Raw genomic sequence first — 72,089 nt, forward strand, 5'->3', positions numbered from 1 at the left:
TCTGCCATCAAAAAGTGCTCTCAGCGGAAGCCTTTGGGTACACCTGAACTCCCTGGGGGAGCCTTTACGCAACCCCACACTCAACAGGACTCTGCGTCTTCACTCTTTCCTAACAACCCTAAGCATAACCCTAACCGCAACAAGAAGCTGAACCCGAGTTAGACCCGAAAAAACACGTACGGTGCCACTTTCTGCCATCAAAAAGTGCTCTCAGCGGAAGCCTTTGGGTACACCTGAACTCCCTGGGGGAGCCTTTACGCAACCCCACACTCAACAGGACTCTGCGTCTTCACTCTTTCCTAACAACCCTAAACATAACCCTAACCGCAACAAGAAGCTCAACCCGAGTTAGACCCGAAAAATCACGCACGGTGCCACTTTCTGCCATCAAAAAGTGCTCTCAGCGGAAGCCTTTGGGTACACCTGAACTCCCTGGGGGAGCCTTTACGCAACCCCACACTCAACAGGACTCTGCGTCTTCACTCTTTCCTAACAACCCTAAACATAACCCTAACCGCAACAAGAAGCTGAACCCGAGTTAGACCCGAAAAAACACGTACGGTGCCACTTTCTGCCATCAAAAAGTGCTCTCAGCGGAAGCCTTTGGGTACACCTGAACTCCCTGGGGGAGCCTTTACGCAACCCCACACTCAACAGGACTCTGCGTCTTCACTCTTTCCTAACAACCCTAAACATAACCCTAACCGCAACAAGAAGCTCAACCCGAGTTAGACCCGAAAAAACACGTACGGTGCCACTTTCTGCCATCAAAAAGTGCTCTCAGCGGAAGCCTTTGGGTACACCTGAACTCCCTGGGGGAGCCTTTACGCAACCCCACACTCAACAGGACTCTGCGTCTTCACTCTTTCCTAACAACCCTAAACATAACCCTAACCGGAACAAGAAGCTGAACCCAAGTTAGACCCGAAAAAACACGTACGGTGCCACTTTCTGCCATTAAAAAGTGCTCTCAGCGGAAGCCTTTGGGTACACCTGAACTCCCTGGGGGAGCCTTTACGCAACCCCACACTCAACAGGACTCTGCGTCTTCACTCTTTCCTAACAACCCTAAACAGAACCCTAACCGCAACAAGAAGCTGAACCCGAGTTAGACCCGAAAAAACACGTACGGTGCCACTTTATGCCATCAAAAAGTGCTCTCAGCGGAAGCCTTTGGGTACACCTGAACTCCCTGGGGGAGCCTTTACGCAACCCCACACTCAACAGGACTCTGCGTCTTCACTCTTTCCTAACAACCCTAAACAGAACCCTAACCGCAACAAGAAGCTCAACCCGAGTTAGACCCGAAAAAACACGTACGGTGCCACTTTCTGCCATCAAAAAGTGCTCTCAGCGGAAGCCTTTGGGTACACGTGAACTCCCTGGGGGAGCCTTTACGCAACCCCACACTCAACAGGACTCTGCGTCTTCACTCTTTCCTAACAACCCTAAACATAACCCTAACCGCAACAAGAAGCTGAACCCGAGTTAGACCCGAAAAAACACGTACGGTGCCACTTTCTGCCATCAAAAAGTGCTCTCAGCGGAAGCCTTTGGGTACACCTGAACTCCCTGGGGGAGCCTTTACGCAACCCCACACTCAACAGGACTCTGCGTCTTCACTCTTTCCTAACAACCCTAAACAGAACCCTAACCGCAACAAGAAGCTGAACCCGAGTTAGACCCGAAAAATCACGCACGGTGCCACTTTCTGCCATCAAAAAGTGCTCTCAGCGGAAGCCTTTGGGTACACCTGAACTCCCTGGGGGAGCCTTTACGCAACCCCACACTCAACAGGACTCTGCGTCTTCACTCTTTCCTAACAACCCTAAACATAACCCTAACCGCAACAAGAAGCTCAACCCGAGTTAGACCCGAAAAAACACGTACGGTGCCACTTTCTGCCATCAAAAAGTGCTCTCAGCGGAAGCCTTTGGGTACACCTGAACTCCCTGGGGGAGCCTTTACGCAACCCCACACTCAACAGGACTCTGCGTCTTCACTCTTTCCTAACAACCCTAAACAGAACCCTAACCGCAACAAGAAGCTGAACCCGAGTTAGACCCGAAAAAACACATACGGTGCCACTTTCTGCCATCAAAAAGTGCTCTCAGCGGAAGCTTTTGGGTACACCTGAACTCCCTGGGGGAGCCTTTACGCAACCCCACACTCAACAGGACTCTGCGTCTTCACTCTTTCCTAACAACCCTAAACATAACCCTAACCGCAACAAGAAGCTCAACCCGAGTTAGACCCGAAAAAACACGTACGGTGCCACTTTCTGCCATCAAAAAGTGCTCTCAGCGGAAGCCTTTGGGTACACCTGAACTCCCTGGGGGAGCCTTTACGCAACCCCACACTCAACAGGACTCTGCGTCTTCACTCTTTCCTAACAACCCTAAACATAACCCTAACCGCAACAAGAAGCTCAACCCGAGTTAGACCCGAAAAATCACGCACGGTGCCACTTTCTGCCATCAAAAAGTGCTCTCAGCGGAAGCCTTTGGGTACACCTGAACTCCCTGGGGGAGCCTTTACGCAACCCCACACTCAACAGGACTCTGCGTCTTCACTCTTTCCTAACAACCCTAAACAGAACCCTAACCGCAACAAGAAGCTGAACCCGAGTTAGACCCGAAAAAACACGTACGGTGCCACTTTCTGCCATCAAAAAGTGCTCTCAGCGGAAGCCTTTGGGTACACCTGAACTCCCTGGGGGAGCCTTTACGCAACCCCACACTCAACAGGACTCTGCGTCTTCACTCTTTCCTAACAACCCTAAGCATAACCCTAACCGCAACAAGAAGCTGAACCCGAGTTAGACCCGAAAAAACGCGTACGGTGCCACTTTCTGCCATCAAAAAGTGCTCTCAGCGGAAGCCTTTGGGTACACCTGAACTCCCTGGGGGAGCCTTTACGCAACCCCACACTCAACAGGACTCTGCGTCTTCACTCTTTCCTAACAACCCTAAACAGAACCCTAACCGCAACAAGAAGCTGAACCCGAGTTAGACCCGAAAAATCACGCACGGTGCCACTTTCTGCCATCAAAAAGTGCTCTCAGCGGAAGCCTTTGGGTACACCTGAACTCCCTGGGGGAGCCTTTACGCAACCCCACACTCAACAGGACTCTGCGTCTTCACTCTTTCCTAACAACCCTAAACATAACCCTAACCGCAACAAGAAGCTGAACCCGAGTTAGACCCGAAAAAACACGTACGGTGCCACTTTCTGCCATCAAAAAGTGCTCTCAGCGGAAGCCTTTGGGTACACCTGAACTCCCTGGGGGAGCCTTTACGCAACCCCACACTCAACAGGACTCTGCGTCTTCACTCTTTCCTAACAACCCTAAACATAACCCTAACCGCAACAAGAAGCTGAACCCGAGTTAGACCCGAAAAAACACGTACGGTGCCACTTTCTGCCATCAAAAAGTGCTCTCAGCGGAAGCCTTTGGGTACACCTGAACTCCCTGGGGGAGCCTTTACGCAACCCCACACTCAACAGGACTCTGCGTCTTCACTCTTTCCTAACAACCCTAAACATAACCCTAACCGCAACAAGAAGCTGAACCCGAGTTAGACCCGAAAAAACACGTACGGTGCCACTTTATGCCATCAAAAAGTGCTCTGAGCGGAAGCCTTTGGGTACACCTGAACTCCCTGGGGGAGCCTTTACGCAACCCCACACTCAACAGGACTCTGCGTCTTCACTCTTTCCTAACAACCCTAAACATAACCCTACCCGCAACAAGAAGCTGAACCCGAGTTAGACCCGAAAAAACACGTACGGTGCCACTTTCTGCCATCAAAAAGTGCTCTCAGCGGAAGCCTTTGGGTACACGTGAACTCCCTGGGGGAGCCTTTACGCAACCCCACACTCAATAGGACTCTGCGTCTTCACTCTTTCCTAACAACCCTAAACAGAACCCTAACCGCAACAATAAGCTGAACCCGAGTTAGACCCGAAAAAACACGTACGGTGCCACTTTCTGCCATCAAAAAGTGCTCTCAGCGGAAGCCTTTGGGTACACCTGAACTCCCTGGGGGAGCCTTTACGCAACCCCACACTCAACAGGACTCTGCGTCTTCACTCTTTCCTAACAACCCTAAACATAACCCTAACCGCAACAAGAAGCTGAACCCAAGTTAGACCCGAAAAAACACGGACGGTGCCACTTTATGCCATTAAAAAGTGCTCTCAGCGGAAGCCTTTGGGTACACCTGAACTCCCTGGGGGAGCCTTTACGCAACCCCACACTCAACAGGACTCTGCGTCTTCACTCTTTCCTAACAACCCTAAACATAACCCTAACCAGAACAAGAAGCTGAACCCGAGTTAGACCCGAAAAAACACGTACGGTGCCTCTTTCTGCAATCAAAAAGTGCTCTCAGCGGAAGCCTTTGGGTACACCTGAACTCCCTGGGGGAGCCTTTACGCAACCCCACACTCAACAGGACTCTGCGTCTTCACTCTTTCCTAACAACCCTAAACAGAACCCTAACCGCAACAAGAAGCTCAACCCGAGTTAGACCCGAAAAAACACGTACGGTGCCACTTTCTGCCATCAAAAAGTGCTCTCAGCGGAAGCCTTTGGGTACACCTGAACTCCCTGGGGGAGCCTTTACGCAACCCCACACTCAACAGGACTCTGCGTCTTCACTCTTTCCTAACAACCCTAAACAGAACCCTAACCGCAACAAGAAGCTGAACCCGAGTTAGACCCGAAAAAACACGTACGGTGCCACTTTCTGCCATCAAAAAGTGCTCTCAGCGGAAGCCTTTGGGTACACCTGAACTCCCTGGGGGAGCCTTTACGCAACCCCACACTCAACAGGACTCTGCGTCTTCACTCTTTCCTAACAACCCTAAACAGAACCCTAACCGCAACAAGAAGCTGAACCCGAGTTAGACCCGAAAAATCACGCACGGTGCCACTTTCTGCCATCAAAAAGTGCTCTCAGCGGAAGCCTTTGGGTACACCTGAACTCCCTGGGGGAGCCTTTACGCAACCCCACACTCAACAGGACTCTGCGTCTTCACTCTTTCCTAACAACCCTAAACATAACCCTAACCGCAACAAGAAGCTGAACCCGAGTTAGACCCGAAAAAACACGTACGGTGCCACTTTCTGCCATCCAAAAGTGCTCTCAGCAGAAGCCTTTGGGTACACCTGAACTCCCTGGGGGAGCCTTTATGCAACCCCACACTCAACAGGACTCTGCGTCTTCACTCTTTCCTAACAACCCTAAACATAACCCTAACCGCAACAAGAAGCTGAACCCGAGTTAGACCCGAAAAAACACGTACGGTGCCACTTTCTGCCATCAAAAAGTGCTCTCAGCGGAAGCTTTTGGGTACACCTGAACTCCCTGGGGGAGCCTTTACGCAACCCCACACTCAACAGGACTCTGCGTCTTCACTCTTTCCTAACAACCCTAAACATAACCCTAACCGCAACAAGAAGCTGAACCCGAGTTAGACCCGAAAAAACACGTACGGTGCCACTTTCTGCCATCAAAAAGTGCTCTCAGCGGAAGCCTTTGGGTACACCTGAACTCCCTGGGGGAGCCTTTACGCAACCCCACACTCAACAGGACTCTGCGTCTTCACTCTTTCCTAACAACCCTAAACATAACCCTAACCGCAACAAGAAGCTGAACCCGAGTTAGACCCGAAAAATCACGCACGGTGCCACTTTCTGCCATCAAAAAGTGCTCTCAGCGGAAGCCTTTGGGTACACCTGAACTCCCTGGGGGAGCCTTTACGCAACCCCACACTCAACAGGACTCTGCGTCTTCACTCTTTCCTAACAACCCTAAACAGAACCCTAACCGCAACAAGAAGCTGAACCCGAGTTAGACCCGAAAAAACACGTACGGTGCCACTTTCTGCCATCAAAAAGTGCTCTCAGCGGAAGCCTTTGGGGACACCTGAACTCCCTGGGGGAGCCTTTACACAACCCCACACTCAACAGGACACTGCGTCTTCACTCTTTCCTAACAACCCTAAGCATAACCCTAACCGCAACAAGAAGCTGAACCCGAGTTAGACCCGAAAAAACGCGTACGGTGCCACTTTCTGCCATTAAAAAGTGCTCTCAGCGGAAGCCTTTGGGTACACCTGAACTCCCTGGGGGAGCCTTTACGCAACCCCACACTCAACAGGACTCTGCGTCTTCACTCTTTCCTAACAACCCTAAACATAACCCTAACCGCAACAAGAAGCTGAACCCGAGTTAGACCCGAAAAAACACATACGGTGCCTCTTTCTGCCACCAAAAAGTGCTCTCAGCGGAAGCCTTTGGGTACACCTGAACTCCCTGGGGGAGCCTTTACGCAACCCCACACTCAACAGGACTCTGCGTCTTCACTCTTTCCTAACAACCCTAAACATAACCCTAACCGCAACAAGAAGCTGAACCCGAGTTAGACCCGAAAAAACACGTACGGTGCCACTTTCTGCCATCAAAAAGTGCTCTCAGCGGAAGCCTTTGGGTACACCTGAACTCCCTGGGGGAGCCTTTACGCAACCCCACACTCAACAGGACTCTGCGTCTTCACTCTTTCCTAACAACCCTAAACATAACCCTAACCGCAACAAGAAGCTGAACCCGAGTTAGACCCGAAAAAACACGTACGGTGCCACTTTCTGCCATCAAAAAGTGCTCTCAGCGGAAGCCTTTGGGGACACCTGAACTCCCTGGGGGAGCCTTTACGCAACCCCACACTCAACAGGACTCTGCGTCTTCACTCTTTCCTAACAACCCTAAGCATAACCCTAACCGCAACAAGAAGCTGAACCCGAGTTAGACCCGAAAAAACGCGTACGGTGCCACTTTCTGCCATTAAAAAGTGCTCTCAGCGGAAGCCTTTGGGTACACCTGAACTCCCTGGGGGAGCCTTTACGCAACCCCACACTCAACAGGACTCTGCGTCTTCACTCTTTCCTAACAACCCTAAACATAACCCTAACCGCAACAAGAAGCTGAACCCGAGTTAGACCCGAAAAAACACATACGGTGCCTCTTTCTGCCACCAAAAAGTGCTCTCAGCGGAAGCCTTTGGGTACACCTGAACTCCCTGGGGGAGCCTTTACGCAACCCCACACTCAACAGGACTCTGCGTCTTCACTCTTTCCTAACAACCCTAAACAGAACCCTAACCGCAACAAGAAGCTGAACCCGAGTTAGACCCGAAAAAACACGTACGGTGCCACTTTCTGCCATCAAAAAGTGCTCTCAGCGGAAGCCTTTGGGTACACCTGAACTCCCTGGGGGAGCCTTTATGCAACCCCACACTCAACAGGACTCTGCGTCTTCACTCTTTCCTAACAACCCTAAACAGAACCCTAACCGCAACAAGAAGCTGAACCCGAGTTAGACCCGAAAAAACGCGTACGGTGCCACTTTCTGCCATTAAAAAGTGCTCTCAGCGGAAGCCTTTGGGTACACCTGAACTCCCTGGGGGAGCCTTTACGCAACCCCACACTCAACAGGACTCTGCGTCTTCACTCTTTCCTAACAACCCTAAACATAACCCTAACCGCAACAAGAAGCTGAACCCGAGTTAGACCCGAAAAAACACATACGGTGCCTCTTTCTGCCACCAAAAAGTGCTCTCAGCGGAAGCCTTTGGGTACACCTGAACTCCCTGGGGGAGCCTTTACGCAACCCCACACTCAACAGGACTCTGCGTCTTCACTCTTTCCTAACAACCCTAAACAGAACCCTAACCGCAACAAGAAGCTGAACCCGAGTTAGACCCGAAAAAACACGTACGGTGCCACTTTCTGCCATCAAAAAGTGCTCTCAGCGGAAGCCTTTGGGTACACCTGAACTCCCTGGGGGAGCCTTTATGCAACCCCACACTCAACAGGACTCTGCGTCTTCACTCTTTCCTAACAACCCTAAACAGAACCCTAACCGCAACAAGAAGCTCAACCCGAGTTAGACCCGAAAAAACACGTACGGTGCCACTTTCTGCCATCAAAAAGTGCTCTCAGCGGAAGCTTTTGGGTACACCTGAACTCCCTGGGGGAGCCTTTACGCAACCCCACACTCAACAGGACTCTGCGTCTTCACTCTTTCCTAACAACCCTAAGCATAACCCTAACCGCAACAAGAAGCTGAACCCGAGTTAGACCCGAAAAAACGCGTACGGTGCCACTTTCTGCCATTAAAAAGTGCTCTCAGCGGAAGCCTTTGGGTACACCTGAACTCCCTGGGGGAGCCTTTACGCAACCCCACACTCAACAGGACTCTGCGTCTTCACTCTTTCCTAACAACCCTAAACATAACCCTAACCGCAACAAGAAGCTGAACCCGAGTTAGACCCGAAAAAACACATACGGTGCCTCTTTCTGCCACCAAAAAGTGCTCTCAGCGGAAGCCTTTGGGTACACCTGAACTCCCTGGGGGAGCCTTTACGCAACCCCACACTCAACAGGACTCTGCGTCTTCACTCTTTCCTAACAACCCTAAACAGAACCCTAACCGCAACAAGAAGCTCAACCCGAGTTAGACCCGAAAAAACACGTACGGTGCCACTTTCTGCCATCAAAAAGTGCTCTCAGCGGAAGCCTTTGGGTACACCTGAACTCCCTGGGGGAGCCTTTATGCAACCCCACACTCAACAGGACTCTGCGTCTTCACTCTTTCCTAACAACCCTAAACATAACCCTAACCGCAACAAGAAGCTCAACCCGAGTTAGACCCGAAAAAACACGTACGGTGCCACTTTCTGCCATCAAAAAGTGCTCTCAGCGGAAGCTTTTGGGTACACCTGAACTCCCTGGGGGAGCCTTTACGCAACCCCACACTCAACAGGACTCTGCGTCTTCACTCTTTCCTAACAACCCTAAACAGAACCCTAACCGCAACAAGAAGCTGAACCCGAGTTAGACCCGAAAAAACACGTACGGTGCCACTTTCTGCCATCAAAAAGTGCTCTCAGCGGAAGCCTTTGGGTACACCTGAACTCCCTGGGGGAGCCTTTACGCAACCCCACACTCAACAGGACTCTGCGTCTTCACTCTTTCCTAACAACCCTAAACATAACCCTAACCAGAACAAGAAGCTGAACCCGAGTTAGACCCGAAAAAACACGTACGGTGCCTCTTTCTGCAATCAAAAAGTGCTCTCAGCGGAAGCCTTTGGGTACACCTGAACTCCCTGGGGGAGCCTTTACGCAACCCCACACTCAACAGGACTCTGCGTCTTCACTCTTTCCTAACAACCCTAAACAGAACCCTAACCGCAACAAGAAGCTCAACCCGAGTTAGACCCGAAAAAACACGTACGGTGCCACTTTCTGCCATCAAAAAGTGCTCTCAGCGGAAGCCTTTGGGTACACCTGAACTCCCTGGGGGAGCCTTTACGCAACCCCACACTCAACAGGACTCTGCGTCTTCACTCTTTCCTAACAACCCTAAACAGAACCCTAACCGCAACAAGAAGCTGAACCCGAGTTAGACCCGAAAAAACACGTACGGTGCCACTTTCTGCCATCAAAAAGTGCTCTCAGCGGAAGCCTTTGGGTACACCTGAACTCCCTGGGGGAGCCTTTACGCAACCCCACACTCAACAGGACTCTGCGTCTTCACTCTTTCCTAACAACCCTAAACAGAACCCTAACCGCAACAAGAAGCTGAACCCGAGTTAGACCCGAAAAATCACGCACGGTGCCACTTTCTGCCATCAAAAAGTGCTCTCAGCGGAAGCCTTTGGGTACACCTGAACTCCCTGGGGGAGCCTTTACGCAACCCCACACTCAACAGGACTCTGCGTCTTCACTCTTTCCTAACAACCCTAAACATAACCCTAACCGCAACAAGAAGCTGAACCCGAGTTAGACCCGAAAAAACACGTACGGTGCCACTTTCTGCCATCCAAAAGTGCTCTCAGCAGAAGCCTTTGGGTACACCTGAACTCCCTGGGGGAGCCTTTATGCAACCCCACACTCAACAGGACTCTGCGTCTTCACTCTTTCCTAACAACCCTAAACATAACCCTAACCGCAACAAGAAGCTGAACCCGAGTTAGACCCGAAAAAACACGTACGGTGCCACTTTCTGCCATCAAAAAGTGCTCTCAGCGGAAGCTTTTGGGTACACCTGAACTCCCTGGGGGAGCCTTTACGCAACCCCACACTCAACAGGACTCTGCGTCTTCACTCTTTCCTAACAACCCTAAACATAACCCTAACCGCAACAAGAAGCTGAACCCGAGTTAGACCCGAAAAAACACGTACGGTGCCACTTTCTGCCATCAAAAAGTGCTCTCAGCGGAAGCCTTTGGGTACACCTGAACTCCCTGGGGGAGCCTTTACGCAACCCCACACTCAACAGGACTCTGCGTCTTCACTCTTTCCTAACAACCCTAAACATAACCCTAACCGCAACAAGAAGCTGAACCCGAGTTAGACCCGAAAAATCACGCACGGTGCCACTTTCTGCCATCAAAAAGTGCTCTCAGCGGAAGCCTTTGGGTACACCTGAACTCCCTGGGGGAGCCTTTACGCAACCCCACACTCAACAGGACTCTGCGTCTTCACTCTTTCCTAACAACCCTAAACAGAACCCTAACCGCAACAAGAAGCTGAACCCGAGTTAGACCCGAAAAAACACGTACGGTGCCACTTTCTGCCATCAAAAAGTGCTCTCAGCGGAAGCCTTTGGGGACACCTGAACTCCCTGGGGGAGCCTTTACACAACCCCACACTCAACAGGACACTGCGTCTTCACTCTTTCCTAACAACCCTAAGCATAACCCTAACCGCAACAAGAAGCTGAACCCGAGTTAGACCCGAAAAAACGCGTACGGTGCCACTTTCTGCCATTAAAAAGTGCTCTCAGCGGAAGCCTTTGGGTACACCTGAACTCCCTGGGGGAGCCTTTACGCAACCCCACACTCAACAGGACTCTGCGTCTTCACTCTTTCCTAACAACCCTAAACATAACCCTAACCGCAACAAGAAGCTGAACCCGAGTTAGACCCGAAAAAACACATACGGTGCCTCTTTCTGCCACCAAAAAGTGCTCTCAGCGGAAGCCTTTGGGTACACCTGAACTCCCTGGGGGAGCCTTTACGCAACCCCACACTCAACAGGACTCTGCGTCTTCACTCTTTCCTAACAACCCTAAACATAACCCTAACCGCAACAAGAAGCTGAACCCGAGTTAGACCCGAAAAAACACGTACGGTGCCACTTTCTGCCATCAAAAAGTGCTCTCAGCGGAAGCCTTTGGGTACACCTGAACTCCCTGGGGGAGCCTTTACGCAACCCCACACTCAACAGGACTCTGCGTCTTCACTCTTTCCTAACAACCCTAAACATAACCCTAACCGCAACAAGAAGCTGAACCCGAGTTAGACCCGAAAAAACACGTACGGTGCCACTTTCTGCCATCAAAAAGTGCTCTCAGCGGAAGCCTTTGGGGACACCTGAACTCCCTGGGGGAGCCTTTACGCAACCCCACACTCAACAGGACTCTGCGTCTTCACTCTTTCCTAACAACCCTAAGCATAACCCTAACCGCAACAAGAAGCTGAACCCGAGTTAGACCCGAAAAAACGCGTACGGTGCCACTTTCTGCCATTAAAAAGTGCTCTCAGCGGAAGCCTTTGGGTACACCTGAACTCCCTGGGGGAGCCTTTACGCAACCCCACACTCAACAGGACTCTGCGTCTTCACTCTTTCCTAACAACCCTAAACATAACCCTAACCGCAACAAGAAGCTGAACCCGAGTTAGACCCGAAAAAACACATACGGTGCCTCTTTCTGCCACCAAAAAGTGCTCTCAGCGGAAGCCTTTGGGTACACCTGAACTCCCTGGGGGAGCCTTTACGCAACCCCACACTCAACAGGACTCTGCGTCTTCACTCTTTCCTAACAACCCTAAACAGAACCCTAACCGCAACAAGAAGCTGAACCCGAGTTAGACCCGAAAAAACACGTACGGTGCCACTTTCTGCCATCAAAAAGTGCTCTCAGCGGAAGCCTTTGGGTACACCTGAACTCCCTGGGGGAGCCTTTATGCAACCCCACACTCAACAGGACTCTGCGTCTTCACTCTTTCCTAACAACCCTAAACAGAACCCTAACCGCAACAAGAAGCTGAACCCGAGTTAGACCCGAAAAAACGCGTACGGTGCCACTTTCTGCCATTAAAAAGTGCTCTCAGCGGAAGCCTTTGGGTACACCTGAACTCCCTGGGGGAGCCTTTACGCAACCCCACACTCAACAGGACTCTGCGTCTTCACTCTTTCCTAACAACCCTAAACATAACCCTAACCGCAACAAGAAGCTGAACCCGAGTTAGACCCGAAAAAACACATACGGTGCCTCTTTCTGCCACCAAAAAGTGCTCTCAGCGGAAGCCTTTGGGTACACCTGAACTCCCTGGGGGAGCCTTTACGCAACCCCACACTCAACAGGACTCTGCGTCTTCACTCTTTCCTAACAACCCTAAACAGAACCCTAACCGCAACAAGAAGCTGAACCCGAGTTAGACCCGAAAAAACACGTACGGTGCCACTTTCTGCCATCAAAAAGTGCTCTCAGCGGAAGCCTTTGGGTACACCTGAACTCCCTGGGGGAGCCTTTATGCAACCCCACACTCAACAGGACTCTGCGTCTTCACTCTTTCCTAACAACCCTAAACAGAACCCTAACCGCAACAAGAAGCTCAACCCGAGTTAGACCCGAAAAAACACGTACGGTGCCACTTTCTGCCATCAAAAAGTGCTCTCAGCGGAAGCTTTTGGGTACACCTGAACTCCCTGGGGGAGCCTTTACGCAACCCCACACTCAACAGGACTCTGCGTCTTCACTCTTTCCTAACAACCCTAAGCATAACCCTAACCGCAACAAGAAGCTGAACCCGAGTTAGACCCGAAAAAACGCGTACGGTGCCACTTTCTGCCATTAAAAAGTGCTCTCAGCGGAAGCCTTTGGGTACACCTGAACTCCCTGGGGGAGCCTTTACGCAACCCCACACTCAACAGGACTCTGCGTCTTCACTCTTTCCTAACAACCCTAAACATAACCCTAACCGCAACAAGAAGCTGAACCCGAGTTAGACCCGAAAAAACACATACGGTGCCTCTTTCTGCCACCAAAAAGTGCTCTCAGCGGAAGCCTTTGGGTACACCTGAACTCCCTGGGGGAGCCTTTACGCAACCCCACACTCAACAGGACTCTGCGTCTTCACTCTTTCCTAACAACCCTAAACAGAACCCTAACCGCAACAAGAAGCTCAACCCGAGTTAGACCCGAAAAAACACGTACGGTGCCACTTTCTGCCATCAAAAAGTGCTCTCAGCGGAAGCCTTTGGGTACACCTGAACTCCCTGGGGGAGCCTTTATGCAACCCCACACTCAACAGGACTCTGCGTCTTCACTCTTTCCTAACAACCCTAAACATAACCCTAACCGCAACAAGAAGCTCAACCCGAGTTAGACCCGAAAAAACACGTACGGTGCCACTTTCTGCCATCAAAAAGTGCTCTCAGCGGAAGCTTTTGGGTACACCTGAACTCCCTGGGGGAGCCTTTACGCAACCCCACACTCAACAGGACTCTGCGTCTTCACTCTTTCCTAACAACCCTAAACAGAACCCTAACCGCAACAAGAAGCTGAACCCGAGTTAGACCCGAAAAAACACGTACGGTGCCACTTTCTGCCATCAAAAAGTGCTCTCAGCGGAAGCCTTTGGGTACACCTGAACTCCCTGGGGGAGCCTTTACGCAACCCCACACTCAACAGGACTCTGCGTCTTCACTCTTTCCTAACAACCCTAAACATAACCCTAACCGCAACAAGAAGCTCAACCCGAGTTAGACCCGAAAAAACACGTACGGTGCCACTTTCTGCCATCAAAAAGTGCTCTCAGCGGAAGCCTTTGGGGACACCTGAACTCCCTGGGGGAGCCTTTACGCAACCCCACACTCAACAGGACTCTGCGTCTTCACTCTTTCCTAACAACCCTAAGCATAACCCTAACCGCAACAAGAAGCTGAACCCGAGTTAGACCCGAAAAAACGCGTACGGTGCCACTTTCTGCCATTAAAAAGTGCTCTCAGCGGAAGCCTTTGGGTACACCTGAACTCCCTGGGGGAGCCTTTATGCAACCCCACACTCAACAGGACTCTGCGTCTTCACTCTTTCCTAACAACCCTAAACAGAACCCTAACCGCAACAAGAAGCTCAACCCGAGTTAGACCCGAAAAAACACGTACGGTGCCACTTTCTGCCATCAAAAAGTGCTCTCAGCGGAAGCTTTTGGGTACACCTGAACTCCCTGGGGGAGCCTTTACGCAACCCCACACTCAACAGGACTCTGCGTCTTCACTCTTTCCTAACAACCCTAAACATAACCCTAACCGCAACAAGAAGCTGAACCCGAGTTAGACCCGAAAAAACACGTACGGTGCCACTTTCTGCCATCAAAAAGTGCTCTCAGCGGAAGCCTTTGGGTACACCTGAACTCCCTGGGGGAGCCTTTACGCAACCCCACACTCAACAGGACTCTGCGTCTTCACTCTTTCCTAACAACCCTAAACATAACCCTCACCGCAACAAGAAGCTCAACCCGAGTTAGACCCGAAAAATCACGCACGGTGCCACTTTCTGCCATCAAAAAGTGCTCTCAGCGGAAGCCTTTGGGTACACCTGAACTCCCTGTGGGAGCCTTTACGCAACCCCACACTCAACAGGACTCTGCGTCTTCACTCTTTCCTAACAACCCTAAACATAACCCTAACCGCAACAAGAAGCTGAACCCGAGTTAGACCCGAAAAAACACGTACGGTGCCACTTTCTGCCATCAAAAAGTGCTCTCAGCGGAAGCCTTTGGGTACACCTGAACTCCCTGGGGGAGCCTTTATGCAACCCCACACTCAACAGGACTCTGCGTCTTCACTCTTTCCTAACAACCCTAAGCATAACCCTAACCGCAACAAGAAGCTGAACCCGAGTTAGACCCGAAAAAACGCGTACGGTGCCACTTTCTGCCATTAAAAAGTGCTCTCAGCGGAAGCCTTTGGGTACACCTGAACTCCCTGGGGGAGCCTTTACGCAACCCCACACTCAACAGGACTCTGCGTCTTCACTCTTTCCTAACAACCCTAAACATAACCCTAACCGCAACAAGAAGCTGAACCCGAGTTAGACCCGAAAAAACACATACGGTGCCTCTTTCTGCCACCAAAAAGTGCTCTCAGCGGAAGCCTTTGGGTACACCTGAACTCCCTGGGGGAGCCTTTACGCAACCCCACACTCAACAGGACTCTGCGTCTTCACTCTTTCCTAACAACCCTAAACAGAACCCTAACCGCAACAAGAAGCTGAACCCGAGTTAGACCCGAAAAAACACGTACGGTGCCACTTTCTGCCATCAAAAAGTGCTCTCAGCGGAAGCCTTTGGGTACACCTGAACTCCCTGGGGGAGCCTTTATGCAACCCCACACTCAACAGGACTCTGCGTCTTCACTCTTTCCTAACAACCCTAAACATAACCCTAACCGCAACAAGAAGCTCAACCCGAGTTAGACCCGAAAAAACACGTACGGTGCCACTTTCTGCCATCAAAAAGTGCTCTCAGCGGAAGCTTTTGGGTACACCTGAACTCCCTGGGGGAGCCTTTACGCAACCCCACACTCAACAGGACTCTGCGTCTTCACTCTTTCCTAACAACCCTAAACAGAACCCTAACCGCAACAAGAAGCTGAACCCGAGTTAGACCCGAAAAAACACGTACGGTGCCACTTTCTGCCATCAAAAAGTGCTCTCAGCGGAAGCCTTTGGGTACACCTGAACTCCCTGGGGGAGCCTTTACGCAACCCCACACTCAACAGGACTCTGCGTCTTCACTCTTTCCTAACAACCCTAAACATAACCCTAACCGCAACAAGAAGCTCAACCCGAGTTAGACCCGAAAAAACACGTACGGTGCCACTTTCTGCCATCAAAAAGTGCTCTCAGCGGAAGCCTTTGGGGACACCTGAACTCCCTGGGGGAGCCTTTACGCAACCCCACACTCAACAGGACTCTGCGTCTTCACTCTTTCCTAACAACCCTAAGCATAACCCTAACCGCAACAAGAAGCTGAACCCGAGTTAGACCCGAAAAAACGCGTACGGTGCCACTTTCTGCCATTAAAAAGTGCTCTCAGCGGAAGCCTTTGGGTACACCTGAACTCCCTGGGGGAGCCTTTACGCAACCCCACACTCAACAGGACTCTGCGTCTTCACTCTTTCCTAACAACCCTAAACATAACCCTAACCGCAACAAGAAGCTGAACCCGAGTTAGACCCGAAAAAACACATACGGTGCCTCTTTCTGCCACCAAAAAGTGCTCTCAGCGGAAGCCTTTGGGTACACCTGAACTCCCTGGGGGAGCCTTTACGCAACCCCACACTCAACAGGACTCTGCGTCTTCACTCTTTCCTAACAACCCTAAACAGAACCCTAACCGCAACAAGAAGCTGAACCCGAGTTAGACCCGAAAAAACACGTACGGTGCCACTTTCTGCCATCAAAAAGTGCTCTCAGCGGAAGCCTTTGGGTACACCTGAACTCCCTGGGGGAGCCTTTATGCAACCCCACACTCAACAGGACTCTGCGTCTTCACTCTTTCCTAACAACCCTAAACAGAACCCTAACCGCAACAAGAAGCTGAACCCGAGTTAGACCCGAAAAAACGCGTACGGTGCCACTTTCTGCCATTAAAAAGTGCTCTCAGCGGAAGCCTTTGGGTACACCTGAACTCCCTGGGGGAGCCTTTACGCAACCCCACACTCAACAGGACTCTGCGTCTTCACTCTTTCCTAACAACCCTAAACATAACCCTAACCGCAACAAGAAGCTGAACCCGAGTTAGACCCGAAAAAACACATACGGTGCCTCTTTCTGCCACCAAAAAGTGCTCTCAGCGGAAGCCTTTGGGTACACCTGAACTCCCTGGGGGAGCCTTTACGCAACCCCACACTCAACAGGACTCTGCGTCTTCACTCTTTCCTAACAACCCTAAACAGAACCCTAACCGCAACAAGAAGCTGAACCCGAGTTAGACCCGAAAAAACACGTACGGTGCCACTTTCTGCCATCAAAAAGTGCTCTCAGCGGAAGCCTTTGGGTACACCTGAACTCCCTGGGGGAGCCTTTAAGCAACCCCACACTCAACAGGACTCTGCGTCTTCACTCTTTCCTAACAACCCTAAACAGAACCCTAACCGCAACAAGAAGCTCAACCCGAGTTAGACCCGAAAAAACACGTACGGTGCCACTTTCTGCCATCAAAAAGTGCTCTCAGCGGAAGCTTTTGGGTACACCTGAACTCCCTGGGGGAGCCTTTACGCAACCCCACACTCAACAGGACTCTGCGTCTTCACTCTTTCCTAACAACCCTAAACATAACCCTAACCGCAACAAGAAGCTGAACCCGAGTTAGACCCGAAAAAACACGTACGGTGCCACTTTCTGCCATCAAAAAGTGCTCTCAGCGGAAGCCTTTGGGTACACCTGAACTCCCTGGGGGAGCCTTTACGCAACCCCACACTCAACAGGACTCTGCGTCTTCACTCTTTCCTAACAACCCTAAACATAACCCTCACCGCAACAAGAAGCTCAACCCGAGTTAGACCCGAAAAATCACGCACGGTGCCACTTTCTGCCATCAAAAAGTGCTCTCAGCGGAAGCCTTTGGGTACACCTGAACTCCCTGTGGGAGCCTTTACGCAACCCCACACTCAACAGGACTCTGCGTCTTCACTCTTTCCTAACAACCCTAAACATAACCCTAACCGCAACAAGAAGCTGAACCCGAGTTAGACCCGAAAAAACACGTACGGTGCCACTTTCTGCCATCAAAAAGTGCTCTCAGCGGAAGCCTTTGGGTACACCTGAACTCCCTGGGGGAGCCTTTACGCAACCCCACACTCAACAGGACTCTGCGTCTTCACTCTTTCCTAACAACCCTAAGCATAACCCTAACCGCAACAAGAAGCTGAACCCGAGTTAGACCCGAAAAAACGCGTACGGTGCCACTTTCTGCCATTAAAAAGTGCTCTCAGCGGAAGCCTTTGGGTACACCTGAACTCCCTGGGGGAGCCTTTACGCAACCCCACACTCAACAGGACTCTGCGTCTTCACTCTTTCCTAACAACCCTAAACAGAACCCTAACCGCAACAAGAAGCTGAACCCGAGTTAGACCCGAAAAAACACGTACGGTGCCACTTTCTGCCATCAAAAAGTGCTCTCAGCGGAAGCCTTTGGGTACACCTGAACTCCCTGGGGGAGCCTTTACGCAACCCCACACTCAACAGGACTCTGCGTCTTCACTCTTTCCTAACAACCCTAAACAGAACCCTAACCGCAACAAGAAGCTGAACCCGAGTTAGACCCGAAAAAACACGTACGGTGCCACTTTCTGCCATCAAAAAGTGCTCTCAGCGGAAGCCTTTGGGTACACCTGAACTCCCTGGGGGAGCCTTTACGCAACCCCACACTCAACAGGACTCTGCGTCTTCACTCTTTCCTAACAACCCTAAACATAACCCTAACCGCAACAAGAAGCTCAACCCGAGTTAGACCCGAAAAAACACGTACGGTGCCACTTTCTGCCATCAAAAAGTGCTCTCAGCGGAAGCCTTTGGGGACACCTGAACTCCCTGGGGGAGCCTTTACGCAACCCCACACTCAACAGGACTCTGCGTCTTCACTCTTTCCTAACAACCCTAAGCATAACCCTAACCGCAACAAGAAGCTGAACCCGAGTTAGACCCGAAAAAACGCGTACGGTGCCACTTTCTGCCATTAAAAAGTGCTCTCAGCGGAAGCCTTTGGGTACACCTGAACTCCCTGGGGGAGCCTTTACGCAACCCCACACTCAACAGGACTCTGCGTCTTCACTCTTTCCTAACATCCCTAAACATAACCCTAACCGCAACAAGAAGCTGAACCCGAGTTAGACCCGAAAAAACACATACGGTGCCTCTTTCTGCCACCAAAAAGTGCTCTCAGCGGAAGCCTTTGGGTACACCTGAACTCCCTGGGGGAGCCTTTACGCAACCCCACACTCAACAGGACTCTGCGTCTTCACTCTTTCCTAACAACCCTAAACAGAACCCTAACCGCAACAAGAAGCTGAACCCGAGTTAGACCCGAAAAAACACGTACGGTGCCACTTTCTGCCATCAAAAAGTGCTCTCAGCGGAAGCCTTTGGGTACACCTGAACTCCCTGGGGGAGCCTTTATGCAACCCCACACTCAACAGGACTCTGCGTCTTCACTCTTTCCTAACAACCCTAAACATAACCCTAACCGCAACAAGAAGCTCAACCCGAGTTAGACCCGAAAAAACACGTACGGTGCCACTTTCTGCCATCAAAAAGTGCTCTCAGCGGAAGCTTTTGGGTACACCTGAACTCCCTGGGGGAGCCTTTACGCAACCCCACACTCAACAGGACTCTGCGTCTTCACTCTTTCCTAACAACCCTAAACATAACCCTAACCGCAACAAGAATCTGAACCCGAGTTAGACCCGAAAAAACACGTACGGTGCCACTTTCTGCCATCAAAAAGTGCTCTCAGCGGAAGCCTTTGGGTACACCTGAACTCCCTGGGGGAGCCTTTACGCAACCCCACACTCAACAGGACTCTGCGTCTTCACTCTTTCCTAACAACCCTAAACATAACCCTAACCGCAACAAGAAGCTGAACCCGAGTTAGACCCGAAAAATCACGCACGGTGCCACTTTCTGCCATCAAAAAGTGCTCTCAGCGGAAGCCTTTGGGTACACCTGAACTCCCTGGGGGAGCCTTTACGCAACCCCACACTCAACAGGACTCTGCGTCTTCACTCTTTCCTAACAACCCTAAACATAACCCTAACCGCAACAAGAAGCTGAACCCGAGTTAGACCCGAAAAAACACGTACGGTGCCACTTTCTGCCATCAAAAAGTGCTCTCAGCGGAAGCCTTTGGGTACACCTGAACTCCCTGGGGGAGCCTTTATGCAACCCCACACTCAACAGGACTCTGCGTCTTCACTCTTTCCTAACAACCCTAAACATAACCCTAACCGCAACAAGAAGCTCAACCCGAGTTAGACCCGAAAAATCACGCACGGTGCCACTTTCTGCCATCAAAAAGTGCTCTCAGCGGAAGCCTTTGGGTACACCTGAACTCCCTGGGGGAGCCTTTACGCAACCCCACACTCAACAGGACTCTGCGTCTTCACTCTTTCCTAACAACCCTAAACATAACCCTAACCGCAACAAGAAGCTGAACCCGAGTTAGACCCGAAAAAACACGTACGGTGCCACTTTCTGCCATCAAAAAGTGCTCTCAGCGGAAGCCTTTGGGTACACCTGAACTCCCTGGGGGAGCCTTTACGCAACCCCACACTCAACAGGACTCTGCGTCTTCACTCTTTCCTAACAACCCTAAGCATAACCCTAACCGCAACAAGAACCTGAACCCGAGTTAGACCCGAAAAAACGCGTACGGTGCCACTTTCTGCCATTAAAAAGTGCTCTCAGCGGAAGCCTTTGGGTACACCTGAACTCCCTGGGGGAGCCTTTACGCAACCCCACACTCAACAGGACTCTGCGTCTTCACTCTTTCCTAACAACCCTAAACAGAACCCTAACCGCAACAAGAAGCTGAACCCGAGTTAGACCCGAAAAAACACGTACGGTGCCACTTTCTGCCATCAAAAAGTGCTCTCAGCGGAAGCCTTTGGGTACACCTGAACTCCCTGGGGGAGCCTTTATGCAACCCCACACTCAACAGGACTCTGCGTCTTCACTCTTTCCTAACAACCCTAAACATAACCCTAACCGCAACAAGAAGCTCAACCCGAGTTAGACCCGAAAAAACACGTACGGTGCCACTTTCTGCCATCAAAAAGTGCTCTCAGCGGAAGCTTTTGGGTACACCTGAACTCCCTGGGGGAGCCTTTACGCAACCCCACACTCAACAGGACTCTGCGTCTTCACTCTTTCCTAACAACCCTAAACAGAACCCTAACCGCAACAAGAAGCTGAACCCGAGTTAGACCCGAAAAAACACGTACGGTGCCACTTTCTGCCATCAAAAAGTGCTCTCAGCGGAAGCCTTTGGGTACACCTGAACTCCCTGGGGGAGCCTTTACGCAACCCCACACTCAACAGGACTCTGCGTCTTCACTCTTTCCTAACAACCCTAAACATAACCCTAACCGCAACAAGAAGCTCAACCCGAGTTAGACCCGAAAAAACACGTACGGTGCCACTTTCTGCCATCAAAAAGTGCTCTCAGCGGAAGCCTTTGGGGACACCTGAACTCCCTGGGGGAGCCTTTACGCAACCCCACACTCAACAGGACTCTGCGTCTTCACTCTTTCCTAACAACCCTAAGCATAACCCTAACCGCAACAAGAAGCTGAACCCGAGTTAGACCCGAAAAAACGCGTACGGTGCCACTTTCTGCCATTAAAAAGTGCTCTCAGCGGAAGCCTTTGGGTACACCTGAACTCCCTGGGGGAGCCTTTACGCAACCCCACACTCAACAGGACTCTGCGTCTTCACTCTTTCCTAACATCCCTAAACATAACCCTAACCGCAACAAGAAGCTGAACCCGAGTTAGACCCGAAAAAACACATACGGTGCCTCTTTCTGCCACCAAAAAGTGCTCTCAGCGGAAGCCTTTGGGTACACCTGAACTCCCTGGGGGAGCCTTTACGCAACCCCACACTCAACAGGACTCTGCGTCTTCACTCTTTCCTAACAACCCTAAACAGAACCCTAACCGCAACAAGAAGCTGAACCCGAGTTAGACCCGAAAAAACACGTACGGTGCCACTTTCTGCCATCAAAAAGTGCTCTCAGCGGAAGCCTTTGGGTACACCTGAACTCCCTGGGGGAGCCTTTATGCAACCCCACACTCAACAGGACTCTGCGTCTTCACTCTTTCCTAACAACCCTAAACATAACCCTAACCGCAACAAGAAGCTCAACCCGAGTTAGACCCGAAAAAACACGTACGGTGCCACTTTCTGCCATCAAAAAGTGCTCTCAGCGGAAGCTTTTGGGTACACCTGAACTCCCTGGGGGAGCCTTTACGCAACCCCACACTCAACAGGACTCTGCGTCTTCACTCTTTCCTAACAACCCTAAACATAACCCTAACCGCAACAAGAATCTGAACCCGAGTTAGACCCGAAAAAACACGTACGGTGCCACTTTCTGCCATCAAAAAGTGCTCTCAGCGGAAGCCTTTGGGTACACCTGAACTCCCTGGGGGAGCCTTTACGCAACCCCACACTCAACAGGACTCTGCGTCTTCACTCTTTCCTAACAACCCTAAACATAACCCTAACCGCAACAAGAAGCTGAACCCGAGTTAGACCCGAAAAATCACGCACGGTGCCACTTTCTGCCATCAAAAAGTGCTCTCAGCGGAAGCCTTTGGGTACACCTGAACTCCCTGGGGGAGCCTTTACGCAACCCCACACTCAACAGGACTCTGCGTCTTCACTCTTTCCTAACAACCCTAAACATAACCCTAACCGCAACAAGAAGCTGAACCCGAGTTAGACCCGAAAAAACACGTACGGTGCCACTTTCTGCCATCAAAAAGTGCTCTCAGCGGAAGCCTTTGGGTACACCTGAACTCCCTGGGGGAGCCTTTATGCAACCCCACACTCAACAGGACTCTGCGTCTTCACTCTTTCCTAACAACCCTAAACATAACCCTAACCGCAACAAGAAGCTCAACCCGAGTTAGACCCGAAAAAACACGTACGGTGCCACTTTCTGCCATCAAAAAGTGCTCTCAGCGGAAGCTTTTGGGTACACCTGAACTCCCTGGGGGAGCCTTTACGCAACCCCACACTCAACAGGACTCTGCGTCTTCACTCTTTCCTAACAACCCTAAACAGAACCCTAACCGCAACAAGAATCTGAACCCGAGTTAGACCCGAAAAAACACGTACGGTGCCACTTTCTGCCATCAAAAAGTGCTCTCAGCGGAAGCCTTTGGGTACACCTGAACTCCCTGGGGGAGCCTTTACGCAACCCCACACTCAACAGGACTCTGCGTCTTCACTCTTTCCTAACAACCCTAAACATAACCCTAACCGCAACAAGAAGCTGAACCCGAGTTAGACCCGAAAAATCACGCACGGTGCCACTTTCTGCCATCAAAAAGTGCTCTCAGCGGAAGCCTTTGGGTACACCTGAACTCCCTGGGGGAGCCTTTACGCAACCCCACACTCAACAGGACTCTGCGTCTTCACTCTTTCCTAACAACCCTAAACATAACCCTAACCGCAACAAGAAGCTGAACCCGAGTTAGACCCGAAAAAACACGTACGGTGCCACTTTCTGCCATCAAAAAGTGCTCTCAGCGGAAGCCTTTGGGTACACCTGAACTCCCTGGGGGAGCCTTTACGCAACCCCACACTCAACAGGACTCTGCGTCTTCACTCTTTCCTAACAACCCTAAGCATAACCCTAACCGCAACAAGAAGCTGAACCCGAGTTAGACCCGAAAAAACGCGTACGGTGCCACTTTCTGCCATTAAAAAGTGCTCTCAGCGGAAGCCTTTGGGTACACCTGAACTCCCTGGGGGAGCCTTTACGCAACCCCACACTCAACAGGACTCTGCGTCTTCACTCTTTCCTAACAACCCTAAACAGAACCCTAACCGCAACAAGAAGCTGAACCCGAGTTAGACCCGAAAAAACACATACGGTGCCTCTTTCTGCCACCAAAAAGTGCTCTCAGCGGAAGCCTTTGGGTACACCTGAACTCCCTGGGGGAGCCTTTATGCAACCCCACACTCAACAGGACTCTGCGTCTTCACTCTTTCCTAACAACCCTAAACAGAACCCTAACCGCAACAAGAAGCTCAACCCGAGTTAGACCCGAAAAAACACGTACGGTGCCACTTTCTGCCATCAAAAAGTGCTCTCAGCGGAAGCTTTTGGGTACACCTGAACTCCCTGGGGGAGCCTTTACGCAACCCCACACTCAACAGGACTCTGCGTCTTCACTCTTTCCTAACAACCCTAAACATAACCCTCACCGCAACAAGAAGCTGAACCCGAGTTAGACCCGAAAAAACACGTACGGTGCCACTTTCTGCCATCAAAAAGTGCTCTCAGCGGAAGCCTTTGGGTACACCTGAACTCCCTGGGGGAGCCTTTACGCAACCCCACACTCAACAGGACTCTGCGTCTTCACTCTTTCCTAACAACCCTAAACATAACCCTAACCGCAACAAGAAGCTGAACCCGAGTTAGACCCGAAAAATCACGTACGGTGCCACTTTCTGCCATCAAAAAGTGCTCTCAGCGGAAGCCTTTGGGTACACCTGAACTCCCTGGGGGAGCCTTTACGCAACCCCACACTCAACAGGACTCTGCGTCTTCACTCTTTCCTAACAACCCTAAACATAACCCTAACCGCAACAAGAAGCTGAACCCGAGTTAGACCCGAAAAAACACGTACGATGCCACTTTATGCCATCAAAAAGTGCTCTCAGCGGAAGCCTTTGGGTACACCTGAACTCCCTGGGGGAGCCTTTACGCAACCCCACACTCAACAGGACTCTGCGTCTTCACTCTTTCCTAACAACCCTAAACAGAACCCTAACCGGAACAAGAAGCTGAACCCGAGTTAGACCCGAAAAAACACGTACGGTGCCTCTTTCTGCCATCAAAAAGTGCTCTCAGCGGAAGCCTTTGGGTACACCTGAACTCCCTGGGGGAGCCTTTATGCAACCCCACACTCAACAGGACTCTGCGTCTTCACTCTTTCCTAACAACCCTAAACATAACCCTAACCGCAACAAGAAGCTCAACCCGAGTTAGACCCGAAAAAACACGTACGGTGCCACTTTCTGCCATCAAAAAGTGCTCTCAGCGGAAGCCTTTGGGTACACCTGAACTCCCTGGGGGAGCCTTTACGCAACCCCACACTCAACAGGACTCTGCGTCTTCACTCTTTCCTAACAACCCTAAACAGAACCCTAACCGCAACAAGAAGCTGAACCCGAGTTAGACCCGAAAAAACACGTACGGTGCCACTTTCTGCCATCAAAAAGTGCTCTCAGCGGAAGCCTTTGGGTACACCTGAACTCCCTGGGGGAGCCTTTACGCAACCCCACACTCAACAGGACTCTGTGTCTTCACTCTTTCCTAACAACCCTAAACATAACCCTAACCGCAACAAGAAGCTGAACCCGAGTTAGACCCGAAAAAACACGTACGGTGCCACTTTCTGCCATCAAAAAGTGCTCTCAGCGGAAGCCTTTGGGTACACCTGAACTCCCTGGGGGAGCCTTTATGCAACCCCACACTCAACAGGACTCTGCATCTTCACTCTTTCCTAACAACCCTAAACATAACCCTAACTGCAACAAGAAGCTGAACCCGAGTTAGACCCGAAAAAACACGTACGGTGCCACTTTCTGCCATCAAAAAGTGCTCTCAGCGGAAGCCTTTGGGTACACCTGAACTCCCTGGGGGAGCCTTTACGCAACCCCACACTCAACAGGACTCTGCATCTTCACTCTTTCCTAACAACCCTAAACATAACCCTAACCGCAACAAGAAGCTGAACCCGAGTTAGACCCGAAAAAACACGTACGGTGCCACTTTCTGCCATCAAAAAGTGCTCTCAGCGGAAGCCTTTGGATACACCTGAACTCCCTGGGGGAGCCTTTACGCAACCCCACACTCAACAGGACTCTGCGTCTTCACTCTTTCCTAACAACCCTAAACATAACCCTAACCGGAACAAGAAGCTGAACCCGAGTTAGACCCGAAAAAACACGTACGGTGCCACTTTTTGCCATCAAAAAGTGCTCTCAGCGGAAGCCTTTGGGTACACCTGAACTCCCTAGGGGAGCCTTTACGCAACCCCACACTCAACAGGACTCTGTGTCTTCACTCTTTCCTAACAACCCTAAACATAACCCTATCCGGAACAAGAAGCTGAACCCGAGTTAGACCCGAAAAAACACGTACGGTGCCACTTTCTGCCATCAAAAAGTGCTCTCAGCGGAAGCCTTTGGGTACACCTGAACTCCCTGGGGGAGCCTTTACGCAACCCCACACTCAACAGGACTCTGCGTCTTCACTCTTTCCTAACAACCCTAAACATAACCCTAACCGCAACAAGAAGCTCAACCCGAGTTAGACCCGAAAAAACACGTACGGTGCCACTTTCTGCCATCAAAAAGTGCTCTCAGCGGAAGCCTTTGGGTACACCTGAACTCCCTGGGGGAGCCTTTACGCAACCCCACACTCAACAGGACTCTGCGTCTTCACTCTTTCCTAACAACCCTAAACATAACCCTAACCGCAACAAGAAGCTGAACCCGAGTTAGACCCGAAAAATCACGCACGGTGCCACTTTCTGCCATCAAAAAGTGCTCTCAGCGGAAGCCTTTGGGTACACCTGAACTCCCTGGGGGAGCCTTTACGCAACCCCACACTCAACAGGACTCTGCGTCTTCACTCTTTCCTAACAACCCTAAACAGAACCCTAACCGCAACAAGAAGCTGAACCCGAGTTAGACCCGAAAAAACACGTACGGTGCCACTTTATGCCATCAAAAAGTGCTCTCAGCGGAAGCCTTTGGGTACACCTGAACTCCCTGGGGGAGCCTTTACGCAACCCCACACTCAACAGGACTCTGCGTCTTCACTCTTTCCTTACAACCCTAAACATAACCCTAACCTGAACAAGAAGCTGAACCCGAGTTAGACCCGAAAAAACACGTACGGTGCCACTTTCTGCCATCAAAAAGTGCTCTCAGCGGAAGCCTTTGGGTACACCTGAACTCCCTGGGGGAGCCTTTACGCAACCCCACACTCAACAGGACTCTGCGTCTTCACTCTTTCCTTACAACCCTAAACATAACCCTAACCGCAACAAGAAGCTGAACCCGAGTTAGACCCGAAAAAACACGTACGGTGCCACTTTCTGCCATCAAAAAGTGCTCTCAGCGGAAGCCTTTGGGTACACCTGAACTCCCTGGGGGAGCCTTTACGCAACCCCCCACTCAACAGGACTCTGCGTCTTCACTCTTTCCTAACAACCCTAAACATAACCCTAACCGCAACAAGAAGCTGAACCCGAGTTAGACCCGAAAAAGCACGTACGGTGCCACTTTCTGCCATCAAAAAGTGCTCTCAGCGGAAGCCTTTGGGTACACCTGAACTGCCTGGGGGAGCCTTTACGCAACCCCACACTCAACAGGACTCTGCGTCTTCACTCTTTCCTAACAACCCTAAACATAACCCTAACCGCAACAAGAAGCTGAACCCGAGTTAGACCCGAAAAAAACACGTACGGTGCCACTTTATGCCATCAAAAAGTGCTCTCAGCGGAAGCCTTTGGGTACACCTGAACTCCCTGGGGGAGCCTTTACGCAACCCCACACTCAACAGGACTCTGCGCCTTCACTCTTTCCTAACAACCCTAAACATAACCCTAACCAGAACAAGAAGCTGAACCCGAGTTAGACCCGAAAAAACACGTACGGTGCCACTTTCTGCCATCAAAAAGTGCTCTCAGCGGAAGCCTTTGGGTACACCTGAACTCCCTGGGGGAGCCTTTACGCAACCCCACACTCAACAGGACTCTGCATCTTCACTCTTTCCTAACAACCCTAAACATAACCCTAACCGCAACAAGAAGCTCAACCCGAGTTAGACCCGAAAAAACACGTACGGTGCCACTTTCTGCCATCAAAAAGTGCTCTCAGCGGAAGCCTTTGGGTACACCTGAACTCCCTGGGGGAGCCTTTACGCAACCCCACACTCAACAGGACTCTGCGTCTTCACTCTTTCCTAACAACCCTAAACATAACCCTAACCGCAACAAGAAGCTGAACCCGAGTTAGACCCGAAAAAACACATACGGTGCCACTTTTTGCCATCAAAAAGTGCTCTCAGCGGAAGCCTTTGGGTACACCTGAACTCCCTGGGGGAGCCTTTACGCAACCCCACACTCAACAGGACTCTGCGTCTTCACTCTTTCCTAACAACCCTAAACATAACCCTAACCGCAACAAGAAGCTGAACCCGAGTTAGACCCGAAAAAACACGTACGGCGCCACTTTCTGCCATCAAAAAGTGCTCTCAGCGGAAGCCTTTGGGTACACCTGAACTCCCTGGGGGAGCCTTTACGCAACCCCACACTCAACAGGACTCTGCGTCTTCACTCTTTCCTAACAATCCTAAACATAACCCTAACCGGAACAAGAAGCTGAACCCGAGTTAGACCCGAAAAATCACGCACGGTGCCACTTTCTGCCATCAAAAAGTGCTCTCAGCGGAAGCCTTTGAGTACACCTGAACTCCCTGGGGGAGCCTTTACGCAACCCCACACTCAACAGGACTCTGCGTCTTCACTCTTTCCTAACAACCCCAAACATAACCCTAACCGCAACAAGAAGCTGAACCCGAGTTAGACCCGAAAAAACACGGACGGTGCCACTTTATGCCATCAAAAAGTGCTCTCAGCGGAAGCCTTTGGGTACACCTGAACTCCCTGGGGGAGCCTTTACGCAACCCCACACTCAACAGGACTCTGCGTCTTCACTCTTTCCTTACAACCCTAAACAGAACCCTAACCTGAACAAGAAGCTGAACCCGAGTTAGACCCGAAAAAACACGTACGGTGCCACTTTCTGCCATCAAAAAGTGCTCTCAGCGGAAGCCTTTGGGTACACCTGAACTCCCTGGGGGAGCCTTTACGCAACCCCACACTCAACAGGACTCTGCGTCTTCACTCTTTCCTTACAACCCTAAACATAACCCTAACCTGAACAAGAAGCTGAACCCGAGTTAGACCCGAAAAAACACGTACGGTGCCACTTTCTGCCATCAAAAAGTGCTCTCAGCGGAAGCCTTTCGATACACCTGAACTCCCTGGGGGAGCCTTTACGCAACCCCACACTCAACAGGACTCTGCGTCTTCACTCTTTCCTAACAACCCTAAACAGAACCCTAACCGCAACAAGAAGCTGAACCCGAGTTAGACCCGAAAAAACACGTACGGTGCCACTTTTTGCCATCAAAAAGTGCTCTCAGCGGAAGCCTTTGGGTACACCTGAACTCCCTGGGGGAGCCTTTACGCAACCCCACACTCAACAGGACTCTGCGTCTTCACTCTTTCCTAACAACCCTAAACATAACCCTAACCGCAACAAGAAGCTGAACCCGAGTTAGACCCGAAAAAGCACGTACGGTGCCACTTTCTGCCATCAAAAAGTGCTCTCAGCGGAAGCCTTTGGGTACACCTGAACTCCCTGGGGGAGCCTTTACGCAACCCCACACTCAACAGGACTCTGCGTCTTCACTCTTTCCTAACAACCCTAAACATAACCCTAACCGCAACAAGAAGCTGAACCCGAGTTAGACCCGAAAAAACACGTACGGTGCCACTTTATGCCATCAAAAAGTGCTCTCAGCGGAAGCCTTTGGGTACACCTGAACTCCCTGGGGGAGCCTTTACGCAACCCCACACTCAACAGGACTCTGCGTCTTCACTCTTTCCTAACAACCCTAAACAGAACCCTAACCGCAACAATTAGCTGAACCCGAGTTAGACCCGAAAAAGCACGTACGGTGCCACTTTCTGCCATCAAAAAGTGCTCTCAGCGGAAGCCTTTGGGTACACCTGAACTCCCTGGGGGAGCCTTTACGCAACCCCACACTCAACAGGACTCTGCGTCTTCACTCTTTCCTAACAACCCTAAACATAACCCTAACCGCAACAAGAAGCTCAACCCGAGTTAGACCCGAAAAAACACGTACGGTGCCACTTTCTGCCATCAAAAAGTGCTCTCAGCGGAAGCCTTTGGGTACACCTGAACTCCCTGGGGGAGCCTTTACGCAACCCCACACTCAACAGGACTCTGCATCTTCACTCTTTCCTAACAACCCTAAACATAACCCTAACCGCAAAAAGAAGCTGAACCCGAGTTAGACCCGAAAAAACACGTACGCTGCCACTTTCTGCCATCAAAAAGTGCTCTCAGCGGAAGCCTTTGGGTACACCTGAACTCCCTGGGGGAGCCTTTACGCAACCCCACACTCAACAGGACTCTGCGTCTTCACTCTTTCCTAACAACCCTAAACATAACCCTAACCGCAACAAGAAGCTGAACCCGAGTTAGACCCGAAAAAACACATACGGTGCCACTTTTTGCCATCAAAAAGTGCTCTCAGCGGAAGCCTTTGGGTACACCTGAACTCCCTGGGGGAGCCTTTACGCAACCCCACACTCAACAGGACTCTGCGTCTTCACTCTTTCCTAACAACCCTAAACATAACCCTAACCGCAACAAGAAGCTGAACCCGAGTTAGACCCGAAAAAACACGTACGGCGCCACTTTCTGCCATCAAAAAGTGCTCTCAGCGGAAGCCTTTGGGTACACCTGAACTCCCTGGGGGAGCCTTTACGCAACCCCACACTCAACAGGACTCTGCGTCTTCACTCTTTCCTAACAACCCTAAACATAACCCTAACCTGAACAAGAAGCTGATCCCGAGTTAGACCCGAAAAATCACGCACGGTGCCACTTTATGCCATCAAAAAGTGCTCTCAGCGGAAGCCTTTGGGTACACCTGAACTCCCTGGGGGAGCCTTTACGCAACCCCACACTCAACAGGACTCTGCGTCTTCACTCTTTCCTAACAACCCTAAACAGAACCCTAACCGCAACAAGAAGCTGAACCCGAGTTAGACCCGAAAAAACACGTACGGTGCCACTTTCTGCCATCAAAAAGTGCTCTCAGCGGAAGCCTTTGGATACACCTGAACTCCCTGGGGGAGCCTTTACGCAACCCCACACTCAACAGGACTCTGCGTCTTCACTCTTTCCTAACAACCCTAAACATAACCCTAACCGCAACAAGAAGCTGAACCCGAGTTAGACCCGAAAAAACACGTACGGTGCCACTTTTTGCCATCAAAAAGTGCTCTCAGCGGAAGCCTTTGGGTACACCTGAACTCCCTAGGGGAGCCTTTACGCAACCCCACACTCAACAGGACTCTGTGTCTTCACTCTTTCCTAACAACCCTAAACATAACCCTATCCGGAACAAGAAGCTGAACCCGAGTTAGACCCGAAAAAACACGTACGGTGCCACTTTCTGCCATCAAAAAGTGCTCTCAGCGGAAGCCTTTGGGTACACCTGAACTCCCTGGGGGAGCCTTTACGCAACCCCACACTCAACAGGACTCTGCGTCTTCACTCTTTCCTAACAACCCTAAACATAACCCTAACCGCAACAAGAAGCTGAACCCGAGTTAGACCCGAAAAAACACATACGGTGCCTCTTTCTGCCACCAAAAAGTGCTCTCAGCGGAAGCCTTTGGGTACACCTGAACTCCCTGGGGGAGCCTTTACGCAACCCCACACTCAACAGGACTCTGCGTCTTCACTCTTTCCTAACAACCCTAAACATAACCCTAACCTGAACAAGAAGCTGAACCCGAGTTAGACCCGAAAAATCACGTACGGTGCCACTTTCTGCCATCAAAAAGTGCTCTCAGCGGAAGCCTTTGGGTACACCTGAACTCCCTGGGGGAGCCTTTATGCAACCCCACACTCAACAGGACTCTGCGCCTTCACTCTTTCCTAACAACCCTAAACATAACCCTAACCGCAACAAGAAGCTGAACCCGAGTTAGACCCGAAAAAACACGTACGGTGCCACTTTTTGCCATCAAAAAGTGCTCTGAGCGGAAGCCTTTGGGTACACCTGAACTCCCTGGGGGAGCCTTTACGCAACCCCACACTCAACAGGACTCTGCGTCTTCACTCTTTCCTAACAACCCTAAACATAACCCTAACCGCAACAAGAAGCTGAACCCGAGTTAGACCCGAAAAAACACGTACGGCGCCACTTTCTGCCATCAAAAAGTGCTCTCAGCGGAAGCCTTTGGGTACACCTGAACTCCCTGGGGGAGCCTTTACGCAACCCCACACTCAACAGGACTCTGCGTCTTCACTCTTTCCTAACAACCCTAAACATAACCCTAACCGCAACAAGAAGCTGAACCCGAGTTAGACCCGAAAAATCACGCACGGTGCCACTTTCTGCCATCAAAAAGTGCTCTCAGCGGAAGCCTTTGGGTACACCTGAACTCCCTGGGGGAGCCTTTACGCAACCCCACACTCAACAGGACTCTGCGTCTTCACTCTTTCCTAACAACCCTAAACATAACCCTAACCGCAACAAGAAGCTCAACCCGAGTTAGACCCGAAAAAACACGTACGGTGCCACTTTATGCCATCAAAAAGTGCTCTCAGCGGAAGCCTTTGGGTACACCTGAACTCCCTGGGGGAGCCTTTACGCAACCCCACACTCAACAGGACTCTGCGTCTTCACTCTTTCCTTACAACCCTAAACATAACCCTAACCTGAACAAGAAGCTGAACCCGAGTTAGACCCGAAAAAACACGTACGGTGCCACTTTATGCCATCAAAAAGTGCTCTCAGCGGAAGCCTTTGGGTACACCTGAACTCCCTGGGGGAGCCTTTACGCAACCCCACACTCAACAGGACTCTGCGTCTTCACTCTTTCCTTACAACCCTAAACATAACCCTAACCGCAACAAGAAGCTGAACCCGAGTTAGACCCGAAAAAACACGTACGGTGCCACTTTCTGCCATCAAAAAGTGCTCTCAGCGGAAGCCTTTGGGTACACCTGAACTCCCTGGGGGAGCCTTTACGCAACCCCACACTCAACAGGACTCTGCGTCTTCACTCTTTCCTAACAACCCTAAACAGAACCCTAACCGCAACAATAAGCTGAACCCGAGTTAGACCCGAAAAAACACGTACGGTGCCACTTTCTGCCATCAAAAAGTGCTCTCAGCGGAAGCCTTTCGATACACCTGAACTCCCTGGGGGAGCCTTTACGCAACCCCACACTCAACAGGACTCTGCGTCTTCACTCTTTCCTAACAACCCTAAACAGAACCCTAACCGCAACAAGAAGCTGAACCCGAGTTAGACCCGAAAAAACACGTACGGTGCCACTTTTTGCCATCAAAAAGTGCTCTCAGCGGAAGCCTTTGGGTACACCTGAACTCCCTGGGGGAGCCTTTACGCAACCCCACACTCAACAGGACTCTGCGTCTTCACTCTTTCCTAACAACCCTAAACATAACCCTAACCGCAACAAGAAGCTGAACCCGAGTTAGACCCGAAAAAGCACGTACGGTGCCACTTTCTGCCATCAAAAAGTGCTCTCAGCGGAAGCCTTTGGGTACACCTGAACTCCCTGGGGGAGCCTTTACGCAACCCCACACTCAACAGGACTCTGCGTCTTCACTCTTTCCTAACAACCCTAAACAGAACCCTAACCGCAACAATTAGCTGAACCCGAGTTAGACCCGAAAAAGCACGTACGGTGCCACTTTCTGCCATCAAAAAGTGCTCTCAGCGGAAGCCTTTGGGTACACCTGAACTCCCTGGGGGAGCCTTTACGCAACCCCACACTCAACAGGACTCTGCGTCTTCACTCTTTCCTAACAACCCTAAACATAACCCTAACCGCAACAAGAAGCTGAACCCGAGTTAGACCCGAAAAAACACGTACGGTGCCACTTTCTGCCATCAAAAAGTGCTCTCAGCGGAAGCCTTTGGGTACACCTGAACTCCCTGGGGGAGCCTTTACGCAACCCCACACTCAACAGGACTCTGCATCTTCACTCTTTCCTAACAACCCTAAACATAACCCTAACCGCAAAAAGAAGCTGAACCCGAGTTAGACCCGAAAAAACACGTACGCTGCCACTTTCTGCCATCAAAAAGTGCTCTCAGCGGAAGCCTTTGGGTACACCTGAACTCCCTGGGGGAGCCTTTACGCAACCCCACACTCAACAGGACTCTGCGTCTTCACTCTTTCCTAACAACCCTAAACATAACCCTAACCGCAACAAGAAGCTGAACCCGAGTTAGACCCGAAAAAACACATACGGTGCCACTTTTTGCCATCAAAAAGTGCTCTCAGCGGAAGCCTTTGGGTACACCTGAACTCCCTGGGGGAGCCTTTACGCAACCCCACACTCAACAGGACTCTGCGTCTTCACTCTTTCCTAACAACCCTAAACATAACCCTAACCGCAACAAGAAGCTGAACCCGAGTTAGACCCGAAAAAACACGTACGGCGCCACTTTCTGCCATCAAAAAGTGCTCTCAGCGGAAGCCTTTGGGTACACCTGAACTCCCTGGGGGAGCCTTTACGCAACCCCACACTCAACAGGACTCTGCGTCTTCACTCTTTCCTAACAACCCTAAACATAACCCTAACCTGAACAAGAAGCTGATCCCGAGTTAGACCCGAAAAATCACGCACGGTGCCACTTTATGCCATCAAAAAGTGCTCTCAGCGGAAGCCTTTGGGTACACCTGAACTCCCTGGGGGAGCCTTTACGCAACCCCACACTCAACAGGACTCTGCGTCTTCACTCTTTCCTAACAACCCTAAACAGAACCCTAACCGCAACAAGAAGCTGAACCCGAGTTAGACCCGAAAAAACACGTACGGTGCCACTTTCTGCCATCAAAAAGTGCTCTCAGCGGAAGCCTTTGGATACACCTGAACTCCCTGGGGGAGCCTTTACGCAACCCCACACTCAACAGGACTCTGCGTCTTCACTCTTTCCTAACAACCCTAAACATAACCCTAACCGCAACAAGAAGCTGAACCCGAGTTAGACCCGAAAAAACACGTACGGTGCCACTTTTTGCCATCAAAAAGTGCTCTCAGCGGAAGCCTTTGGGTACACCTGAACTCCCTAGGGGAGCCTTTACGCAACCCCACACTCAACAGGACTCTGTGTCTTCACTCTTTCCTAACAACCCTAAACATAACCCTATCCGGAACAAGAAGCTGAACCCGAGTTAGACCCGAAAAAACACGTACGGTGCCACTTTCTGCCATCAAAAAGTGCTCTCAGCGGAAGCCTTTGGGTACACCTGAACTCCCTGGGGGAGCCTTTACGCAACCCCACACTCAACAGGACTCTGCGTCTTCACTCTTTCCTAACAACCCTAAACATAACCCTAACCGCAACAAGAAGCTGAACCCGAGTTAGACCCGAAAAAACACATACGGTGCCTCTTTCTGCCACCAAAAAGTGCTCTCAGCGGAAGCCTTTGGGTACACCTGAACTCCCTGGGGGAGCCTTTACGCAACCCCACACTCAACAGGACTCTGCGTCTTCACTCTTTCCTAACAACCCTAAACATAACCCTAACCTGAACAAGAAGCTGAACCCGAGTTAGACCCGAAAAATCACGTACGGTGCCACTTTCTGCCATCAAAAAGTGCTCTCAGCGGAAGCCTTTGGGTACACCTGAACTCCCTGGGGGAGCCTTTATGCAACCCCACACTCAACAGGACTCTGCGCCTTCACTCTTTCCTAACAACCCTAAACAGAACCCTAACCGCAACAAGAAGCTGAACCCGAGTTAGACCCGAAAAAACACGTACGGTGCCACTTTTTGCCATCAAAAAGTGCTCTGAGCGGAAGCCTTTGGGTACACCTGAACTCCCTGGGGGAGCCTTTACGCAACCCCACACTCAACAGGACTCTGCGTCTTCACTCTTTCCTAACAACCCTAAACATAACCCTAACCGCAACAAGAAGCTGAACCCGAGTTAGACCCGAAAAAACACGTACGGCGCCACTTTCTGCCATCAAAAAGTGCTCTCAGCGGAAGCCTTTGGGTACACCTGAACTCCCTGGGGGAGCCTTTACGCAACCCCACACTCAACAGGACTCTGCGTCTTCACTCTTTCCTAACAACCCTAAACATAACCCTAACCGCAACAAGAAGCTGAACCCGAGTTAGACCCGAAAAATCACGCACGGTGCCACTTTCTGCCATCAAAAAGTGCTCTCAGCGGAAGCCTTTGGGTACACCTGAACTCCCTGGGGGAGCCTTTACGCAACCCCACACTCAACAGGACTCTGCGTCTTCACTCTTTCCTAACAACCCTAAACATAACCCTAACCGCAACAAGAAGCTCAACCCGAGTTAGACCCGAAAAAACACGTACGGTGCCACTTTATGCCATCAAAAAGTGCTCTCAGCGGAAGCCTTTGGGTACACCTGAACTCCCTGGGGGAGCCTTTACGCAACCCCACACTCAACAGGACTCTGCGTCTTCACTCTTTCCTTACAACCCTAAACATAACCCTAACCTGAACAAGAAGCTGAACCCGAGTTAGACCCGAAAAAACACGTACGGTGCCACTTTCTGCCATCAAAAAGTGCTCTCAGCGGAAGCCTTTGGGTACACCTGAACTCCCTGGGGGAGCCTTTACGCAACCCCACACTCAACAGGACTCTGCGTCTTCACTCTTTCCTAACAACCCTAAACAGAACCCTAACCGCAACAATAAGCTGAACCCGAGTTAGACCCGAAAAAACACGTACGGTGCCACTTTCTGCCATCAAAAAGTGCTCTCAGCGGAAGCCTTTCGATACACCTGAACTCCCTGGGGGAGCCTTTACGCAACCCCACACTCAACAGGACTCTGCGTCTTCACTCTTTCCTAACAACCCTAAACAGAACCCTAACCGCAACAAGAAGCTGAACCCGAGTTAGACCCGAAAAAACACGTACGGTGCCACTTTTTGCCATCAAAAAGTGCTCTCAGCGGAAGCCTTTGGGTACACCTGAACTCCCTGGGGGAGCCTTTACGCAACCCCACACTCAACAGGACTCTGCGTCTTCACTCTTTCCTAACAACCCTAAACAGAACCCTAACCGCAACAAGAAGCTGAACCCGAGTTAGACCCGAAAAAGCACGTATGGTGCCACTTTCTGCCATCAAAAAGTGCTCTCAGCGGAAGCCTTTGGGTACACCTGAACTCCCTGGGGGAGCCTTTACGCAACCCCACACTCAACAGGACTCTGCGTCTTCACTCTTTCCTAACAACCCTAAACATAACCCTAACCGCAACAAGAAGCTGAACCCGAGTTAGACCCGAAAAAACACGTACGGTGCCACTTTATGCCATCAAAAAGTGCTCTCAGCGGAAGCCTTTGGGTACACCTGAACTCCCTGGGGGAGCCTTTACGCAACCCCACACTCAACAGGACTCTGCGTCTTCACTCTTTCCTAACAACCCTAAACATAACCCTAACCAGAACAAGAAGCTGAACCCGAGTTAGACCCGAAAAAACACGTACGGTGCCACTTTCTGCCATCAAAAAGTGCTCTCAGCGGAAGCCTTTGGGTACACCTGAACTCCCTGGGGGAGCCTTTACGCAACCCCACACTCAACAGGACTCTGCGTCTTCACTCTTTCCTAACAACCCTAAACAGAACCCTAACCGCAACAAGAAGCTCAACCCGAGTTAGACCCGAAAAAACACATACGGTGCCACTTTTTGCCATCAAAAAGTGCTCTCAGCGGAAGCCTTTGGGTACACCTGAACTCCCTGGGGGAGCCTTTACGCAACCCCACACTCAACAGGACTCTGCGTCTTCACTCTTTCCTAACAACCCTAAACATAACCCTAACCGCAACAAGAAGCTGAACCCGAGTTAGACCCGAAAAAACACGTACGGCGCCACTTTCTGCCATCAAAAAGTGCTCTCAGCGGAAGCCTTTGGGTACACCTGAACTCCCTGGGGGAGCCTTTACGCAACCCCACACTCAACAGGACTCTGCGTCTTCACTCTTTCCTAACAACCCTAAACATAACCCTAACCGCAACAAGAAGCTGAACCCGAGTTAGACCCGAAAAATCACGCACGGTGCCACTTTCTGCCATCAAAAAGTGCTCTCAGCGGAAGCCTTTGGGTACACCTGAACTCCCTGGGGGAGCCTTTACGCAACCCCACACTCAACAGGACTCTGCGTCTTCACTCTTTCCTAACAACCCTAAACAGAACCCTAACCACAACAATAAGCTGAACCCGAGTTAGACCCGAAAAAACACGTACGGTGCCACTTTCTGCCATCAAAAAGTGCTCTCAGCGGAAGCCTTTCGATACACCTGAACTCCCTGGGGGAGCCTTTACGCAACCCCACACTCAACAGGACTCTGCGTCTTCACTCTTTCCTAACAACCCTAAACAGAACCCTAACCGCAACAAGAAGCTGAACCCGAGTTAGACCCGAAAAAACACGTACGGTGCCACTTTTTGCCATCAAAAAGTGCTCTCAGCGGAAGCCTTTGGGTACACCTGAACTCCCTGGGGGAGCCTTTACGCAACCCCACACTCAACAGGACTCTGCGTCTTCACTCTTTCCTAACAACCCTAAACATAACCCTAACCGCAACAATTAGCTGAACCCGAGTTAGACCCGAAAAATCACGTACGGTGCCACTTTCTGCCATCAAAAAGTGCTCTCAGCAGAAGCCTTTGGGTACACCTGAACTCCCTGGGGGAGCCTTTACGCAACCCCACACTCAACAGGACTCTGCGTCTTCACTCTTTCCTAACAACCCTAAACATAACCCTAACCGCAACAAGAAGCTGAACCCGAGTTAGACCCGAAAAAACACGTACGGTGCCACTTTCTGCCATCAAAAAGTGCTCTCAGCGGAAGCCTTTGGGTACACCTGAACTCCCTGGGGGAGCCTTTACGCAACCCCACACTCAACAGGACTCTGCGTCTTCACTCTTTCCTAACAACCCTAAACATAACCCTAACCGCAACAAGAAGCTGAACCCGAGTTAGACCCGAAAAAGCACGTACGGTGCCACTTTCTGCCATCAAAAAGTGCTCTCAGCGGAAGCCTTTGGGTACACCTGAACTCCCTGGGGGAGCCTTTACGCAACCCCACACTCAACAGGACTCTGCGTCTTCACTCTTTCCTAACAACCCTAAACATAACCCTAACCGCAACAAGAAGCTGAACCCGAGTTAGACCCGAAAAAACACGTACGGTGCCACTTTATGCCATCAAAAAGTGCTCTCAGCGGAAGCCTTTGGGTACACCTGAACTCCCTGGGGGAGCCTTTACGCAACCCCACACTCAACAGGACTCTGCGTCTTCACTCTTTCCTAACAACCCTAAACATAACCCTATCCGGAACAAGAAGCTGAACCCGAGTTAGACCCGAAAAAACACGTACGGTGCCACTTTCTGCCATCAAAAAGTGCTCTCAGCGGAAGCCTTTGGGTACACCTGAACTCCCTGGGGGAGCCTTTACGCAACCCCACACTCAACAGGACTCTGCATCTTCACTCTTTCCTAACAACCCTAAACATAACCCTAACCGCAAAAAGAAGCTGAACCCGAGTTAGACCCGAAAAAACACGTACGCTGCCACTTTCTGCCATCAAAAAGTGCTCTCAGCGGAAGCCTTTGGGTACACCTGAAGTCCCTGGGGGAGCCTTTACGCAACCCCACACTCAACAGGACTCTGCGTCTTCACTCTTTCCTAACAACCCTAAACATAACCCTAACCGCAACAAGAAGCTGAACCCGAGTTAGACCCGAAAAAACACATACGGTGCCACTTTTTGCCATCAAAAAGTGCTCTCAGCAGAAGCCTTTGGGTACACCTGAACTCCCTGGGGGAGCCTTTACGCAACCCCACACTCAACAGGACTCTGCGTCTTCACTCTTTCCTAACAACCCTAAACAGAACCCTAACCGCAACAAGAAGCTGAACCCGAGTTAGACCCGAAAAAACACGTACGGTGCCACTTTATGCCATCAAAAAGTGCTCTCAGCGGAAGCCTTTGGGTACACCTGAACTCCCTGGGGGAGCCTTTACGCAACCCCACACTCAACAGGACTCTGCGTCTTCACTCTTTCCTAACAACCCTAAACATAACCCTAACCTGAACAAGAAGCTGAACCCGAGTTAGACCCGAAAAAACACGTACGGTGCCACTTTCTGCCATCAAAAAGTGCTCTCAGCGGAAGCCTTTGGGTACACCTGAACTCCCTGGGGGAGCCTTTACGCAACCCCACACTCAACAGGACTCTGCGTCTTCACTCTTTCCTTACAACCCTAAACATAACCCTAACCGCAACAAGAAGCTCAACCCGAGTTAGACCCGAAAAAACACGTACGGTGCCACTTTCTGCCATCAAAAAGTGCTCTCAGCGGAAGCCTTTGGGTACACCTGAACTCCCTGGGGGAGCCTTTACGCAACCCCACACTCAACAGGACTCTGCGTCTTCACTCTTTCCTAACAACCCTAAACATAACCCTAACCGCAACAAGAAGCTGAACCCGAGTTAGACCCGAAAAAACACATACGGTGCCACTTTTTGCCATCAAAAAGTGCTCTCAGCGGAAGCCTTTGGGTACACCTGAACTCCCTGGGGGAGCCTTTACGCAACCCCACACTCAACAGGACTCTGCGTCTTCACTCTTTCCTAACAACCCTAAACATAACCCTAACCGCAACAAGAAGCTGAACCCGAGTTAGACCCGAAAAAACACGTACGGCGCCACTTTTTGCCATCAAAAAGTGCTCTCAGCGGAAGCCTTTGGGTACACCTGAACTCCCTGGGGGAGCCTTTACGCAACCCCACACTCAACAGGACTCTGCGTCTTCACTCTTTCCTAACAACCCTAAACATAACCCTAACCGCAACAATTAGCTGAACCCGAGTTAGACCCGAAAAATCACGTACGGTGCCACTTTATGCCATCAAAAAGTGCTCTCAGCGGAAGCCTTTGGGTACACCTGAACTCCCTGGGGGAGCCTTTACGCAACCCCACACTCAACAGGACTCTGCGTCTTCACTCTTTCCTAACAACCCTAAACATAACCCTAACCAGAACAAGAAGCTGAACCCGAGTTAGACCCGAAAAAACACGTACGGTGCCACTTTCTGCCATCAAAAAGTGCTCTCAGCGGAAGCCTTTGGGTACACCTGAACTCCCTGGGGGAGCCTTTACGCAACCCCACACTCAACAGGACTCTGCGTCTTCACTCTTTCCTAACAACCCTAAACATAACCCTAACCGCAACAAGAAGCTGAACCCGAGTTAGACCCGAAAAAACACGTACGGTGCCACTTTATGCCATCAAAAAGTGCTCTCAGCGGAAGCCTTTGGGTACACCTGAACTCCCTGGGGGAGCCTTTACGCAACCCCACACTCAACAGGACTCTGCGTCTTCACTCTTTCCTAACAACCCTAAACATAACCCTAACCGCAACAAGAAGCTGAACCCGAGTTAGACCCGAAAAAGCACGTACGGTGCCACTTTCTGCCATCAAAAAGTGCTCTCAGCGGAAGCCTTTGGGTACACCTGAACTCCCTGGGGGAGCCTTTACGCAACCCCACACTCAACAGGACTCTGCGTCTTCACTCTTTCCTAACAACCCTAAACATAACCCTAACCGCAACAAGAAGCTGAACCCGAGTTAGACCCGAAAAAACACGTACGGTGCCACTTTATGCCATCAAAAAGTGCTCTCAGCGGAAGCCTTTGGGTACACCTGAACTCCCTGGGGGAGCCTTTACGCAACCCCACACTCAACAGGACTCTGCGTCTTCACTCTTTCCTAACAACCCTAAACATAACCCTAACCGCAACAAGAAGCTGAACCCGAGTTAGACCCGAAAAAACACGTACGGTGCCACTTTCTGCCATCAAAAAGTGCTCTCAGCGGAAGCCTTTGGGTACACCTGAACTCCCTGGGGGAGCCTTTACGCAACCCCACACTCAACAGGACTCTGCATCTTCACTCTTTCCTAACAACCCTAAACATAACCCTAACCGCAAAAAGAAGCTGAACCCGAGTTAGACCCGAAAAAACACGTACGGTGCCACTTTCTGCCATCAAAAAGTGCTCTCAGCGGAAGCCTTTGGGTACACCTGAAGTCCCTGGGGGAGCCTTTACGCAACCCCACACTCAACAGGACTCTGCGTCTTCACTCTTTCCTAACAACCCTAAACATAACCCTAACCGCAACAAGAAGCTGAACCCGAGTTAGACCCGAAAAAACACATACGGTGCCACTTTTTGCCATCAAAAAGTGCTCTCAGCAGAAGCCTTTGGGTACACCTGAACTCCCTGGGGGAGCCTTTACGCAACCCCACACTCAACAGGACTCTGCGTCTTCACTCTTTCCTAACAACCCTAAACATAAGCCTAACCGGAACAAGAAGCTGAACCCGAGTTAGACCCGAAAAATCACGCACGGTGCCACTTTCTTCCATCAAAAAGTGCTCTCAGCGGAAGCCTTTGGGTACACCTGAACTCCCTGGGGGAGCCTTTACGCAACCCCACACTCAACAGGACTCTGCGTCTTCACTCTTTCCTAACAACCCTAAACATAACCCTAACCGCAACAAGAAGCTGAACCCGAGTTAGACCCGAAAAAACACGTACGGTGCCACTTTCTGCCATCAAAAAGTGCTCTCAGCGGAAGCCTTTGGGTACACCTGAACTCCCTGGGGGAGCCTTTACGCAACCCCACACTCAACAGGACTCTGCGTCTTCACTCTTTCCTTACAACCCTAAACATAACCCTAACCTGAACAAGAAGCTGAACCCGAGTTAGACCCGAAAAAACACGTACGGTGCCACTTTCTGCCATCAAAAAGTGCTCTCAGCGGAAGCCTTTGAGTACACCTGAACTCCCTGGGGGAGCCTTTATGCAACCCCACACTCAACAGGACTCTGCGTCTTCACTCTTTCCTAACAACCCTAAACAGAACCCTAACCGCAACAATAAGCTGAACCCGAGTTAGACCCGAAAAAACACGTACGGTGCCACTTTCTGCCATCAAAAAGTGCTCTCAGCGGAAGCCTTTCGATACACCTGAACTCCCTGGGGGAGCCTTTACGCAACCCCCACTCAACAGGACTCTGCGTCTTCACTCTTTCCTAACAACCCTAAACAGAACCCTAACCGCAACAAGAAGCTGAACCCGAGTTAGACCCGAAAAAACACATACGGTGCCACTTTTTGCCATCAAAAAGTGCTCTCAGCGGAAGCCTTTGGGTACACCTGAACTCCCTGGGGGAGCCTTTACGCAACCCCACACTCAACAGGACTCTGCGTCTTCACTCTTTCCTAACAACCCTAAACAGAACCCTAACCGCAACAATTAGCTGAACCCGAGTTAGACCCGAAAAATCACGTACGGTGCCACTTTCTGCCATCAAAAAGTGCTCTCAGCGGAAGCCTTTGGGTACACCTGAACTCCCTGGGGGAGCCTTTACGCAACCCCACACTCAACAGGACTCTGCGTCTTCACTCTTTCCTAACAACCCTAAACATAACCCTAACCAGAACAAGAAGCTGAACCCGAGTTAGACCCGAAAAAACACGTACGGTGCCACTTTCTGCCATCAAAAAGTGCTCTCAGCGGAAGCCTTTGGGTACACCTGAACTCCCTGGGGGAGCCTTTACGCAACCCCACACTCAACAGGACTCTGCGTCTTCACTCTTTCCTAACAACCCTAAACATAACCCTAACCGCAACAAGAAGCTGAACCCGAGTTAGACCCGAAAAAACACGTACGGTGCCACTTTATGCCATCAAAAAGTGCTCTCAGCGGAAGCCTTTGGGTACACCTGAACTCCCTGGGGGAGCCTTTACGCAACCCCACACTCAACAGGACTCTGCGTCTTCACTCTTTCCTAACAACCCTAAACAGAACCCTAACCGCAACAAGAAGCTGAACCCGAGTTAGACCCGAAAAAGCACGTACGGTGCCACTTTCTGCCATCAAAAAGTGCTCTCAGCGGAAGCCTTTGGGTACACCTGAACTCCCTGGGGGAGCCTTTACGCAACCCCACACTCAACAGGACTCTGCGTCTTCACTCTTTCCTAACAACCCTAAACATAACCCTAACCGCAACAAGAAGCTGAACCCGAGTTAGACCCGAAAAAACACGTACGGTGCCACTTTATGCCATCAAAAAGTGCTCTCAGCGGAAGCCTTTGGGTACACCTGAACTCCCTGGGGGAGCCTTTACGCAACCCCACACTCAACAGGACTCTGCGTCTTCACTCTTTCCTAACAACCCTAAACATAACCCTAACCGCAACAAGAAGCTGAACCCGAGTTAGACCCGAAAAAACACGTACGGTGCCACTTTCTGCCATCAAAAAGTGCTCTCAGCGGAAGCCTTTGGGTACACCTGAACTCCCTGGGGGAGCCTTTACGCAACCCCACACTCAACAGGACTCTGCATCTTCACTCTTTCCTAACAACCCTAAACATAACCCTAACCGCAAAAAGAAGCTGAACCCGAGTTAGACCCGAAAAAACACGTACGGTGCCACTTTCTGCCATCAAAAAGTGCTCTCAGCGGAAGCCTTTGGGTACACCTGAAGTCCCTGGGGGAGCCTTTACGCAACCCCACACTCAACAGGACTCTGCGTCTTCACTCTTTCCTAACAACCCTAAACATAACCCTAACCGCAACAAGAAGCTGAACCCGAGTTAGACCCGAAAAAACACATACGGTGCCACTTTTTGCCATCAAAAAGTGCTCTCAGCAGAAGCCTTTGGGTACACCTGAACTCCCTGGGGGAGCCTTTACGCAACCCCACACTCAACAGGACTCTGCGTCTTCACTCTTTCCTAACAACCCTAAACATAAGCCTAACCGGAACAAGAAGCTGAACCCGAGTTAGACCCGAAAAATCACGCACGGTGCCACTTTCTTCCATCAAAAAGTGCTCTCAGCGGAAGCCTTTGGGTACACCTGAACTCCCTGGGGGAGCCTTTACGCAACCCCACACTCAACAGGACTCTGCGTCTTCACTCTTTCCTAACAACCCTAAACATAACCCTAACCGCAACAAGAAGCTGAACCCGAGTTAGACCCGAAAAAACACGTACGGTGCCACTTTCTGCCATCAAAAAGTGCTCTCAGCGGAAGCCTTTGGGTACACCTGAACTCCCTGGGGGAGCCTTTACGCAACCCCACACTCAACAGGACTCTGCGTCTTCACTCTTTCCTTACAACCCTAAACATAACCCTAACCTGAACAAGAAGCTGAACCCGAGTTAGACCCGAAAAAACACGTACGGTGCCACTTTCTGCCATCAAAAAGTGCTCTCAGCGGAAGCCTTTGAGTACACCTGAACTCCCTGGGGGAGCCTTTATGCAACCCCACACTCAACAGGACTCTGCGTCTTCACTCTTTCCTAACAACCCTAAACAGAACCCTAACCGCAACAAGAAGCTGAACCCGAGTTAGACCCGAAAAAACACGTACGGTGCCACTTTCTGCCATCAAAAAGTGCTCTCAGCGGAAGCCTTTCGATACACCTGAACTCCCTGGGGGAGCCTTTACGCAACCCCACACTCAACAGGACTCTGCGTCTTCACTCTTTCCTAACAACCCTAAACAGAACCCTAACCGCAACAAGAAGCTGAACCCGAGTTAGACCCGAAAAAACACATACGGTGCCACTTTTTGCCATCAAAAAGTGCTCTCAGCGGAAGCCTTTGGGTACACCTGAACTCCCTGGGGGAGCCTTTACGCAACCCCACACTCAACAGGACTCTGCGTCTTCACTCTTTCCTAACAACCCTAAACAGAACCCTAACCGCAACAATTAGCTGAACCCGAGTTAGACCCGAAAAAACACGTACGGTGCCACTTTCTGCCATCAAAAAGTGCTCTCAGCGGAAGCCTTTGGGTACACCTGAACTCCCTGGGGGAGCCTTTACGCAACCCCACACTCAACAGGACTCTGCGTCTTCACTCTTTCCTAACAACCCTAAACATAACCCTAACCGCAACAAGAAGCTGAACCCGAGTTAGACCCGAAAAAGCACGTACGGTGCCACTTTCTGCCATCAAAAAGTGCTCTCAGCGGAAGCCTTTGGGTACACCTGAACTCCCTGGGGGAGCCTTTACGCAACCCCACACTCAACAGGACTCTGCGTCTTCACTCTTTCCTAACAACCCTAAACATAACCCTAACCGCAACAAGAAGCTGAACCCGAGTTAGACCCGTAAAAACACGTACGGTGCCACTTTCTGCCATCAAAAAGTGCTCTCAGCGGAAGCCTTTGGGTACACCTGAACTCCCTGGGGGAGCCTTTACGCAACCCCACACTCAACAGGACTCTGCGTCTTCACTCTTTCCTAACAACCCTAAACATAACCCTATCCGGAACAAGAAGCTGAACCCGAGTTAGACCCGAAAAAACACGTACGGTGCCACTTCCTGCCATCAAAAAGTGCTCTCAGCGGAAGCCTTTGGGTACACCTGAACTCCCTGGGGGAGCCTTTACGCAACCCCACACTCAACAGGACTCTGCATCTTCACTCTTTCCTAACAACCCTAAACATAACCCTAACCGCAACAAGAAGCTGAACCCGAGTTAGACCCGAAAAAACACGTACGGTGCCACTTTCTGCCATCAAAAAGTGCTCTCAGCGGAAGCCTTTGGGTACACCTGAACTCCCTGGGGGAGCCTTTATGCAACCCCACACTCAACAGGACTCTGCATCTTCACTCTTTCCTAACAACCCTAAACATAACCCTAACCGCAACAAGAAGCTGAACCCGAGTTAGACCCGAAAAAACACGTACGGTGCCACTTTCTGCCATCAAAAAGTGCTCTCAGCGGAAGCCTTTGAGTACACCTGAACTCCCTGGGGGAGCCTTTATGCAACCCCACACTCAACAGGACTCTGCGTCTTCACTCTTTCCTAACAACCCTAAACAGAACCCTAACCGCAACAAGAAGCTGAACCCGAGTTAGACCCGAAAAAACACGTACGGTGCCACTTTCTGCCATCAAAAAGTGCTCTCAGCGGAAGCCTTTCGATACACCTGAACTCCCTGGGGGAGCCTTTACGCAACCCCACACTCAACAGGACTCTGCGTCTTCACTCTTTCCTAACAACCCTAAACAGAACCCTAACCGCAACAAGAAGCTGAACCCGAGTTAGACCCGAAAAAACACGTACGGTGCCACTTTTTGCCATCAAAAAGTGCTCTCAGCGGAAGCCTTTGGGTACACCTGAACTCCCTGGGGGAGCCTTTACGCAACCCCACACTCAACAGGACTCTGCGTCTTCACTCTTTCCTAACAACCCTAAACATAACCCTAACCGCAACAATTAGCTGAACCCGAGTTAGACCCGAAAAAACACGTACGGTGCCACTTTCTGCCATCAAAAAGTGCTCTCAGCGGAAGCCTTTGGGTACACCTGAACTCCCTGGGGGAGCCTTTACGCAACCCCACACTCAACAGGACTCTGCGTCTTCACTCTTTCCTAACAACCCTAAACATAACCCTAACCGCAACAAGAAGCTGAACCCGAGTTAGACCCGAAAAAACACGTACGGTGCCACTTTCTGCCATCAAAAAGTGCTCTCAGCGGAAGCCTTTGGGTACACCTGAACTCCCTGGGGGAGCCTTTACGCAACCCCACACTCAACAGGACTCTGCGTCTTCACTCTTTCCTAACAACCCTAAACATAACCCTATCCGGAACAAGAAGCTGAACCCGAGTTAGACCCGAAAAAACACGTACGGTGCCACTTCCTGCCATCAAAAAGTGCTCTCAGCGGAAGCCTTTGGGTACACCTGAACTCCCTGGGGGAGCCTTTACGCAACCCCACACTCAACAGGACTCTGCATCTTCACTCTTTCCTAACAACCCTAAACATAACCCTAACCGCAACAAGAAGCTGAACCCGAGTTAGACCCGAAAAAACACGTACGATGCCACTTTATGCCATCAAAAAGTGCTCTCAGCGGAAGCCTTTGGGTACACCTGAACTCCCTGGGGGAGCCTTTACGCAACCCCACACTCAACAGGACTCTGCGTCTTCACTCTTTCCTAACAACCCTAAACAGAACCCTAACCGCAACAAGAAGCTCAACCCGAGTTAGACCCGAAAAAACACGTACGGTGCCACTTTCTGCCATCAAAAAGTGCTCTCAGCGGAAGCCTTTGGGTACACCTGAACTCCCTGGGGGAGCCTTTATGCAACCCCACACTCAACAGGACTCTGCATCTTCACTCTTTCCTAACAACCCTAAACATAACCCTAACCGCAACAAGAAGCTGAACCCGAGTTAGACCCGAAAAAACACGTACGGTGCCACTTTCTGCCATCAAAAAGTGCTCCCAGCGGAAGCCTTTGGGTACACCTGAACTCCCTGGGGGAGCCTTTACGCAACCCCACACTCAACAGGACTCTGCGTCTTCACTCTTTCCTAACAACCCTAAACATAACCCTAACCGCAACAAGAAGCTGAACCCGAGTTAGACCCGAAAAAACACGTACGGTGCCACTTTCTGCCATCAAAAAGTGCTCTCAGCGGAAGCCTTTGGGTACACCTGAACTCCCTGGGGGAGCCTTTACGCAACCCCACACTCAACAGGACTCTGCGTCTTCACTCTTTCCTAACAACCCTAAACATAACCCTAACCGCAACAAGAAGCTGAACCCGAGTTAGACCCGAAAAAACACATACGGTGCCTCTTTCTGCCACCAAAAAGTGCTCTCAGCGGAAGCCTTTGGGTACACCTGAACTCCCTGGGGGAGCCTTTACGCAACCCCACACTCAACAGGACTCTGCATCTTCACTCTTTCCTAACAACCCTAAACAGAACCCTAACCGCAACAAGAAGCTGAACCCGAGTTAGACCCGAAAAAACACGTACGGTGCCACTTTCTGCCATCAAAAAGTGCTCTCAGCGGAAGCCTTTGGGTACACCTGAACTCCCTGGGGGAGCCTTTATGCAACCCCACACTCAACAGGACTCTGCGCCTTCACTCTTTCCTAACAACCCTAAACATAACCCTAACCGCAACAAGAAGCTGAACCCGAGTTAGACCCGAAAAAACACGTACGGTGCCAATTTTTGCCATCAAAAAGTGCTCTCAGCGGAAGCCTTTGGGTACACCTGAACTCCCTGGGGGAGCCTTTACGCAACCCCACACTCAACAGGACTCTGCGTCTTCACTCTTTCCTAACAACCCTAAACATAACCCTAACCGCAACAAGAAGCTGAACCCGAGTTAGACCCGAAAAATCACGCACGGTGCCACTTTATGCCATCAAAAAGTGCTCTCAGCGGAAGCCTTTGGGTACACCTGAACTCCCTGGGGGAGCCTTTACGCAACCCCACACTCAACAGGACTCTGCGTCTTCACTCTTTCCTAACAACCCTAAACATAACCCTAACCGCAACAAGAAGCTGAACCCGAGTTAGACCCGAAAAAACACGTACGGTGCCACTTTCTGCCATCAAAAAGTGCCCTCAGCGGAAGCCTTTGGGTACACCTGTACTCCCTGGGGGAGCCTTTACGCAACCCCACACTCAACAGGACTCTGCGTCTTCACTCTTTCCTAACAACCCTAAACATTACCCTAACCGCAACAAGAAGCTGAACCCGAGTTAGACCCGAAAAAACACGTACGGTGCCACTTTCTGCCATCAAAAAGTGCTCTCAGCGGAAGCCTTTGGGTACACCTGAACTCCCTGGGGGAGCCTTTACGCAACCCCACACTCAACAGGACTCTGCGTCTTCACTCTTTCCTTACAACCCTAAACAGAACCCTAACCGCAACAAGAAGCTGAACCCGAGTTAGACCCGAAAAAACACGTACGGTGCCACTTTCTGCCATCAAAAAGTGCTCTCAGCGGAAGCCTTTGGGTACACCTGAACTCCCTGGGGGAGCCTTTACGCAACCCCACACTCAACAGGACTCTGCGTCTTCACTCTTTCCTAACAACCCTAAACATAACCCTAACCGCAACAAGAAGCTGAACCCGAGTCAGACCCGAAAAAACACGTACGGTGCCACTTTATGCCATCAAAAAGTGCTCTCAGCGGAAGCCTTTGGGTACACCTGAACTCCCTGGGGGAGCCTTTACGCAACCCCACACTCAACAGGACTCTGCGTCTTCACCCTTTCCTAACAACCCTAAACATAACCCTAACCGCAACAAGAAGCTGAACCCGAATTAGACCCGAAAAATCACGTACGGTGCCACTTTCTGCCATCAAAAAGTGCTCTCAGCGGAAGCCTTTGGGTACACCTGAACTCCCTGGGGGAGCCTTTACGCAACCCCACACTCAACAGGACTCTGCGTCTTCACTCTTTCCTAACAACCCTAAACATAACCCTAACCGCAACAAGAAGCTGAACCCGAGTTAGACCCGAAAAAACACGTACGGTGCCACTTTATGCCATCAAAAAGTGCTCTCAGCGGAAGCCTTTGGGTACACCTGAACTCCCTGGGGGAGCCTTTACGCAACCCCACACTCAACAGGACTCTGCGTCTTCACCCTTTCCTAACAACCCTAAACATAACCCTAACCGGAACAAGAAGCTGAACCCGAATTAGACCCGAAAAATCACGTACGGTGCCACTTTCTGCCATCAAAAAGTGCTCTCAGCGGAAGCCTTTGGGTACACCTGAACTCCCTGGGGGAGCCTTTACGCAACCCCACACTCAACAGGACTCTGCGTCTTCACTCTTTCCTAACAACCCTAAACATAACCCTAACCGCAACAAGAAGCTGAACCCGAGTTAGACCCGAAAAATCACGCACGGTGCCACTTTCTGCCATCAAAAAGTGCTCTCAGCGGAAGCCTTTGGGTACACCTGAACTCCTTGGGGGAGCCTTTACGCAACCCCACACTCAACAGGACTCTGCGTCTTCACTCTTTCCTAACAACCCTAAACATAACCCTAACCGCAACAAGAAGCTGAACCCGAGTTAGACCCGAAAAAACACGTACGGTGCCACTTTCTGCCATCAAAAAGTGCTCTCAGCGGAAGCCTTTGGGTACACCTGAACTCCCTGGGGGAGCCTTTACGCAACCCCACACTCAACAGGACTCTGCGTCTTCACTCTTTCCTTACAACCCTAAACATAACCCTAACCGCAACAAGAAGCTGAACCCGAGTTAGACCCGAAAAAACACGTACGGTGCCACTTTCTGCCATCAAAAAGTGCTCTCAGCGGAAGCCTTTGGGTACACCTGAACTCCCTGGGGGAGCCTTTACGCAACCCCACACTCAACAGGACTCTGCGTCTTCACTCTTTCCTAACAACCCTAAACATAACCCTAACCGCAACAAGAAGCTCAACCCGAGTTAGACCCGAAAAAACACGTACGGTGCCACTTTCTGCCATCAAAAAGTGCTCTCAGCGGAAGCCTTTGGGTACACCTGAACTCCCTGGGGGAGCCTTTACGCAACCCCACACTCAACAGGACTCTGCGTCTTCACTCTTTCCTAACAACCCTAAACATAACCCTAACCGGAACAAGAAGCTGAACCCGAGTTAGACCCGAAAAAACATGTACGGTGCCACTTTCTGCCATCAAAAAGTGCTCTCAGCGGAAGCCTTTGGGTACACCTGAACTCCCTGGGGGAGCCTTTACGCAACCCCACACTCAACAGGACTCTGCGTCTTCACTCTTTCCTAACAACCCTAAACATAACCCTAACCGCAACAAGAAGCTGAACCCGAGTTAGACCCGAAAAAACATGTACGGTGCCACTTTCTGCCATCAAAAAGTGCTCTCAGCGGAAGCCTTTGGGTACACCTGAACTCCCTGGGGGAGCCTTTACGCAACCCCACACTCAACAGGACTCTGCGTCTTCACTCTTTCCTAACAACCCTAAGCATAACCCTAACCGGAACAAGAAGCTGAACCCGAGTTAGACCCGAAAAAACACGTACGGTGCCACTTTCTGCCATCAAAAAGTGCTCTCAGCGGAAGCCTTTGGGTACACCTGAACTCCCTGGGGGAGCCTTTACGCAACCCCACACTCAACAGGACTCTGCGTCTTCACTCTTTCCTAACAACCCTAAACAGAACCCTAACTGCAACAATAAGCTGAACCCGAGTCAGACCCGAAAAAACACGTACGGTGCCACTTTCTGCCCTCAAAAAGTGCTCTCAGCGGAAGCCTTTGGGTACACCTGAACTCCCTGGGGGAGCCTTTACGCAACCCCACACTCAACAGGACTCTGCGTCTTCACTCTTTCCTTACAACCCTAAACATAACCATAACCGGAACAAGAAGCTGAACCCGAGTTAGACCCGAAAAAACACGTACGGTGCCACTTTCTGCCATCAAAAAGTGCTCTCAGCGGAAGCCTTTGGGTACACCTGAACTCCCTGGGGGAGCCTTTACGCAACCCCACACTCAACAGGACTCTGCGTCTTCACTCTTTCCTAACAACCCTAAACATAACCCTAACCGCAACAAGAAGCTCAACCCGAGTTAGACCCGAAAAAACACGTACGGTGCCACTTTCTGCCATCAAAAAGTGCTCTCAGCAGAAGCCTTTGGGTACACCTGAACTCCCTGGGGGAGCCTTTACGCAACCCCACACTCAACAGGACTCTGCGTCTTCACTCTTTCCTAACAACCCTAAGCATAACCCTAACCGCAACAAGAAGCTGAACCCGAGTTAGACCCGAAAAATCACGCACGGTGCCACTTTATGCCATCAAAAAGTGCTCTCAGCGGAAGCCTTTGGGTACACCTGAACTCCCTGGGGGAGCCTTTACGCAACCCCACACTCAACAGGACTCTGCGTCTTCACTCTTTCCTAACAACCCTAAACATAACCCTAACCGCAACAAGAAGCTGAACCCGAGTTAGACCCGAAAAAACACGTACGGTGCCACTTTCTGCCATCAAAAAGTGCTCTCAGCGGAAGCCTTTGGGTACACCTGAACTCCCTGGGGGAGCCTTTACGCAACCCCACACTCAACAGGACTCTGCGTCTTCACTCTTTCCTAACAACCCTAAACAGAACCCTAACCGCAAGAAGAAGCTGAACCCGAGTTAGACCCGAAAAAACACGTACGGTGCCACTTTCTGCCATCAAAAAGTGCTCTCAGCGGAAGCCTTTGGGTACACCTGAACTCCCTGGGGGAGCCTTTACGCAACCCCACACTCAACAGGACTCTGCGTCTTCACTCTTTCCTAACAACCCTAAACATAACCCTAACCGCAACAAGAAGCTGAACCCGAGTTAGACCCGAAAAAACACGTACGGTGCCACTTTCTGCCATCAAAAAGTGCTCTCAGCGGAAGCCTTTGGGTACACCTGAACTCCCTGGGGGAGCCTTTACGCAACCCCACACTCAACAGGACTCTGCGTCTTCACTCTTTCCTAACAACCCTAAACATAACCATAACCGGAACAAGAAGCTGAACCCGAGTTAGACCCGAAAAAACACGTACGGTGCCACTTTCTGCCATCAAAAAGTGCTCTCAGCGGAAGCCTTTGGGTACACCTGAACTCCCTGGGGGAGCCTTTATGCAACCCCACACTCAACAGGACTCTGCGTCTTCACTCTTTCCTAACAACCCTAAACATAACCCTAACCGCAACAAGAAGCTGAACCCGAGTTAGACCCGAAAAAACACGTACGGTGCCACTTTCTGCCATCAAAAAGTGCTCTCAGCGGAAGCCTTTGGGTACACCTGAACTCCCTGGGGGAGCCTTTACGCAACCCCACACTCAACAGGACTCTGCGTCTTCACTCTTTCCTAACAACCCTAAACATAACCCTAACCGCAACAAGAAGCTGAACCCGAGTTAGACCCGAAAAAACACGTACGGTGCCACTTTCTGCCATCAAAAAGTGCTCTCAGCGGAAGCCTTTGGGTACACCTGAACTCCCTGGGGGAGCCTTTACGCAACCCCACACTCAACAGGACTCTGCGTCTTCACTCTTTCCTAACAACCCTAAACATAACCCTAACCGCAACAAGAAGCTCAACCCGAGTTAGACCCGAAAAAACACGTACGGTGCCACTTTCTGCCATCAAAAAGTGCTCTCAGCGGAAGCCTTTGGGTACACCTGAACTCCCTGGGGGAGCCTTTACGCAACCCCACACTCAACAGGACTCTGCGTCTTCACTCTTTCCTAACAACCCTAAACATAACCCTAACCGCAACAAGAAGCTCAACCCGAGTTAGACCCGAAAAAACACGTACGGTGCCACTTTCTGCCATCAAAAAGTGCTCTCAGCGGAAGCCTTTGGGTACACCTGAACTCCCTGGGGGAGCCTTTACGCAACCCCACACTCAACAGGACTCTGCGTCTTCACTCTTTCCTAACAACCCTAAACATAACCCTAACCGCAACAAGAAGCTCAACCCGAGTTAGACCCGAAAAAACACGTACGGTGCCACTTTCTGCCATCAAAAAGTGCTCTCAGCGGAAGCCTTTGGGTACACCTGAACTCCCTGGGGGAGCCTTTACGCAACCCCACACTCAACAGGACTCTGCGTCTTCACTCTTTCCTAACAACCCTAAACATAACCCTAACCGCAACAAGAAGCTCAACCCGAGTTAGACCCGAAAAAACACGTACGGTGCCACTTTCTGCCATCAAAAAGTGCTCTCAGCAGAAGCCTTTGGGTACACCTGAACTCCCTGGGGGAGCCTTTACGCAACCCCACACTCAACAGGACTCTGCGTCTTCACTCTTTCCTAACAACCCTAAGCATAACCCTAACCGCAACAAGAAGCTGAACCCGAGTTAGACCCGAAAAATCACGCACGGTGCCACTTTCTGCCATCAAAAAGTGCTCTCAGCGGAAGCCTTTGGGTACACCTGAACTCCCTGGGGGAGCCTTTACGCAACCCCACACTCAACAGGACTCTGCGTCTTCACTCTTTCCTAACAACCCTAAACATAACCCTAACCGGAACAAGAAGCTGAACCCGAGTTAGACCCGAAAAAACACGTACGGTGCCACTTTCTGCCATCAAAAAGTGCTCTCAGCGGAAGCCTTTGGGTACACCTGAACTCCCTGGGGGAGCCTTTACGCAACCCCACACTCAACAGGACTCTGCGTCTTCACTCTTTCCTAACAACCCTAAACAGAACCCTAACCGCAAGAAGAAGCTGAACCCGAGTTAGACCCGAAAAAACACGTACGGTGCCACTTTCTGCCATCAAAAAGTGCTCTCAGCGGAAGCCTTTGGGTACACCTGAACTCCCTGGGGGAGCCTTTACGCAACCCCACACTCAACAGGACTCTGCGTCTTCACTCTTTCCTAACAACCCTAAACATAACCCTAACCGCAACAAGAAGCTGAACCCGAGTTAGACCCGAAAAAACACGTACGGTGCCACTTTCTGCCATCAAAAAGTGCTCTCAGCGGAAGCCTTTGGGTACACCTGAACTCCCTGGGGGAGCCTTTACGCAACCCCACACTCAACAGGACTCTGCGTCTTCACTCTTTCCTAACAACCCTAAACATAACCATAACCGGAACAAGAAGCTGAACCCGAGTTAGACCCGAAAAAACACGTACGGTGCCACTTTCTGCCATCAAAAAGTGCTCTCAGCGGAAGCCTTTGGGTACACCTGAACTCCCTGGGGGAGCCTTTATGCAACCCCACACTCAACAGGACTCTGCGTCTTCACTCTTTCCTAACAACCCTAAACATAACCCTAACCGCAACAAGAAGCTGAACCCGAGTTAGACCCGAAAAAACACGTACGGTGCCACTTTCTGCCATCAAAAAGTGCTCTCAGCGGAAGCCTTTGGGTACACCTGAACTCCCTGGGGGAGCCTTTACGCAACCCCACACTCAACAGGACTCTGCGTCTTCACTCTTTCCTAACAACCCTAAACATAACCCTAACCGCAACAAGAAGCTCAACCCGAGTTAGACCCGAAAAAACACGTACGGTGCCACTTTCTGCCATCAAAAAGTGCTCTCAGCGGAAGCCTTTGGGTACACCTGAACTCCCTGGGGGAGCCTTTACGCAACCCCACACTCAACAGGACTCTGCGTCTTCACTCTTTCCTAACAACCCTAAACATAACCCTAACCGCAACAAGAAGCTCAACCCGAGTTAGACCCGAAAAAACACGTACGGTGCCACTTTCTGCCATCAAAAAGTGCTCTCAGCGGAAGCCTTTGGGTACACCTGAACTCCCTGGGGGAGCCTTTACGCAACCCCACACTCAACAGGACTCTGCGTCTTCACTCTTTCCTAACAACCCTAAACATAACCCTAACCGCAACAAGAAGCTCAACCCGAGTTAGACCCGAAAAAACACGTACGGTGCCACTTTCTGCCATCAAAAAGTGCTCTCAGCGGAAGCCTTTGGGTACACCTGAACTCCCTGGGGGAGCCTTTACGCAACCCCACACTCAACAGGACTCTGCGTCTTCACTCTTTCCTAACAACCCTAAACATAACCCTAACCGCAACAAGAAGCTCAACCCGAGTTAGACCCGAAAAAACACGTACGGTGCCACTTTCTGCCATCAAAAAGTGCTCTCAGCGGAAGCCTTTGGGTACACCTGAACTCCCTGGGGGAGCCTTTACGCAACCCCACACTCAACAGGACTCTGCGTCTTCACTCTTTCCTAACAACCCTAAGCATAACCCTAACCGGAACAAGAAGCTGAACCCGAGTTAGACCCGAAAAAACACGTACGGTGCCACTTTCTGCCATCAAAAAGTGCTCTCAGCGGAAGCCTTTGGGTACACCTGAACTCCCTGGGGGAGCCTTTACGCAACCCCACACTCAACAGGACTCTGCGTCTTCACTCTTTCCTAACAACCCTAAACAGAACCCTAACCGCAACAATAAGCTGAACCCGAGTCAGACCCAAAAAACCACGTACGGTGCCACTTTCTGCCCTCAAAAAGTGCTCTCAGCGGAAGCCTTTGGGTACACCTGAACTCCCTGGGGGAGCCTTTACGCAACCCCACACTCAACAGGACTCTGCGTCTTCACTCTTTCCTTACAACCCTAAACATAACCATAACCGGAACAAGAAGCTGAACCCGAGTTAGACCCGAAAAAACACGTACGGTGCCACTTTCTGCCATCAAAAAGTGCTCTCAGCGGAAGCCTTTGGGTACACCTGAACTCCCTGGGGGAGCCTTTACGCAACCCCACACTCAACAGGACTCTGCGTCTTCACTCTTTCCTAACAACCCTAAGCATAACCCTAACCGGAACAAGAAGCTGAACCCGAGTTAGACCCGAAAAAACACGTACGGTGCCACTTTCTGCCATTAAAAAGTGCTCTCAGCGGAAGCCTTTGGGTACACCTGAACTCCCTGGGGGAGCCTTTACGCAACCCCACACTCAACAGGACTCTGCGTCTTCACTCTTTCCTAACAACCCTAAACATAACCCTAACCGCAACAAGAAGCTGAACCCGAGTTAGACCCGAAAAAACACGTACGGTGCCACTTTCTGCCATCAAAAAGTGCTCTCAGCGGAAGCCTTTGGGTACACCTGAACTCCCTGGGGGAGCCTTTACGCAACCCCACACTCAACAGGACTCTGCGTCTTCACTCTTTCCTAACAACCCTAAACAGAACCCTAACCGCAACAAGAAGCTCAACCCGAGTTAGACCCGAAAAAACACGTACGGTGCCACTTTCTGCCATCAAAAAGTGCTCTCAGCGGAAGCCTTTGGGTACACCTGAACTCCCTGGGGGAGCCTTTACGCAACCCCACACTCAACAGGACTCTGCGTCTTCACTCTTTCCTAACAACCCTAAACATAACCCTAACCGCAACAAGAAGCTGAACCCGAGTTAGACCCGAAAAAACACGTACGGTGCCACTTTCTGCCATCAAAAAGTGCTCTCAGCGGAAGCCTTTGGGTACACCTGAACTCCCTGGGGGAGCCTTTACGCAACCCCACACTCAACAGGACTCTGCGTCTTCACTCTTTCCTAACAACCCTAAACATAACCCTAACCAGAACAAGAAGCTGAACCCGAGTTAGACCCGAAAAATCACGCACGGTGCCACTTTCTGCCATCAAAAAGTGCTCTCAGCGGAAGCCTTTGGGTATACCTGAACTCCCTGGGGGAGCCTTTACGCAACCCCACACTCAACAGGACTCTGCGTCTTCACTCTTTCCTAACAACCCTAAACATAACCCTAACCGCAACAAGAAGCTGAACCCGAGTTAGACCCGAAAAAACACGTACGGTGCCACTTTCTGCCATTAAAAAGTGCTCTCAGCGGAAGCCTTTGGGTACACCTGAACTCCCTGGGGGAGCCTTTACGCAACCCCACACTCAACAGGACTCTGCGTCTTCACTCTTTCCTAACAACCCTAAACATAACCCTAACCGCAACAAGAAGCTGAACCCGAGTTAGACCCGAAAAAACACGTACGGTGCCACTTTCTGCCATCAAAAAGTGCTCTCAGCGGAAGCCTTTGGGTACACCTGAACTCCCTGGGGGAGCCTTTACGCAACCCCACACTCAACAGGACTCTGCGTCTTCACCCTTTCCTAACAACCCTAAACATAACCCTAACCGGAACAAGAAGCTGAACCCGAATTAGACCCGAAAAATCACGTACGGTGCCACTTTCTGCCATCAAAAAGTGCTCTCAGCGGAAGCCTTTGGGTACACCTGAACTCCCTGGGGGAGCCTTTACGCAACCCCACACTCAACAGGACTCTGCGTCTTCACTCTTTCCTAACAACCCTAAACATAACCCTAACCGCAACAAGAAGCTGAACCCGAGTTAGACCCGAAAAATCACGCACGGTGCCACTTTCTGCCATCAAAAAGTGCTCTCAGCGGAAGCCTTTGGGTACACCTGAACTCCTTGGGGGAGCCTTTACGCAACCCCACACTCAACAGGACTCTGCGTCTTCACTCTTTCCTAACAACCCTAAACAGAACCCTAACCGCAACAAGAAGCTGAACCCGAGTTAGACCCGAAAAAACACGTACGGTGCCACTTTCTGCCATCAAAAAGTGCTCTCAGCGGAAGCCTTTGGGTACACCTGAACTCCCTGGGGGAGCCTTTACGCAACCCCACACTCAACAGGACTCTGCGTCTTCACTCTTTCCTAACAACCCTAAACATAACCCTAACCGCAACAAGAAGCTCAACCCGAGTTAGACCCGAAAAAACACGTACGGTGCCACTTTCTGCCATCAAAAAGTGCTCTCAGCGGAAGCCTTTGGGTACACCTGAACTCCCTGGGGGAGCCTTTACGCAACCCCACACTCAACAGGACTCTGCGTCTTCACTCTTTCCTAACAACCCTAAACATAACCCTAACCGCAACAAGAAGCTCAACCCGAGTTAGACCCGAAAAAACACGTACGGTGCCACTTTCTGCCATCAAAAAGTGCTCTCAGCGGAAGCCTTTGGGTACACCTGAACTCCCTGGGGGAGCCTTTACGCAACCCCACACTCAACAGGACTCTGCGTCTTCACTCTTTCCTAACAACCCTAAACATAACCCTAACCGCAACAAGAAGCTGAACCCGAGTTAGACCCGAAAAAACATGTACGGTGCCACTTTCTGCCATCAAAAAGTGCTCTCAGCGGAAGCCTTTGGGTACACCTGAACTCCCTGGGGGAGCCTTTACGCAACCCCACACTCAACAGGACTCTGCGTCTTCACTCTTTCCTAACAACCCTAAACAGAACCCTAACCGCAACAATAAGCTGAACCCGAGTCAGACCCGAAAAAACACGTACGGTGCCACTTTCTGCCCTCAAAAAGTGCTCTCAGCGGAAGCCTTTGGGTACACCTGAACTCCCTGGGGGAGCCTTTACGCAACCCCACACTCAACAGGACTCTGCGTCTTCAGTCTTTCCTTACAACCCTAAACATAACCATAACCGCAACAAGAAGCTGAACCCGAGTTAGACCCGAAAAAACACGTACGGTGCCACTTTCTGCCATCAAAAAGTGCTCTCAGCGGAAGCCTTTGGGTACACCTGAACTCCCTGGGGGAGCCTTTACGCAACCCCACACTCAACAGGACTCTGCGTCTTCAGTCTTTCCTTACAACCCTAAACATAACCATAACCGCAACAAGAAGCTGAACCCGAGTTAGACCCGAAAAAACACGTACGGTGCCACTTTCTGCCATCAAAAAGTGCTCTCAGCGGAAGCCTTTGGGTACACCTGAACTCCCTGGGGGAGCCTTTACGCAACCCCACACTCAACAGGACTCTGCGTCTTCACTCTTTCCTAACAACCCTAAACATAACCCTAACCGCAACAAGAAGCTCAACCCGAGTTAGACCCGAAAAAACACGTACGGTGCCACTTTCTGCCATCAAAAAGTGCTCTCAGCAGAAGCCTTTGGGTACACCTGAACTCCCTGGGGGAGCCTTTACGCAACCCCACACTCAACAGGACTCTGCGTCTTCACTCTTTCCTAACAACCCTAAGCATAACCCTAACCGCAACAAGAAGCTGAACCCGAGTTAGACCCGAAAAATCATGTACGGTGCCACTTTATGCCATCAAAAAGTGCTCTCAGCGGAAGCCTTTGGGTACACCTGAACTCCCTGGGGGAGCCTTTACGCAACCCCACACTCAACAGGACTCTGCGTCTTCACTCTTTCCTAACAACCCTAAACATAACCCTAACCGGAACAAGAAGCTGAACCCGAGTTAGACCCGAAAAAACACGTACGGTGCCACTTTCTGCCATCAAAAAGTGCTCTCAGCGGAAGCCTTTGGGTACACCTGAACTCCCTGGGGGAGCCTTTACGCAACCCCACACTCAACAGGACTCTGCGTCTTCACTCTTTCCTAACAACCCTAAGCATAACCCTAACCGGAACAAGAAGCTGAACCCGAGTTAGACCCGAAAAAACACGTACGGTGCCACTTTCTGCCATCAAAAAGTGCTCTCAGCGGAAGCCTTTGGGTACACCTGAACTCCCTGGGGGAGCCTTTACGCAACCCCACACTCAACAGGACTCTGCGTCTTCACTCTTTCCTAACAACCCTAAACAGAACCCTAACTGCAACAATAAGCTGAACCCGAGTCAGACCCGAAAAAACACGTACGGTGCCACTTTCTGCCCTCAAAAAGTGCTCTCAGCGGAAGCCTTTGGGTACACCTGAACTCCCTGGGGGAGCCTTTACGCAACCCCACACTCAACAGGACTCTGCGTCTTCACTCTTTCCTTACAACCCTAAACATAACCATAACCGGAACAAGAAGCTGAACCCGAGTTAGACCCGAAAAAACACGTACGGTGCCACTTTCTGCCATCAAAAAGTGCTCTCAGCGGAAGCCTTTGGGTACACCTGAACTCCCTGGGGGAGCCTTTACGCAACCCCACACTCAACAGGACTCTGCGTCTTCACTCTTTCCTAACAACCCTAAACATAACCCTAACCGCAACAAGAAGCTCAACCCGAGTTAGACCCGAAAAAACACGTACGGTGCCACTTTCTGCCATCAAAAAGTGCTCTCAGCAGAAGCCTTTGGGTACACCTGAACTCCCTGGGGGAGCCTTTACGCAACCCCACACTCAACAGGACTCTGCGTCTTCACTCTTTCCTAACAACCCTAAGCATAACCCTAACCGCAACAAGAAGCTGAACCCGAGTTAGACCCGAAAAATCACGCACGGTGCCACTTTATGCCATCAAAAAGTGCTCTCAGCGGAAGCCTTTGGGTACACCTGAACTCCCTGGGGGAGCCTTTACGCAACCCCACACTCAACAGGACTCTGCGTCTTCACTCTTTCCTAACAACCCTAAACATAACCCTAACCGCAACAAGAAGCTGAACCCGAGTTAGACCCGAAAAAACACGTACGGTGCCACTTTCTGCCATCAAAAAGTGCTCTCAGCGGAAGCCTTTGGGTACACCTGAACTCCCTGGGGGAGCCTTTACGCAACCCCACACTCAACAGGACTCTGCGTCTTCACTCTTTCCTAACAACCCTAAACAGAACCCTAACCGCAAGAAGAAGCTGAACCCGAGTTAGACCCGAAAAAACACGTACGGTGCCACTTTCTGCCATCAAAAAGTGCTCTCAGCGGAAGCCTTTGGGTACACCTGAACTCCCTGGGGGAGCCTTTACGCAACCCCACACTCAACAGGACTCTGCGTCTTCACTCTTTCCTAACAACCCTAAACATAACCCTAACCGCAACAAGAAGCTGAACCCGAGTTAGACCCGAAAAAACACGTACGGTGCCACTTTCTGCCATCAAAAAGTGCTCTCAGCGGAAGCCTTTGGGTACACCTGAACTCCCTGGGGGAGCCTTTACGCAACCCCACACTCAACAGGACTCTGCGTCTTCACTCTTTCCTAACAACCCTAAACATAACCATAACCGGAACAAGAAGCTGAACCCGAGTTAGACCCGAAAAAACACGTACGGTGCCACTTTCTGCCATCAAAAAGTGCTCTCAGCGGAAGCCTTTGGGTACACCTGAACTCCCTGGGGGAGCCTTTATGCAACCCCACACTCAACAGGACTCTGCGTCTTCACTCTTTCCTAACAACCCTAAACATAACCCTAACCGCAACAAGAAGCTGAACCCGAGTTAGACCCGAAAAAACACGTACGGTGCCACTTTCTGCCATCAAAAAGTGCTCTCAGCGGAAGCCTTTGGGTACACCTGAACTCCCTGGGGGAGCCTTTACGCAACCCCACACTCAACAGGACTCTGCGTCTTCACTCTTTCCTAACAACCCTAAACATAACCCTAACCGCAACAAGAAGCTGAACCCGAGTTAGACCCGAAAAAACACGTACGGTGCCACTTTCTGCCATCAAAAAGTGCTCTCAGCGGAAGCCTTTGGGTACACCTGAACTCCCTGGGGGAGCCTTTACGCAACCCCACACTCAACAGGACTCTGCGTCTTCACTCTTTCCTAACAACCCTAAACATAACCCTAACCGCAACAAGAAGCTCAACCCGAGTTAGACCCGAAAAAACACGTACGGTGCCACTTTCTGCCATCAAAAAGTGCTCTCAGCGGAAGCCTTTGGGTACACCTGAACTCCCTGGGGGAGCCTTTACGCAACCCCACACTCAACAGGACTCTGCGTCTTCACTCTTTCCTAACAACCCTAAACATAACCCTAACCGCAACAAGAAGCTCAACCCGAGTTAGACCCGAAAAAACACGTACGGTGCCACTTTCTGCCATCAAAAAGTGCTCTCAGCGGAAGCCTTTGGGTACACCTGAACTCCCTGGGGGAGCCTTTACGCAACCCCACACTCAACAGGACTCTGCGTCTTCACTCTTTCCTAACAACCCTAAACATAACCCTAACCGCAACAAGAAGCTCAACCCGAGTTAGACCCGAAAAAACACGTACGGTGCCACTTTCTGCCATCAAAAAGTGCTCTCAGCGGAAGCCTTTGGGTACACCTGAACTCCCTGGGGGAGCCTTTACGCAACCCCACACTCAACAGGACTCTGCGTCTTCACTCTTTCCTAACAACCCTAAACATAACCCTAACCGCAACAAGAAGCTCAACCCGAGTTAGACCCGAAAAAACACGTACGGTGCCACTTTCTGCCATCAAAAAGTGCTCTCAGCAGAAGCCTTTGGGTACACCTGAACTCCCTGGGGGAGCCTTTACGCAACCCCACACTCAACAGGACTCTGCGTCTTCACTCTTTCCTAACAACCCTAAGCATAACCCTAACCGCAACAAGAAGCTGAACCCGAGTTAGACCCGAAAAATCACGCACGGTGCCACTTTCTGCCATCAAAAAGTGCTCTCAGCGGAAGCCTTTGGGTACACCTGAACTCCCTGGGGGAGCCTTTACGCAACCCCACACTCAACAGGACTCTGCGTCTTCACTCTTTCCTAACAACCCTAAACATAACCCTAACCGGAACAAGAAGCTGAACCCGAGTTAGACCCGAAAAAACACGTACGGTGCCACTTTCTGCCATCAAAAAGTGCTCTCAGCGGAAGCCTTTGGGTACACCTGAACTCCCTGGGGGAGCCTTTACGCAACCCCACACTCAACAGGACTCTGCGTCTTCACTCTTTCCTAACAACCCTAAACAGAACCCTAACCGCAAGAAGAAGCTGAACCCGAGTTAGACCCGAAAAAACACGTACGGTGCCACTTTCTGCCATCAAAAAGTGCTCTCAGCGGAAGCCTTTGGGTACACCTGAACTCCCTGGGGGAGCCTTTACGCAACCCCACACTCAACAGGACTCTGCGTCTTCACTCTTTCCTAACAACCCTAAACATAACCCTAACCGCAACAAGAAGCTGAACCCGAGTTAGACCCGAAAAAACACGTACGGTGCCACTTTCTGCCATCAAAAAGTGCTCTCAGCGGAAGCCTTTGGGTACACCTGAACTCCCTGGGGGAGCCTTTACGCAACCCCACACTCAACAGGACTCTGCGTCTTCACTCTTTCCTAACAACCCTAAACATAACCATAACCGGAACAAGAAGCTGAACCCGAGTTAGACCCGAAAAAACACGTACGGTGCCACTTTCTGCCATCAAAAAGTGCTCTCAGCGGAAGCCTTTGGGTACACCTGAACTCCCTGGGGGAGCCTTTATGCAACCCCACACTCAACAGGACTCTGCGTCTTCACTCTTTCCTAACAACCCTAAACATAACCCTAACCGCAACAAGAAGCTGAACCCGAGTTAGACCCGAAAAAACACGTACGGTGCCACTTTCTGCCATCAAAAAGTGCTCTCAGCGGAAGCCTTTGGGTACACCTGAACTCCCTGGGGGAGCCTTTACGCAACCCCACACTCAACAGGACTCTGCGTCTTCACTCTTTCCTAACAACCCTAAACATAACCCTAACCGCAACAAGAAGCTCAACCCGAGTTAGACCCGAAAAAACACGTACGGTGCCACTTTCTGCCATCAAAAAGTGCTCTCAGCGGAAGCCTTTGGGTACACCTGAACTCCCTGGGGGAGCCTTTACGCAACCCCACACTCAACAGGACTCTGCGTCTTCACTCTTTCCTAACAACCCTAAACATAACCCTAACCGCAACAAGAAGCTCAACCCGAGTTAGACCCGAAAAAACACGTACGGTGCCACTTTCTGCCATCAAAAAGTGCTCTCAGCGGAAGCCTTTGGGTACACCTGAACTCCCTGGGGGAGCCTTTACGCAACCCCACACTCAACAGGACTCTGCGTCTTCACTCTTTCCTAACAACCCTAAACATAACCCTAACCGCAACAAGAAGCTCAACCCGAGTTAGACCCGAAAAAACACGTACGGTGCCACTTTCTGCCATCAAAAAGTGCTCTCAGCGGAAGCCTTTGGGTACACCTGAACTCCCTGGGGGAGCCTTTACGCAACCCCACACTCAACAGGACTCTGCGTCTTCACTCTTTCCTAACAACCCTAAACATAACCCTAACCGCAACAAGAAGCTCAACCCGAGTTAGACCCGAAAAAACACGTACGGTGCCACTTTCTGCCATCAAAAAGTGCTCTCAGCGGAAGCCTTTGGGTACACCTGAACTCCCTGGGGGAGCCTTTACGCAACCCCACACTCAACAGGACTCTGCGTCTTCACTCTTTCCTAACAACCCTAAGCATAACCCTAACCGGAACAAGAAGCTGAACCCGAGTTAGACCCGAAAAAACACGTACGGTGCCACTTTCTGCCATCAAAAAGTGCTCTCAGCGGAAGCCTTTGGGTACACCTGAACTCCCTGGGGGAGCCTTTACGCAACCCCACACTCAACAGGACTCTGCGTCTTCACTCTTTCCTAACAACCCTAAACAGAACCCTAACCGCAACAATAAGCTGAACCCGAGTCAGACCCAAAAAACCACGTACGGTGCCACTTTCTGCCCTCAAAAAGTGCTCTCAGCGGAAGCCTTTGGGTACACCTGAACTCCCTGGGGGAGCCTTTACGCAACCCCACACTCAACAGGACTCTGCGTCTTCACTCTTTCCTTACAACCCTAAACATAACCATAACCGGAACAAGAAGCTGAACCCGAGTTAGACCCGAAAAAACACGTACGGTGCCACTTTCTGCCATCAAAAAGTGCTCTCAGCGGAAGCCTTTGGGTACACCTGAACTCCCTGGGGGAGCCTTTACGCAACCCCACACTCAACAGGACTCTGCGTCTTCACTCTTTCCTAACAACCCTAAGCATAACCCTAACCGGAACAAGAAGCTGAACCCGAGTTAGACCCGAAAAAACACGTACGGTGCCACTTTCTGCCATTAAAAAGTGCTCTCAGCGGAAGCCTTTGGGTACACCTGAACTCCCTGGGGGAGCCTTTACGCAACCCCACACTCAACAGGACTCTGCGTCTTCACTCTTTCCTAACAACCCTAAACATAACCCTAACCGCAACAAGAAGCTGAACCCGAGTTAGACCCGAAAAAACACGTACGGTGCCACTTTCTGCCATCAAAAAGTGCTCTCAGCGGAAGCCTTTGGGTACACCTGAACTCCCTGGGGGAGCCTTTACGCAACCCCACACTCAACAGGACTCTGCGTCTTCACTCTTTCCTAACAACCCTAAACAGAACCCTAACCGCAACAAGAAGCTCAACCCGAGTTAGACCCGAAAAAACACGTACGGTGCCACTTTCTGCCATCAAAAAGTGCTCTCAGCGGAAGCCTTTGGGTACACCTGAACTCCCTGGGGGAGCCTTTACGCAACCCCACACTCAACAGGACTCTGCGTCTTCACTCTTTCCTAACAACCCTAAACATAACCCTAACCGCAACAAGAAGCTGAACCCGAGTTAGACCCGAAAAAACACGTACGGTGCCACTTTCTGCCATCAAAAAGTGCTCTCAGCGGAAGCCTTTGGGTACACCTGAACTCCCTGGGGGAGCCTTTACGCAACCCCACACTCAACAGGACTCTGCGTCTTCACTCTTTCCTAACAACCCTAAACATAACCCTAACCAGAACAAGAAGCTGAACCCGAGTTAGACCCGAAAAATCACGCACGGTGCCACTTTCTGCCATCAAAAAGTGCTCTCAGCGGAAGCCTTTGGGTATACCTGAACTCCCTGGGGGAGCCTTTACGCAACCCCACACTCAACAGGACTCTGCGTCTTCACTCTTTCCTAACAACCCTAAACATAACCCTAACCGCAACAAGAAGCTGAACCCGAGTTAGACCCGAAAAAACACGTACGGTGCCACTTTCTGCCATTAAAAAGTGCTCTCAGCGGAAGCCTTTGGGTACACCTGAACTCCCTGGGGGAGCCTTTACGCAACCCCACACTCAACAGGACTCTGCGTCTTCACTCTTTCCTAACAACCCTAAACATAACCCTAACCGCAACAAGAAGCTGAACCCGAGTTAGACCCGAAAAAACACGTACGGTGCCACTTTCTGCCATCAAAAAGTGCTCTCAGCGGAAGCCTTTGGGTACACCTGAACTCCCTGGGGGAGCCTTTACGCAACCCCACACTCAACAGGACTCTGCGTCTTCACCCTTTCCTAACAACCCTAAACATAACCCTAACCGGAACAAGAAGCTGAACCCGAATTAGACCCGAAAAATCACGTACGGTGCCACTTTCTGCCATCAAAAAGTGCTCTCAGCGGAAGCCTTTGGGTACACCTGAACTCCCTGGGGGAGCCTTTACGCAACCCCACACTCAACAGGACTCTGCGTCTTCACTCTTTCCTAACAACCCTAAACATAACCCTAACCGCAACAAGAAGCTGAACCCGAGTTAGACCCGAAAAATCACGCACGGTGCCACTTTCTGCCATCAAAAAGTGCTCTCAGCGGAAGCCTTTGGGTACACCTGAACTCCTTGGGGGAGCCTTTACGCAACCCCACACTCAACAGGACTCTGCGTCTTCACTCTTTCCTAACAACCCTAAACAGAACCCTAACCGCAACAAGAAGCTGAACCCGAGTTAGACCCGAAAAAACACGTACGGTGCCACTTTCTGCCATCAAAAAGTGCTCTCAGCGGAAGCCTTTGGGTACACCTGAACTCCCTGGGGGAGCCTTTACGCAACCCCACACTCAACAGGACTCTGCGTCTTCACTCTTTCCTAACAACCCTAAACATAACCCTAACCGCAACAAGAAGCTCAACCCGAGTTAGACCCGAAAAAACACGTACGGTGCCACTTTCTGCCATCAAAAAGTGCTCTCAGCGGAAGCCTTTGGGTACACCTGAACTCCCTGGGGGAGCCTTTACGCAACCCCACACTCAACAGGACTCTGCGTCTTCACTCTTTCCTAACAACCCTAAACATAACCCTAACCGCAACAAGAAGCTCAACCCGAGTTAGACCCGAAAAAACACGTACGGTGCCACTTTCTGCCATCAAAAAGTGCTCTCAGCGGAAGCCTTTGGGTACACCTGAACTCCCTGGGGGAGCCTTTACGCAACCCCACACTCAACAGGACTCTGCGTCTTCACTCTTTCCTAACAACCCTAAACATAACCCTAACCGCAACAAGAAGCTGAACCCGAGTTAGACCCGAAAAAACATGTACGGTGCCACTTTCTGCCATCAAAAAGTGCTCTCAGCGGAAGCCTTTGGGTACACCTGAACTCCCTGGGGGAGCCTTTACGCAACCCCACACTCAACAGGACTCTGCGTCTTCACTCTTTCCTAACAACCCTAAACAGAACCCTAACCGCAACAATAAGCTGAACCCGAGTCAGACCCGAAAAAACACGTACGGTGCCACTTTCTGCCCTCAAAAAGTGCTCTCAGCGGAAGCCTTTGGGTACACCTGAACTCCCTGGGGGAGCCTTTACGCAACCCCACACTCAACAGGACTCTGCGTCTTCAGTCTTTCCTTACAACCCTAAACATAACCATAACCGCAACAAGAAGCTGAACCCGAGTTAGACCCGAAAAAACACGTACGGTGCCACTTTCTGCCATCAAAAAGTGCTCTCAGCGGAAGCCTTTGGGTACACCTGAACTCCCTGGGGGAGCCTTTACGCAACCCCACACTCAACAGGACTCTGCGTCTTCAGTCTTTCCTTACAACCCTAAACATAACCATAACCGCAACAAGAAGCTGAACCCGAGTTAGACCCGAAAAAACACGTACGGTGCCACTTTCTGCCATCAAAAAGTGCTCTCAGCGGAAGCCTTTGGGTACACCTGAACTCCCTGGGGGAGCCTTTACGCAACCCCACACTCAACAGGACTCTGCGTCTTCACTCTTTCCTAACAACCCTAAACATAACCCTAACCGCAACAAGAAGCTCAACCCGAGTTAGACCCGAAAAAACACGTACGGTGCCACTTTCTGCCATCAAAAAGTGCTCTCAGCAGAAGCCTTTGGGTACACCTGAACTCCCTGGGGGAGCCTTTACGCAACCCCACACTCAACAGGACTCTGCGTCTTCACTCTTTCCTAACAACCCTAAGCATAACCCTAACCGCAACAAGAAGCTGAACCCGAGTTAGACCCGAAAAATCATGTACGGTGCCACTTTATGCCATCAAAAAGTGCTCTCAGCGGAAGCCTTTGGGTACACCTGAACTCCCTGGGGGAGCCTTTACGCAACCCCACACTCAACAGGACTCTGCGTCTTCACTCTTTCCTAACAACCCTAAACATAACCCTAACCGGAACAAGAAGCTGAACCCGAGTTAGACCCGAAAAAACACGTACGGTGCCACTTTCTGCCATCAAAAAGTGCTCTCAGCGGAAGCCTTTGGGTACACCTGAACTCCCTGGGGGAGCCTTTACGCAACCCCACACTCAACAGGACTCTGCGTCTTCACTCTTTCCTAACAACCCTAAACAGAACCCTAACCGCAACAAGAAGCTGAACCCGAGTTAGACCCGAAAAAACACGTACGGTGCCACTTTCTGCCATCAAAAAGTGCTCTCAGCGGAAGCCTTTGGGTACACCTGAACTCCCTGGGGGAGCCTTTACGCAACCCCACACTCAACAGGACTCTGCGTCTTCACTCTTTCCTAACAACCCTAAACATAACCCTAACCGCAACAAGAAGCTGAACCCGAGTTAGACCCGAAAAAACACGTACGGTGCCACTTTCTGCCATCAAAAAGTGCTCTCAGCGGAAGCCTTTGGGTACACCTGAACTCCCTGGGGGAGCCTTTACGCAACCCCACACTCAACAGGACTCTGCGTCTTCACTCTTTCCTAACAACCCTAAACATAACCATAACCGGAACAAGAAGCTGAACCCGAGTTAGACCCGAAAAAACACGTACGGTGCCACTTTCTGCCATCAAAAAGTGCTCTCAGCGGAAGCCTTTGGGTACACCTGAACTCCCTGGGGGAGCCTTTATGCAACCCCACACTCAACAGGACTCTGCGTCTTCACTCTTTCCTAACAACCCTAAACATAACCCTAACCGCAACAAGAAGCTGAACCCGAGTTAGACCCGAAAAAACACGTACGGTGCCACTTTCTGCCATCAAAAAGTGCTCTCAGCGGAAGCCTTTGGGTACACCTGAACTCCCTGGGGGAGCCTTTACGCAACCCCACACTCAACAGGACTCTGCGTCTTCACTCTTTCCTAACAACCCTAAACATAACCCTAACCGCAACAAGAAGCTCAACCCGAGTTAGACCCGAAAAAACACGTACGGTGCCACTTTCTGCCATCAAAAAGTGCTCTCAGCGGAAGCCTTTGGGTACACCTGAACTCCCTGGGGGAGCCTTTACGCAACCCCACACTCAACAGGACTCTGCGTCTTCACTCTTTCCTAACAACCCTAAACATAACCCTAACCGCAACAAGAAGCTCAACCCGAGTTAGACCCGAAAAAACACGTACGGTGCCACTTTCTGCCATCAAAAAGTGCTCTCAGCGGAAGCCTTTGGGTACACCTGAACTCCCTGGGGGAGCCTTTACGCAACCCCACACTCAACAGGACTCTGCGTCTTCACTCTTTCCTAACAACCCTAAACATAACCCTAACCGCAACAAGAAGCTGAACCCGAGTTAGACCCGAAAAAACACGTACGGTGCCACTTTCTGCCATCAAAAAGTGCTCTCAGCGGAAGCCTTTGGGTACACCTGAACTCCCTGGGGGAGCCTTTACGCAACCCCACACTCAACAGGACTCTGCGTCTTCACTCTTTCCTAACAACCCTAAACATAACCCTAACCGCAACAAGAAGCTCAACCCGAGTTAGACCCGAAAAAACACGTACGGTGCCACTTTCTGCCATCAAAAAGTGCTCTCAGCGGAAGCCTTTGGGTACACCTGAACTCCCTGGGGGAGCCTTTACGCAACCCCACACTCAACAGGACTCTGCGTCTTCACTCTTTCCTAACAACCCTAAACATAACCCTAACCGCAACAAGAAGCTGAACCCGAGTTAGACCCGAAAAAACACGTACGGTGCCACTTTCTGCCATCAAAAAGTGCTCTCAGCGGAAGCCTTTGGGTACACCTGAACTCCCTGGGGGAGCCTTTACGCAACCCCACACTCAACAGGACTCTGCGTCTTCACTCTTTCCTAACAACCCTAAACATAACCCTAACCGCAACTAGAAGCTCAACCCGAGTTAGACCCGAAAAAACACGTACGGTGCCACTTTCTGCCATCAAAAAGTGCTCTCAGCGGAAGCCTTTGGGTACACCTGAACTCCCTGGGGGAGCCTTTACGCAACCCCACACTCAACAGGACTCTGCGTCTTCACTCTTTCCTAACAACCCTAAACAGAACCCTAACCGCAACAATAAGCTGAACCCGAGTCAGACCCAAAAAAACACGTACGGTGCCACTTTCTGCCCTCAAAAAGTGCTCTCAGCGGAAGCCTTTGGGTACACCTGAACTCCCTGGGGGAGCCTTTACGCAACCCCACACTCAACAGGACTCTGCGTCTTCACTCTTTCCTTACAACCCTAAACATATCCATAACCGGAACAAGAAGCTGAACCCGAGTTAGACCCGAAAAAACACGTACGGTGCCACTTTCTGCCATCAAAAAGTGCTCTCAGCGGAAGCCTTTGGGTACACCTGAACTCCCTGGGGGAGCCTTTACGCAACCCCACACTCAACAGGACTCTGCGTCTTCACTCTTTCCTAACAACCCTAAACATAACCCTAACCGCAACAAGAAGCTCAACCCGAGTTAGACCCGAAAAAACACGTACGGTGCCACTTTCTGCCATCAAAAAGTGCTCTCAGCAGAAGCCTTTGGGTACACCTGAACTCCCTGGGGGAGCCTTTACGCAACCCCACACTCAACAGGACTCTGCGTCTTCACTCTTTCCTAACAACCCTAAGCATAACCCTAACCGCAACAAGAAGCTGAACCCGAGTTAGACCCGAAAAATCACGCACGGTGCCACTTTATGCCATCAAAAAGTGCTCTCAGCGGAAGCCTTTGGGTACACCTGAACTCCCTGGGGGAGCCTTTACGCAACCCCACA

This window comes from Anser brachyrhynchus (assembly GCF_964034855.1).
Source record: "Anser brachyrhynchus genome assembly, chromosome: 28".
NCBI lineage: Eukaryota > Metazoa > Chordata > Aves > Anseriformes > Anatidae > Anser > Anser brachyrhynchus.